The sequence below is a fragment of the Ictidomys tridecemlineatus genome, chromosome 9, assembly GCF_052094955.1.
Source record: "Ictidomys tridecemlineatus isolate mIctTri1 chromosome 9, mIctTri1.hap1, whole genome shotgun sequence".
NCBI lineage: Eukaryota > Metazoa > Chordata > Mammalia > Rodentia > Sciuridae > Ictidomys > Ictidomys tridecemlineatus.
In genome coordinates this window covers 103,688,613-103,760,701 of record NC_135485.1, presented here as the reverse complement: position 1 = coordinate 103,760,701, position 72,089 = coordinate 103,688,613, and the positions used below count along the sequence as shown (strand labels likewise).

The following is a 72,089-nucleotide window of genomic DNA, read 5'->3' as shown; positions in this document are numbered from 1 at the left end:
ATCTATTTGAATTGGTGCTGCTATACCTTGTTCTTGTTTTCCTAATCTTTTTTCTTTCCTAATACCTTGTCTAGCCCTAGTAGTGGGCACATTAGGATTGATGTTATTTGTTAACATCAAACCTAGTTGATCTAGGATATCTCGTCCCCATAAACTAATAGGAAGGTGATCCAAAACATATGGCTGTATAGTTCCTTCACATCCTTCAGGATCCTTCCAATCTAATACCATAGCACTTTTATGGGGATTAGTCGCCACTCCTAGGCCTCGAAGCGTTTGAATGGCTTGTTGTAATGGCCAATGTTTTGGTCATTCTTGAAGAGATATGATGCTAAGGTCAGCACCTGTGTCCAGCAGTCCATTAAACTCATGACCCTGAATATTTAGTTTTAGCATTGGGTGAGAATCTAAATTTAAAGACAACATAGCCCAATCTACACCTGTGGAGCCTAATCCCCTGGAACCTCTTTCTAAATTACGACTAGAGAACTTATTATGTAGGCTGGGTATTATTAACAACTGTGCTATTCTATCTCCAGGTGAAATTACTGATATACCTCCTGGAGAACTAGCTATAATTTTTATTTCACCTACATAATCGGGATCAATTACCCAAGGACTTATCATAAGTCCTTTTAATGTAGATGAACTACATCCCAATAATAAGCCTACTATTCCTTGGGGAAGAGGTCCTTTTACTCCTGTGGGAATGATTTGAACTCCCATTTCTGGAGTTAATACTGCTCTGGCAGAGGCGCAGATGTCCAACCCTGCGCTCCCTCGAGTTTGTCTGATGAAGGATTTAATGGACAATGTGTCCTGGGCACCACCCTGATGGTGTTGCTGGGCTCCTCCACTGCCCCATATATTTGTGGTTGTGGGCCCCGGAGCATTGGGCCCCCCAGTCCATTTTTTGGCAATGAAGCCTGATGCCTTTCTCCATGGTATCGTGGGTAAATACCTGACCCTTGCCCGTTTTTTGATAAGGGAGTACCTTCTATGGTGGTTTGAGAACGGCATTTATTAGCCCAATGTCTCCCTCTACGGCATCGTGGGCAAATACCCGGTATTCTATTCCTTTGATTTCTAGTTTTGTTAAACCCTCCTCTTATGGGGCAACTCCTTTTAAAATGTCCTGTTTGTTCACAATTATAGCATGTTTCTGGCCTGGCATCTAAAGCCTGTTGTACTGCAGCTGCCAAGACTTGCCCTTGTTCATTAATATCTCTACATAATTTAATATATGTGTTTAAATCTTCATGTCTCCATGGTCTAATAACCTCTCTGCAGCAACGATTTGCTTGGTCATAAGCCAGTTGTTTTATTAATGGTATTGCTTGTTCTGTGTCACCAAAAATTTTGGCAGCTTTCTGAATAAGCCTATCTACAAAGTCAGCGTAAGGTTCATTAGGTCTCTGTATTACCTTAGATAGCTGCCCTTGTAAATCTCCATGTCCTTGTAAAGTCTTCCATGCCCTAACTGCGTCTGCAGCAATCTGTGCATATACAGCAGGATCATATTCAATTTGTTGCCGTTGACCTTCATAAGGTCCTTTTCCTAACAACATATCTAGATTTCTTTGAGGGTAACCGGCTGCTGCATTTTGCCTAGCTGTCTCCATGCAAAATTCCTCATTGACAACCTTCCATAACAAATATTGTCCTCCATTTAGCACAGATTTACACATGCTAGCCCAATCTGCTGGCATCATGTCCAAGTTAGTAATGGACTTGACCATGCTTATCGTGAAGGGAGTTTGGGGACCATACGTTGATACAGCCTCCTTTAACTGCTTCACTGTTTTAAAATCTAAAGCACGGTGAATTCTCTGCCCTCCTACCTGTTCAAATACAGGGCATGCTAATCTTTGAGGTCCTGTCTCAGGATCCCACTTATCAACTACGGGGTTTGAAGGCGACTCAGCTGTCTCCATCGGTGGGGCTGTTGGTTGAATTACGCCCTCTGGTAATAAAACGGAGTTAGTAATAGCCTCTTGTTATGGCCTTTTTCCTAATAACCCCTTTTCCTTTAAATTTTCTTCCTCTCTCTGACTAGCTCGAGAGACCTTCTCTTTTGCTTGATCTAAAATGTCTTTCTCCATGGTCTGAATCTCTAACAATTTACTTAACACCTTTTCGGTTTCTTTTTTACTAATTTCTAATCTTCTATAAAGATAACGCAACCTAATAAGATAACACAAAACAAAACCGCAACTGAATGAAACAAAAACTGAATAAAAATTAGCTGTATCAATTTTCTCTTCCACGGGGCTGACAAACTTCAAACCTTGAGTCAACCATTTTTCCCAGTTTGCCTGAGAAATTCCTAGGGATAGGCAGCTTGAAACAAAAATGAAATAAATCAAAACAAGAACACATTGTTTTTTGAAATGGTCACCCATTCTCTCGCCTTCCCTCAGGGGCGAGCGATTTTACTCACCTCCAAGTTTCAGACGTTCCGCGTATGGACCACCAAATGCCAAGGTCTTGGCTTGGCACAGAATCACGAGTCACCACACACTTGTAGATTCAAACAGCAATTCTTTATTCCCAAACTCACACCGCCTCCACACAGGTTCAGGGGCAATCTCAAATCTCCCGCACAATTCCCGTCCTAAATACTTTCTCTCCACGAGAACTCAGCGGGAACTCAGGCAGCAGGCACGCCCTACTCCCAGCAGCAATAATCTTCAACCTCCAACTTCCCTAAAACTTCTATTGTCTTAAACCAGGAATGCCCTAAACCCAAGGACCAGGATACTTCCTCAAACCTGCAGGATACACCCTAATCCTGGATCCACCCTGGTCATTGAGCAGGGTCACCTTTCTCAAACACACATGCAAGGTCACAGCAAATTTCCAAGGCAAGTCCATTTAACATGGGGTACGCTGGCAAGGATTTTGATGGGTCATTTCTACTTGGCAATGGCCCTCAGCAATATATATGTTCATGTACACACTATACTTACACATTCATATCTATATTTATCTCTATCCATTTATATATTGAAAACTATTGCTTGCAATTCCAGTTTAACAATACAGGGGTTGTTTTCATTTTCTTCCTTTCCATATTTGCAACTCCCTTCTCTGAATAAAACAAAATAGACTTCAATAATCCTTGACATTTATTTGTCAATCCTCCTGTACAAAACCATTCTCCATGCTGCTGCTGCCCTCTCTGTGCACATTTTCTTTTTACCATCCTTGGGCTCCAACACTGCACTTTGGTATCCCCTTTCTATATGATGACTTCTTCACCTGGCTAGACTCCAACATCTCACAGCATTCAGGTTTTGACTCCCCATGCCGGTTCACCCCTAGGAGACATCCTGCTGACCCCCATTAGGATTTGCCTTTCCATGCTGAGCTGCCTTCCCTTGTAGACACTGTCCTCCTCACATTCAGGGGCTAACTCCTCTCACCAGGCTGCCTCTCTGTGGGGATGCCTTTCTCACCCTGTTCATCCTATGATACCTCAGCCTGGGCCATCACTCTGCAGAGGTATCCTCATGACTGTGCTAGGGCTCTGACATTGTACTCTAGGCTATTTCCTTTAGGGACATCCTTTTCACACTAAATGTTAAAGCCTGACCATGATGGAAAGGGACTCCCCAAAAGAAGGCAGGGTAGTGTGGGTGTCAGAGACTGAGTGGGATGTGTGTGTCAGGCTCTGATGTTTGGCTTCAGTGCTGAACTTGCATGGACCCCCTCCACAACTTGTGTAGGATTTGATGCTCTATTCTGACCTCATGGATGCCACCCCTGCATGAGCCTTTTCCTCCTGACTCTTGTGCTCTTATATCTTCACCCTGCTTGACATTAAGGACTGAGACTCTCTTAAAAAAAAAAAAAAACTAAATGGGAAGACTTGCTCTTTTTTAAAAATATTTTTATTTCTTAGTTGTAGTTGGACACAAAACCTTCATTTTACTTATTTATTTTTATGTGGTGCTGAGAATTGAACCCAGGGTCTCGCCCGTGCTAGGCAAGCTCTCTACTGCTGAGCCACGACCCCAGGCCCAAGACTTGCTCTTTTAGATATCAAAACTTATTATAAAGCCACAGTAAAGGATGTACAGGGGACTGGGGATATTGCTCAGTTGGTAAAGTGCTCACCTTGCATGCACAAGACCCTGGATTCAATCCCCAGCAGCAGCACCACCGGAAAAAAAAAAAAAGTATATACAGTATCAAGGCATTTGATACAAGACTAAGATGGCATGTAGAGCAAAGGGATAGAGTAGATTGGAATAAATGAAAAATTTCTGTTCTCTTTAAAAAGTCATTGTCTTCCACAAGGTCATAAAGGTATTTTACAATGTTACTATCCAGGAGCCACATTTTGCCTTTAATATTTAGAGCTACTATCCCTCCAAAATCAATTTTTATGTAATTCCCCACATAGAAAAAAAAAAGAAAGAAAGAAAGAAAAGAAATGTGTCTCCTACCAAAGGCTCAAAATAGCTAATTATATGGTAATTGGGGCAAATGGAAGATAATCCAGAATAATGTGGCATCCCAATCCAGTTTAAGAAATGCAATATGGCCAATACAGTTGACATCGCCAGTGTACTCTTCCCATTTGCACCCCCTTCTTCCTCTACAGAAAAAGGAGCCATTATCCTAAGTGTATTAGTCAGGGTTCTCTAGAGGAACAGAACCAACAGGAAGTATAATTATAAAAAGGGCATTTATTAGTTTGCCTTATGCGACCAGAAGCTCAATACTCCACAATGGCCATCTGCAGGCTGGAGAGGTGAGAGAACCGGTAGATGAGCAGTCCAAGAGGTTGAAGCTCCAGAACAAGAGGGATCCACTGTGTTGCCCTTGTCTGAAAGGGAAGAATCATTGGCAGAGTCCAGCTTTGGAAGAATGAAGTGATAATCTAATAGCCTTAGAAGATCGCAGCAGCAATCAAGAACCCTTTCAAAAAGAATGGAGCTTGTATCTGCTGAGGCTTTTATTTCCTTCCAAGTTTTATTCCATCCAAGCCATCAGCCTATTGGCTGACGCTGCCCACATTTAGGGAGGGTTTCCATTTTAGTTGGCTATCCTACACGCCAGTCATTCCTAGATGCACCCTCATGGACACACCCATAAATTTCTTAATCCTTAGTTTCTCTTAATCAAATCAAGTCCACTCTTCAATTAGCCATTACACTAAGTTTGGTGTTTATCATTCCTATAAATATCTTAAAACTTTATGGCGCTGAAAGGAGTGTTCAAAAAGTTGAAGCTACAGTTCCATCAAGGATTGACTGCAGAAGTGTTGACCTTCACCTGATGCAGGGGCACCCATCTGAGAAGATCGAGATGGAGAAGAAACTAATCTTCAACTATAGCCATGTTTGCTCTGGAATGGAATAGAAACTTAGTTTCTTGGTTAGCAGGTCCATATTACAAATCATTCAAGTAAGATTTTGGAAACAAGATTTCAGGGAAAAGGGCTTTTGGCTCTGTTTTGTAAAGAAGGCAGATGTTACCACAATCTATTAAATGTTATTATGGGTCTAATAATGGGACAACAACAGCATTTTGTGGTTAATCTCTCCAAACCTTTCATGAAAATGGAACTCTTGAGAAATTATGAGGTTCTCAAGGGGCCTCTACAGGAAGCACAATGAAATTATTTAGACATTTTAATTGACATTATTAATTAAACATTTTAATTGACATAAATTTCAACCTTAAGGTATTATTGAGAAGTTAAATGATAAATGGGAATTAAGCTGCATTTGGATATGTACATGTCATTCATTTATTGATGTATTTATACATTTTTTTAAATGCTATAGCAAAGACTGTCCAGGTAAGGATCAAACGAATTTTTTTCATTCTTGTTTTTTGGGGGAGCAGGTACCAGGGATTGATCTCATGGGCATTCAACCACTAAGTCACATCCCCAGTCCTATTTTGTATTTTATTTAGAGAAGGGTCTCACAGACTTGCTTAGCAACTTGCTTTTGCTGAGGCTGCCTTTGAACTCATCATCCTCCCGCCTCAGCCTCACAAGCTTCTGGGATTTAAGTTGTGCACCACTGCGCCTGGCCAATTTTCTTTCATCTTTTATATATATAGTTGTAGATGGACACAATACCTTTATTTTGTTTGTTTATTTTTAGGTAGTGGTGAAAATCGAACCCAGTGCCTCACACGTGCAAGACAAGTGCTCTACTGCTGAGCCATAGCCCCAGCCCCTTCTTTCATTCTTGAGACCACAGATGAACCAATTTGTTTAGCATCCCTTGGCATAAGATGTGAACAATGAATGAGCTCTGGCCAATGAGACTGAGTGGAATACCCTATTCCCAAATTTGACCTATTAAATCTCATGTGTGATCTTCCACTCTCATGTGCCAGGCTATCAAATGAGGATTCCAAGAACTTTGGAGGTGGAGGGGCTTAAGGATGGAGCTCAGATCTTTGATAGACTGATACAGCAGGGCTTTCCTGGCTGGCCTCAGCTTGACTCTGCCATAAGAGAATCAAACTTTCATTTGCTTAAGCTCCCTTTTTGCAGTTTATTATTTAATAAAACAAAACAAAACAGCAGTTAGTCTTTCCTGATCAATACAAATGCAATGCCTGTTCTGTGTCAACTCCCATTTTGAATACTAGGGATACGATGGCAAACAAGAAAGACTTGTATAGGAGTTCTATTCCAGGAGGTTATACTTTATACCAGGCGAGGTAAGAACTTACATTTTTATGGTGTTTTACAGTTAATAAAGTACTCTCATAGGCCCAATTCATTTGGCTTTTATAACAATATTTCACAGATGAGGAAACAAAAGTTCAAAGAGCCTAAGCATCTTTCATGAAATAGGAAAGAGACACATGACTCTGTTTTCTTCACTCACAACCCATTGTTCATACCCCAGAACCAGGATGATTCTCAAATATGAAGATAAGTCAAGAGCAATGAAAACTATAGACCTTGTCAGAAGATTTCATTAATTTTTTAAAAAATTTTTATGATACTGGGGATTGAACCCAGGAGTGCTCTGCCACAGGGCCATATCCCCAGTCCTTTTTCTTTTTTGAGATAGGGACTCACTAAATTTCCCAGGCTGATCTTGAATTCAATATCTTCCAGCTTCAGCCTCCACAGTTGCTGGGATTACAGGTGTACATCACTTCAATTATGCCCAGTTCAATTTTATTTTTTAAAATAACATATTATGCAGAGGTATGAGGATCCCTGTGGCAACACTTACTGTAAGAGCAAAATATGAAACCCAAAGTAGATGTCCATCAACAGGAGAATGGGAATATATACATTGTGGTATATTCAGAGAATACAATGTTATATGGTAGGGAAAATAAAAACAATTAGAGCTATAAGTGTCAGTAAGGATGAATCCTCTGGGCGAGAGTTGTGACTCAGTGCCTGGCACGAAGCACTGAGTTCGATCCTCAGTACCACATAAAAATAAATAAATAAAATAAAAGTATTTAGTGTCCATGTACAACTAAAAAAATAAAAAAGGGTGAATCTTCTGATCATGATCAAGAATGATGAAGGCAAGACTGCATACAGTTTTAATATCACTTGTGAAGTTTAAGATATTTATGGGAATGTTAAATACAAAATTTAGGAAAATAACTCCCATTTCTGGGGAAGGAAAGGGGGTACAATTGGGGTGATTATGCTGGGGACTTCAACTCTATTGCCCATATTGCATTTCTTAAACTGGATGGGGGTGCCACATTATTCTGGATTTTCTGGCATTTGCCTGTCTGAATTCATTTCCCGCCCTTCTGAATTCTGCTTTATGCCCAGGGAGGCTATCTTGTGTGGTCTACTATAGATGAATGGGCTCCTTGTTCTAGTTTTCAGAAGACTGGAAATTGGGGGAAGAATGAGGTCCTAACATTATGGCGGCCTTGGACTGGTAAGGTTTTTTAACCAAAGGTCATAACTCCTGTTAGGAGGCCTCTACCTAGCTCTCTGAAGATCTTGGTAATTGCCCAGTTCCCTCATTCTTTCAGATCTAAGAATGGAGATGTTACCCTATTGTTAATGTTCATTTATTGGATCATTCCCTATGTTTTTTTTGTGTGTATGTGTGTTGCTGGGGATTGAACCCAGGGCCTTGTGCATGCAAGGCAAGCACTCTACCAACTGAGCTATATCCCCAGCCCTTCTTATGGGGGACATATATCTTATGCTTTTTTAAAAATATATTTTTAGTTGTAGATGGACATAATATCTTTATTTATTTATGTGGTGCTGAAGATCGAACCCAGTACCTCATGTATGAGGCAAGTGCTCTGCCACTGAGCTACAACCCCAGCCCTCCTTATGCTTTTTAAAGACTCTGCCCATGCCTTGATTTATTGTCGCTTTATTAAACTCTTTACTCCCTAAGTAATCGAGCTCAATAGTTCATCTCTTTCTTTCTGGGTTCTGATTAATAGAATAAATACTCTCTCCCTTTCTCTTTTTCTCTCTAAAAACAAATCTTTTTTCTCTTCACATTTTGAAATAATTCATAATTTGAAAATCAAGAGGGAAAAAAATTTTATTGAATACCTATTTTATTTCAAGCACCATGGTTTGGTTAAAGGTTAGGGATAGAGTGGAAAACAAATTAAGTCTGTCATTACATGAAGTTACAGTATTGTAGGATAGAAAGGTTAAAAAGAAATACAAAGGAATGAACTACAGTGGTTAAGAACACGGGGTGTGAGCAGGGCACGGTGATGTGCACCTACAATTTCAGCTACTGGGGAGGTTGAGGGAGGAGGGCCCATCCTGGGCAACTTAGTGGGACTCTATGTCAAAATAAAAAAGAAACCAAACCCATGGAATTTTTAGCCAGACAGAGCTGAGCTCAAGTTCAGGCTGTCACGTCCTAGCTAATTGACCCTGAGTTACAAAAGTTAAAAATGGGATTAATACTGCTACCTTTCTCATAGTGTAGTTGTAAGGGTTAAAAATAAAACCACTGCCAGGTGTGGTGGCTATGCCTGTAATACTTGTAATCCTAGCGGCTGGGGAGGCTGAGGCAGGAGGATTGTGAGTCCAAAGTCAACCTAACAATTTAGTGAGACCCTGTCCCGGTCTCAAAATAAAAGAAACGTAATAGTTTTTCATCTTACTATATCCTGGGATATCTTTTTTTTTTTTTTTTTTTTTTGAGAGAGAGAGAGACAGAATTTTTTAAATATTTATTTTCTATTTTTCGGTGGACACAACATCTTTATTTTATTTTTTTATGTGGTGCTGAGGATTGAACCCAGCACCCCGCGCATGGCAGGCAAGCGTGCTACCACTTGAGCCACATCCCCAGCCCAATCCTGGGATATCTTAAATCCTTAATAAATTAACAAATGTTAGCAAAAATTGTTGTTAATTAGCACTTTGTACTGAGTTTAGAGGTAGCACAGAGGCGACACTGATTAACTAGAGTTGAGGTCAGCAAAAGTTTAATGGGTAAAGTGGTGTTGGAGCTGGATTGTAAAGGAACAGTAATTTTATCCAAAGATCAAATGGGAAAAGGCAGTCCAGGTAAAGGGAATAGCATGTGCAAGTACATGAAAGAATGAAACAGCACTATGAGTTCTGTTACGAAACCAGGAGCAGTTAGCTATTGCTAGGGGGTTAGACACAATTTGGTTTGGATTTACAGGTGATGAACATCTAGGAAGTACCCCACTTCTATCACATTCATTTTATTCATTTTCTCTCTCCCATTATAAGCACACATAATGTATACTTAACTACACCATAATGTACAAGTCAGAAGATGATAAGGATACACTACAAACTAATTTTCTTTCTAGGAGAAACAGTTATTTTTTTCCTCCTGGTATAAATACCAACCCATGATCACAGGTTGCATCTAGTCATGTCTCTTTAGTCTCCTTGGATCTGGAACAGCTTTTAGAATACTAGCATTTTGAAGAGCCCAGGTCAATTATACTCTAGACTCTTCAGTTTGGTCTTTCAGATATATCTTCATGATTAGAATTCATTATGCATTTTTGGTACAAATACCACAAAAGACATACTGCATTCTTCTGTGATTTATATAAGCAGGGGGTATGAAATAAATTTGCTCTTCAATGGTGATTTTCACATTGATAACATTGTTACAAGAGTATCTGGTAGGTTTCTCCACTGTAAACTTATCTTTCCTTATTAATTGATAAATGTTCTTTAGGGAATTACAATGAGTTATGGGAAAAAAAGGCAAACCATATAAAGAACAATAGACAGTAAAAATCCTTTGATGCAGCAATTCCACTTTTTAAGAATGTATCTTAAATAAGGATGTATGCAGAGATCTAGCTAAAATGATATTCATTGAAGCCTTATGGTAAATAATTATTGAAAATAATGCCAAGTTTCTATTATTAGTGGATTTGGTTCAGTAATATCCAATATTATGCAGCCATTAAAATTATGTGATAAAAGAGTATTTAGGGGGCTGGGATTGTGGCTCAGTGGTAAAGTGCTTGCCTCACATGCGTCAGGCCCTGGGATCGATCCCCAGCACTACATAAAAATAAAATAAATATATTGTGTATACCTATAACTAAAATTTAAATATTAAAAAAAGGGTATTTGGGAATAATATTCATGGCATGGTTCAATTTTTAAGAAAAAATATTTTACATATTCATATAAATGTTATTTACCTACATGTATATACACAGTTATTGAGTTTTTGCTTATGTGTATATGAATATTTTTATTGTTTGGTTTTATTCTTATATATAACGCTTATAGAACAAAACAAAGTTATTAAAAAGTAATATGAGCTTTTCTGGTGTATTAAAAAAATAACAAAGTTCACGGCATTAGTTGGTGATCAATAAATGCCAGTTTATCTTCCCGAGTGACAGAGATATTCAAGCACAACTTAGAAAATGGCAGATCTGGAATGTAGTTGACGTTTTAAGGCAACAGGTTTGCAGCTTATAACCCTTAAAACTTTTTTCATAATTAACACAATTTTTCCCTCTTACTTCTTAGGAGTCAACTAGGATAATATAAGAATTGAGTGTATTAATATGTGGTATTTGTGTTACTAGCATTATTCATTTTGAACGGCGTGCGGTGGTGTGTGTAAAAGTAAAAAAAAAAAAAAAAAATAGGGAGGGCAGATGCAAACCCCAGCTCGCCGCCCCATTGACAGCTCAGTGATCCTCCTTTCTGTGGCAAGCGGTGGTCCTTAGGCCTCAGAACAAACACTACCGGTGAGAAACAGAAAAGGAAATTACTTTCCACGGAGCGGCCGGTGGAACCAAAGCAGAAGAGCGGAGCGCCCTTTTCATCTGCCTCTGGGTTTGGAGACGTGCAGGGCTCTAGAGCCTTGGTGTGGAAGGACGTCCGAGTATGGGTCTCCAGGGCACGGAGAAAGGGCGCGGCGCGACCCCCTCTCTTCGAGGACCCCACCTGGCCTACACCGCCCCGAGCCGCGAGGGTGGGATAGCTGCGTGCAACGCAGAACTGCGCAGACCCGGCGAAAACCGAGGCTGGACTCCCCTGCGTCCCCCACGTGCGCACAGCCCCGGGGGCGGGGGAAGGCGCGGGGAGGGGTGGGGAGGAGAGGGCGGGGCGCCAGCTGCGCGCGCGGGGCGAGGGCGGGGCGCGCAGCGTGATCCGGGCCGGGCCTGCGCTCCTCCCCCTTCCGCGCCCAGGCCCGCAGCGGGCCGAGCTCCTCCCCCGGCCCGGTCGCTCTCTCCTCCCCTTTGCCCTGCCGTTCCTCCCTCCCTCCCTCCTCTTTCTCGGTGAGGCGCTCCTCCGGCGGGCAGGCAGCATGGCGGCCGTGGAGACGCGGGTGTGCGAGACGGACGGCTGCAGCAGCGAGGCCAAGCTCCAGTGTCCCACCTGCATCAAGCTGGGCATCCAGGGCTCGTACTTCTGCTCGCAGGTAGACCCCGCTCCCCCAGGGCGCTGCCGGCTCTGCGGACCCCTCTCCTCCTCTGCCTTCGTTTCCCCTCGCGCCCTCGCGGTGGTTCGGGTCGCGCTCCTCCTCTTCCCGCGGCTGCGTTTCCTCTTACCCCACCCCCCGCCCCGCCGCCGCCGCCGCCCCCTCTGGGTTCTCCGGGTCCGGGGCCCTGGGGACTCCGGACGCAGGCGGGGGCGGGGACGCGGTCAGCCGCGGCCATGCGAGCTGAGGGCGGAAGCCGACTTGCCCCGGGGGCCCGGCAGCCCCAGGGCGACGCGTTTAGGGGCCGGTTCCGGCCGCGCATCCTCCGCGGGGGCGGTGAAGCCAGGTGTGGGCAGCTCGGCCGCCCCGCGCAGGTAGGGGGAAAAGGGGCAGCCCGGAGTGGGTAAGCCGCATTCCCGCAGGGCTCGGGTCGGGGGCGTGGAGGCTTCGGGCCCGCAGTGTCTGGTGTCGTCCGGGTGAAGGGGCGGGAGCGACCCGCTGGGCTTGGGGGAGTGGGTTGCTCAGGACAGCTGGAGCCGTGGAGAGGGGCCCAGCTAGACCCAGCCCCACTTCTTTGTGTGTTACTACCGCGTTTTGACACTCAAGCAACTTCGGGGTGGGGGTAGAAAGGGTTTTGTGTAATTCATTCTCTAGGCATCCAAAATTATTAATTTAGAAAACCTTAACGGGATGAGTCACTTCTCTCCATGACAGTTTCCCACAGAGTGAGGAGGATAGCTCAGGTGAGGGTTTTGCTTTCAGGCCGTAGTGTATCTTACTAAGTTTTGTGCAGCGGAGCACACCCAGCATCGCATGGTGGTACCGACTGAAGCGTGTGTGCCAGTGTTTGTGTTTACAGAGGAATGCTAGGGTTTCTGCTGTTATTTCGAGACTCTGGGCGGCAGTAGTTTTGGTTCTAAGTTAGAGTCTAGGTTTGTTGAAGAGAGGCACATGAATATTCAAATATTAAATTCGTAGTTTCCTGGGTGGAGAAGAATGGGTCAGAGTTCAGAGGCCTGATGTTGGCGCTGTCCTTGCCAATTTCTGTGAGATCTTGAATTAGTGAACTGAATTTTAATTAATCTTTCTGAGTTCCAGCGTTTGTCTATATAGAGTGGATGATAGTTTTCCTTATATATTTCACTATCTTGTTCGGAGACCTAGATTATCCCTTTGAACGTGAAGTGCTGGTACAAAGTAAGGCTTTTCGTTTTTTAAAAGGATGATAAGTAGAATTTAACACGGCCATATATAAAGTGTAAATAAGAATGAAAACAATGTATTAATATAAGTAAGTATTTTCAAGTATAAAATATATGAAAAACCAAAGATATATGTAAAAATAAAAATACAAATAAAATCCTTAAGGTCATAACACTTGTTGGATAAGGCATTCTGAGAGATCTTAGCTGTTATGTAGGTCTTGTTTTTAGATAGGATATGATCCTTGACCTTGTTGGTATCATTTGGAAAAACTTGCACATGGAGAAGTGTTGCTTGAGCTAAAAATAGCATTGGGGCTACTCAACATGTTAAACCTGCCACAGGTCCTTTTGATTCTTTAAGGTTCTCTAATTAGTTGAGGCTTGTGTGGGATCTGGACTTAAAACAAAACAAACAAAACAAAACAAAAACAATAGTTTGCTTTGGACAATTTGTGTACTATGTGTGTAGAATAATCTGGTTTACAACATGATTAAATTTGGTGACATGTTTGTGATGATAAATTAATTAATATGTACTGACACTTCTCTGTTAGAAATTTAAAAAGATAATAGGAAGCCATATTTATCAAGTGTAACTAACTGTCAGAAAGAACATTGAATCATTTGTGGAAAAATGCCAGACACATTGGTGAAAGCAGAAAGGACTTATTTGTATTGTAGGATTGGGGGAACTCCATATTAGATTCTGCATGTGTATTTCTGGTACCACTGTTCTATCTATAGTCAAACATATCCAGAGTGGCTCTCAGCTTTTTTCATTCTTATTACCACCTCCAGTTTTTAAAATTTGTCACAGAGTCAGTTGTTGTAGCCTCTTCATTAATTTCTCTGTTGTAATTCCTCACCTTGCAAACACACTCCAAAAGAAAACAAACAACAAAAACAACCAACCCAAACAAGACTTTTGTATAGAAGTTATTTTCCCCACAGTCTGACTATGCTTAACCTCATAATAGAGTTACCATTGCTTTAACAAAATCCTTTTTGTCCCCACAGTTAAGGTACCTCTTGTGTCTAGCCTTATTTCCTTGTGCCAGTCAGGGGATATCTCTGTAGTCTTATCTTATCCAAAATATCATTTGTCATCTGATACTATAGTTAATTCCCTCCTAGCTTGAGACCTTGATCAATCAAGTCACTAACTTTTCTTAAGCTTGTTTCCACATCTGTGATGAAACCAAGACTTTCCCTTGCCACTTCTCTGATCATTTTCACTAGGAGTGGCCTGTCTTCTCTTTGTCCCTATCCTGCCTGGCCCATCTTTGGCAGCAAATAGAAAACAACTCTAAGATGCCTTTAACACCATAAGATATGAAAACCTTTTCCAGTTACTTTGTCAAATCACCTTTTTATTTCCTTTGTAACATTTTATAGTCTGTAATTATCTTATTAAAAAACAGATATGTCTTTCAATCAAAAGGTGAACTTCATGAATAAGCTATCTTGTTTATTTTATTTTATTTTATTTTTTAAAGAGAGAGTGAGAGAGAGAGAGAATTTTTTTTTAATATTTATTTTTTAGTTTTCGGTGGGCACAAACAACATCTTTGTATGTGGTGCTGAGGATGGAACCCGGGCCCGCACGCATGGCTACCACTTGAGCCACATCCCCAGCCCTCTTGTTTATTATCATATTATCCTATGCTCATTTCCTAATGATACTCTGTGTGTAACAAGTGGTCAACATATGTTTGATTTAATCAATGAATAAAAGTGTTAGGCAGAATAGAATAGAGGGTAAACTGCTGCATTTGAGTTACCGCTCCACCCTTTACTAGCTAGATGACTTTGGGCAAATAAATTTTGTTTTTATATTTTCTTTTTAAAATGGAACCATCAGTAGTACTTAGGGTTTTGGTGAAGACTAAATGCTAAGCATGTAAAACACTTAACACACAAACTTGATAAATATTAGCATTTTACTGTTATACTGGGTTTTATGTTTAAGAAGATAGAGATATATAAGGGCTTAATTTTAAGAAAAATTTATATGAGTAAAGCACGTTTCACTTGAAATTGAACTTTCCAAAAGTTCCTTATGTTTGATTGTGTTTCTTGAAATGTTCACTCTTATTAAATTAATAGTAGATATATATTTTCAGTTATATATAAGTTATTTTGGAGATACAGGCTGTGATTTGCTCATTTTTGTATTTTCTGAAGCATCTTGAGCACAGTTGGTTCACAGTTCATTAAATAAACAAAAACCAAAAAACAAAACAAAAAAAAAAACAATTGACTTGCATGGAAAGCAAAGAATTCTGCATTTACATTATCCATTATACAGACAATAAAATATTGGGTTAAGGATGTACTGTCAATTATTTACTTGTGATTGAATTTAATTTCTTTTAAATTTTTTAGCTACTGCTTAATTTAGCAACTGTCCTGTGATGCTTGCTGTCTTGTCCTGAGTTAAAGGATCAGTTGGAAAGGACCTGAGTGATATGAAACTGTTTATGCTTAATAGAAAAGAGATAGTAAAGGTGGGCACACACCAGTAGTACCAGCTGCTTGGGAGGCTTGGGTGGAAGGGGTTGTTTGAGCCCAGGAATTGGAGACCTGAGTAGCATAGTGAGAGATGCCCCCCCACCCCCCCAAAAAAAAATGGGGGAAGAAAGAAAGAAGATAGTAAATATAATGTAATTTTGGAATCTTTACTCTCATGTCCTTGGTTGAGATATCTCCTGATTTATAAGAGAGGTTTAATGGAGTGTCCTATTCTTGGAGTTGAAGGGAGGGGTAAGAGGGAGCATGCTAAGTGCCTAGCACAGTGTTCCATAAATGATTTTATTATGCCTACAGCCTCATACACTATTAAATCAGTTAATTTTATACCTAAAGAAGGTATATCAAAGATGTTTGAAGGGAGTATTATTTATTTATGAACATTTGGACAAATTCTTGTTTCAAGTTCTTTGAAAGAAGCAGTGGTAAAGTAATGTGATTAATTAACTCTCAAGGAAGCCAACTGCAGCTTTGAAATGTAGCCCAGCCCTCTGAAACTGTTTCTTTTTCAGCAACAAAGTTCCTGACAATGCAGAGTATTTCTGGAACTTGTCTTTATCATCAATAGAAATATTACATATTGTGCTTTTTAAATTTCTAGGCATTTTCTTTAAATTCCTTACGTTCCTAGACAATGCTGCAAGTTAGGCGAATTCGGGTACAACTGTCAAGAGTTTAAGTAAAAGCACAGGACAAGGTATAGAAGGATTGTTTTATTTTTAAACAAATAATTTTACTAATGGTTTATTTCATAAAAATAGAAAATGTAGGTTAACAATTATGCAGAGATAATTTCTGGGAACTTTTTAGTTTTTATCCTTATGAACATGTTTGTATATTGTTACACATGTTTATATGCGTATGTTTATATATGTTTTTACAGGAATGATGCCCTGATGTACATAATTGTAGGAGATTTTTTCACCCTTATATCTTAACCAGTATATTGGGAGTATCATGTTGTGGTTAAATTTATGTTTTCTTCTGTAAAGGATGAGGTAGATTGTTATTCATAAACTGTCATTTATTCACTGATTATTGACTTGAGTTTTTTCCACTTTTTTGAAATACTATTTACTCTTCAATAAGTTCTTGTAAAATTTAAGTAATATTTATTTATTGAGTGTAGAATAATAGAACTGATGCATGAACCCAGATGGAACAACTCCAAAGTGAGTCTATGTCCTTATCAAGCACACAGTTCTCACAGAATAGTTGGTTCAAGAACTTTCTTGTAGTCAGTGGGGTTTTGGCATCTTATACTTATCATAGAACTTGTAAATAATGAACATTATTTTTGTTGGTAGGAATCAGACAAGTCTTAACTTTTTAAAAAATGTTTTATTAGTTGTTGGTACACCTTTATTTATTTGTATGTGGTGCTGAGACTCCAACCCAGTGCCTCACACATGCTAGGCAAGTGCTTTACCACTGAGCCACAACCCCAGCCCCACAAGTGTTAACTTTTGAGTTATCTTTTTGGAAATTGGAAGGCTATTAGAAATGGAAACAATCTTCTATTGTTCACTTAGATTGTGGATTGAAAAGGTTTTAGTCACAGGTTTTTTTAGGTGAGTGTTTTTTGGGTTTGGCATGTTTGCAGAATTTTAAGCTTGGTAGAATGACAAATGTAAGTGCATGGATGAGCTTGAAGTGTTACCAACTTTAGACATTAAGAAGGAGAAGCACTGGCATGGTGACTGCTTCTGTATTGATGAGGGATTTTCTTTAGTGTTGATAATAAACTTGTAACATAGGTGGGAGTACTTTATAGAACAACCACTGGGCTTCTCTTCAGAATGATCCTTTAATAGGATTGAAATTGTGACTTTTTCTGCTTGATCCTGAACCACTTCTGTCCTCACAGTTTTAATTTGAAGCATTCTTTTCATGCTTGGGTATGTAGTGCTCACAGTCCAACAGTTATGTCATTTTATTTTGATTGCTTATTTTGCTTATTTTGATTGACTAGTACGAGTCTTACCTCTGGGTTTGAATAAACAACAATTCAGAATACTCTATGAGCCAGGCATGCTTCCCTATGTTTGGTAGCTGTAAGTTAAATCTGTGCAAGAGACTCTGAAATATCCACTGCATTATATATTGTAGTAAGTTTTCTCTTAGTTTTGTCTCCAGGAATCTGTTTCATTGCAAGGCTTAGTAGAAACTTTCATCTTGCTATGCCAGAGCTGGTACAAATATCTTGGAAAGCATTCTCCAAAACCTAATCAGCTAGGGTCTGCTGTCAGCTAGTGTGCATTTATCTGGATCATATGCTCAATCCTCTAGAGAGGTTCAGTATAAATAGTAAATAAATTTATGACTGTATGCTGGGTGTGGTGGCATGCCTGTAATTCTAGTGGCTTAGGAGGCTGAAGCAGGGAGGATGACAGGTTCAGAACTAGCCTCAGAACTTATAGAGACCCTGTCTCAAAATAAAAAATAAAAAGGGCTAGGGATGTGTCTTGGTGTTTAAGTGCCCCTGGGTTCAATCCTGATTATTCGCCCCTCCCCCCCACCAAAAAAAAAAAAAGAATTTAGCAATTTCCCTTGCCATCATAAAATGGTAGGTAACAAAGACGACTTCTCCAAATTGTAATGCTGTATTTGATTATTCTGACGTAAATGACGTAAAGGCATTTACGTCAGAATAATGCCTTTGTATCAGATTATGAAGGTAACCAAGTCTTTTCCACAAAGTTTCGAACTTAAATCAGTCAGTAAGATAGGTAAATATGCGTGTCATACATTTTAGAAATGACATGACTTTTTTCCTCTGATTTTGTTAACTGGTTTGGCCATTTGAATACTGAAAATTTGTACTGTTTGTGACTAAACAAATGTAGAAAAAACACATTAAGTTATTACACAAGTCATTAGTATTGCTTTTGAATTGAGGTCTTAAGTACTTAAAGTCAGGATCTATGTATATTCTAAAATTTTTGGTGTTGAGAAGAATTTAAAAAATTAGTAATCCATTCTAGCCTGTAAAGAAACTTGCTGTAGTAAACGCCTGTGTCCCTACAATAACTTATTAAAAAAAAAAAAAAGTCATCAGAAAAACAAGTAAAAATAGAAGGCTCCTATATGTTCCTTACCTATTGTCCCTTTCTTCCTATGTGTCGGGTACTCCATATCCTGAATTTTGTGTTTATCTGTCATTTGCGTTTCCATGTTTGAGTCTTTATTAATGTGTTATTACAGTTTTTATGTTTTAAAAATTTTATCAATGAAATCATTGCATTGCCACTTGGTATTCCAATGAATTAATGCGTTATACTTTAGTTGTTCTTCTGTTAATATAGATTTTTGCTGTTCCAAGTTTTGCTATTATTAACAGTGCTGCCCTAAATATGATTGCAGCTAATTCTTGATAGCCTGTGTGCAAGTTTCTCTTAGGTATACATGTAGGAAAAAATTTCTTGGGCCACAGGATATATTTTCAGTTTTACTTTGATGATGACATATTGTTTTCCAAGTGGTTATATCTATATATTCCCATCATCTGTAAGTTTATATTATATATTCTGTAATGTATAATATTTATATTAATATATTATTGTAGTTTCCTATCCTGGGTTTTTGTTTAATACAGAATTTGTATTACTTAGGAATAGCAGCATTTATTGGGCTATTTTCATTATCTTGGGAACACTTAAGTTTTTGTATCCTTAAGGAGCTATACTTGTATGGATAGGAAGTACTTAAATAAATGCCAACAAAGTGCTAGTCAAAGTTATAAATATGGAGTTTTTTCTTGAATTTAAAAAATGTACTATTGAGTTTCTCTAGTGGCTTGTGAAAAATTTCACACAAATAGGAAAGTTTGAAGAATAATACAAGTTGAGCATCCTTAATTCAAATCTGAAATCTGAAGCTTAGTGTCAGCATGATGCTCAAAAATTTTCAGAGTTTAAAGCCTTTCACATTTTGGATTTCTGGATTAGGGATGTTCATCTGGTAAAGTCTGAGCAAATGTTACCACACTATTCCCAGCTTGTTTGAATAAGGGGGTACTCAACTTGTGTAACTAATTGCTTTATACAATTAGTATGCATTGCCTAAAAGTACCACTTTGCTTTGTTTGTTTAATTTATGTATACTTGTATGTGTGTATTTGTTGAGATACATTGGAGAATTCCACAGATTGCATGGCATTGTATTCATTAAATATTTAGCATGCATCTTCTCAAGGCAAGGGCATTCTTTCCAGACTATATTAATATTATTACACCTAAGAAAATTAACAATATTAATTCCCTAATATTGTCTAACAGCCAATCCCATTCAAGTATCCAAGCATCTTTTATAAAAGCATTATTATTTTAAAAAATCAGAATCTGGGCTGGGGATGTGGCTCAAGTGGTAGCGAGCTCGCCTGGTGTGTATGCGGCCCGGGTTCGATCCTCAGCACCACGTACAAAGATGTTGTGTCCGTCGATAACTGAAAAATAAATATTGAAATTCTCTAAAAAAAAAAAAAATCAGAATCTTATCAGTTCTCATAGAACTTGGTTGTCATGTTGCTTATTAGTCTTTTAAAATTGAGAACAGTCTTATCTGTATTTCATGACGCTAACTTTTTGAAGACAGTAGTCATTTGTTTGTAGAATGGTGCACATTAGTGTCCCACCCCCCCCCTTCCCCCACTACTGGGAATTGAACCCAGCTAGATAAGCACTGAGTTACATTGCCAGTCTGTTTTATTTTGAGACGGGGGCTATTGTTTTAAAAATTATTTTTCTTTAGTTGTAGATGAACACAAGGAGTTTATTTTATTTGTTTATTTTTACGTGGTTCTGAGGACTGAACCCAGTGCCTCACACATGGTAGGTGAGCACTCTACCATTGAGCCACAGCCACAGCCTGAGACAGGGGCCTTTTTAAATTTTAAAAAAATTCTTTTTAGTTATACATGACAGTATAATGTATTTTGACATACCATAATACATGGAGTATAACTTCGCATTCTTATGGTTGTACATGATGTGGAGTTATACTGGTCATGTATTCATATATAAACAAAAGTTGTGTCTGGTTCATTCTATTGTTTCCCATTCCCTTCCTTCCCCCATTCCCCCCTTCCTTCTCCCATTACCCTCTTCCTTCCCCCATTACTCCCTTCCTTCCCCCATTCCCTCCATCCCCCTCCAGTTCCATGAACCTCCACTCCTCCCTCCCCCCTGCCTATTATGAGTCAGCATCCACATATCAGAGAAACCGTTTCGCCTTTGGTTTTTTGGGTTTGACTTATTTTACTTAGCATGAGAGTCTCAAGTTCCATCTACTTACCAGCAAATGCCATAATTTCATTCTTCTTTATGGCTGAGTAATATTCCATTGTGTATATGTATCACATTTTCCTTACCCATTTTTGTTGAAGGGCACCTAGATTGGTTCCATAGCTTAGCTGTTGTGAATTGAGCTACTATGAACATTGATGTGGCTGCATCACTATAATATGCTGGTTTTAAGTCCTTTGGGTATATGCTGAGGAGTGGGATAACTGGGTCACATGGTTCCATTCCAGGTTTTCTGAGAAATCTCCATACTGCTTTACAGAGTGGTTGCACCAGTTTGCAGTCCCACCAGCATTACATGACTGTGCTTTTCCCCCCACATCTTCACTAGCATTTATTGTTACTTGTATTCTTGATCATTGCCATTTTGACCGGAATGAGGTGAAATCTCAGTGTAGTTTTAATTTGCATATCTCTAATTGCTGGTGATGTTTAACATTTTTCATATATTTGTTGATCGATTGTATTTCTTCTGTGAAGTGTCTTTTTATTTCTTTTGCCCATTTATTAATTGGGTTATTTGTTTTTTTGGTGTTAAGGTTTTTAAATATCCTGGGGATTAATGCTTTATCTGAGGTGCAGGTGGCAAAGATTTTTCTCCCATCCTGTACGCTCTCTTTTCATATTTTTGATTGTTTCCTTTGCTGTAAAGGAGCTTTTTAGTTTGATAAAATCCTGTTTATTAATACTTGATTTTATTTCTTTATTCTGAGAGTCTTGTTAACGAATTTGGTTTCTAAGCCAACATGATGGAGATTTGGGCCTACATTTTTCTTCTAGTAGGCACAGAGAATCTTCTTTACCAAAGTTACAAGCTTACAAATAGTCTTTACCAAAGATATCTTTGAATTTGTAATCCTCCTGCCTTAACCTTTAGAGTAGGTATGGGATTACAGGTGTGTACTGCTGTGTCCAAATGAATGTTACGCATTTTGGGTTATCTGATTATTTTTTCATAATGTTTTGTTCTTTTAGCCTTCCCCGCCTTTTGTGGTACTGAGGATTGAACCGAGGTGGCCTACTACTGAGCTGGATCCCCAGCCCTTTTTATATTTTATTTTGAGATGATCTCACTAAGTTGCCACGGCTGGCCTCAAATTTGCAATCTTCCTGCCTCCTGTATCCGTAGTCCCTGGGTACATGATTGTGCAACGCCATATGTGGCTGTCTCTCTTGCATTTTCTGTAAACTAGGAATTAAGTTCACGTGTCCAGTTAGATTCTAGTGAAACACTGATGAGATCCATAGGTGATATTGTGTATTTCATATTGTGTCGTGTCAGCAGGCATAGAATGCCTGGTTTATTCCAGTCCTAATCGTTCTAAATTTGATCACTTGGCTAAAAGGTTGCTGGCAAATCATTGTAAGTGTACATTTTTTACTTTGTACATAATCTATGGAAGGATACTCTGGCACTATGGAAATATGTGTTTCTTCAGTAATCTTTCTTTTTTTTTTAACCTTTATTTTATTTATGTATATGTGGTGCTGAGAATCAAACCCTGTGCCTCACACATGTGAGACAAGAGCTACAACCCCAGCCCTAGTAATCTTTCTTAAAGTGGTGTTAGCATCTTTGATGTTCCTTGCCTGATAATTATTTCATGTGAGCTGCAAGAGGTGATTTCCCTCCAGTTCTGTCATTGAATAACTGAATTTTTTCCCCCTGCACTAAGGTAGAATTTTCTAATCAATTGATAAAAGAAGTGTGCTTGGCTGGGGATGTGGCTCAAGCGGTAGCGCGCTCGCCTGGCGTGCGTGCGGCCTGGGTTCGATCCTCAGCACCACATACCAACAAAGATGTTGTGTCCGCCGAGAATTAAAAAAAATAAATATTAAAGATTCTCTCTCTCTCTCCCCTCTCTCACTCTCTCTTTAAAAAAAAAAAAAAAAAAAAAGAAGTGTGCTCTGCCTAAAATGGTATTTGTTAATATTACCATTAGAAAGACAGGTAATGGTAGTTTCCTAGTTACTTCAGTGATTACAATTTTTTTTAAAATTTTTCAGGTTAGTGACTTTTTCTTTTTGATATTCAAATTGTCTCATTTGTTCAATGATACTACCTTAAATTGGCTTCTTCTTAGCCTTCTCCATTAGTTTCTGATTGCTTCTCCTTTTGGCACAAGACAAATCTGATTTATCTTATACTTTTCCTACCCCAGATCTGTAATAAATCTATTTCTAAAAAGTCCCTGGTTTCTGGTAGTAATGTTTATTAGAAGTATTTATATTTTGTTGTTGTTTTGTGAAAGTGATGGATAAAACTGTTGGTTTCTTAGCATAAATCAAGCAGTAGCTACATACTGTGCCAGTGTTGTATTCTCTATTGCTATGTAGTAATGAAGCCAGTTTCACTTAAGTATGTCCTTTGTGTAGCAATGAAAATTATTAATTTTATTTTAAAAATGAATATATTGCTATTGGAATATCCTTGCCTCTAGGAGAAGGGAAGTGACATTCTAAGGAACTTTTCAGATGTGGAGAACACAAGACAGGCCGAAAGGATAGTTGTTCAAGTACCACAGTAAATAGTCAAAAAATGGGATAGGTAATGAGAGACTCTTAAAGACCTTCAGAAGGAGATGAGTTAAGAACTGGATTTTGAGAGTAAAGTAGGTATGTGAATAAAATAAATAGGTAGATAAATAAAAAGGCATGTATTGAGATGGAGGAGAGAACATTCTCTCCAGGGGATGGATGTGTTTGTGGAAGTAGGAAGGAGCAAGTTGAGACTTGTGTGTGGCAAGTAGAAAATCGTGACTTGAGTGAAGAGCACAAGTATAGAAATGTAGAAACATAAGGAATTGAAAGGATTGTTAGTGGGAATAGAGGCCTTGTTGTTCCAGTGAAAACTTTATTTTTTCCAAAATGTAAATATTTTATTATTTTTCATTATAAGATACAGTACATTATCTTTGCAAAATTTAACATAGTAGTATATAAAGTTGAAAACTATCATAATCTCAACATCTTAAAAGCATCTTAGTTTGGTTTATTATTTGTCCAGACTTTTGAATATGTGTTGTATGGAGCTTAAAAACATTGGTACTGCGTCAAGAGGGTCTGCATAGCTTTGTCATTAATTAGCCGTGTGTTTTCTGGACATGATAGTTAATCTGTACTGCAGGTTTCTTATCTTTAGAATGGAATATATGTAATAATAGTAATACCTCTTAGATTTATTGTGAGGATTAACAGTTAATAAATGGTAAATCCTTAAGTTAGTATTTGGTATATGGTAAACACATGTTAGCTTTTGTTTTCATTCTTTCCAAATAAAAATAGGATCACTGCTCTAAATTATATACAGTCATTTTTTGATATCTTCTTTAAAAAGTGTAACTATTATCATCTTAACCATTTTTAAGTATTCAGTACAGTAGTGTTTAGGGCATTTCCATTAAAAATACGTTTATGTATTTTTATTTTTTTCGAATTAGTTATACATGATAGTAGAATGCATTTCGTTTCATTGTACACAAGTGGAGCACAGCTTTTCATTTCTCTAGTTTTTCATGGTGCAGAGTCCCACCATTTGTGCAATCATACATGTCCCTAGGGTAATGATATCCATCTCATTCCACCTTCTTATCTACCCCCATGTCCCCTCCTCTTCACCCCCTTTGCCCAACCCAAAGTTCCTTCATTCTTCCCATGCCCCCCCTCTGTTGTTGTGAAACAGACTTCCAGAACTTTTTCATCTTGCATAACTGAAATTCTGTATCATTAAATACTTCCTCTTTGCCCCTCTGGTAACCACCATTCTATTTTTTATGTCTGTGAATTTGACTACTGCACTTACCTTAAAATGGAATGATACCATATTTCCTTTTGTTATTTGCTTGACAAGGTTAATTCATTTTTGTAGCATCTGACAGGATAACTTTCCTTTTTAAGGCTACATGCTATTTCATTGTTTATATGTATCATGCTTTATTTGTTTATCTCGTTCTTTCTTTAATGGGAATTTGGATTGTTTCAACCTCTTGATTATTATGAATGGTGCTTATAAACATGGATATGCAAAAATCTCTGAGCATCTGCTTTCAGTTCTTGTAGATACATACTCAGAAGTGGGATGCTGGATCATATGATAGCTCGATTTTTATTATTTGAGGAACTACTGCACTGTTTTCTATAGTGACTGAATTATTTTACAGTTCCCATAGCGTACCTGGGTTTTGGTTGCACCACATCCCGGTGAACACTTGCTATTTTCTTTTCTTTTTGTAGTAATCACCCTAATGGCTATGAGGTGATATCTCATTGTAGTTTTGATATGTATTTTTTTTCTTTTCTCCAGTGTAGTTTTTGGTGTCTTTGTCATTATATTTATTATTTTGGTGTCTTTGTTATTATATTTATGGCTTAATAATGTTCCACTGTGTGTTTATACTACATTTTCTTCCTTCATCTGTTGACACTTAGGTTGATTCTATAACTTTGCTATTACAGGGAGTGCTGCTGTAAGCATGAGTGCAGCTATCTCTTCCTTTCTTTTGGTGATATATCCAGGAGTAGTATTGCTTGATCATACGTTAATTTTATTTTTATTTTTTGCAGAATCTCCATATTGACTGTACTAATTCACATTTTCACCTACAGCCTTTCTGTGCATCTTCTCCAGTATTAGTTACTTTTTTTGTCTTTCTAGTCTCAGTGGGGTGAGATGATATAGGGGTTTGTTGTTGTGGTCTTGATTTGCATTTCCCTGATGAGTAGTGATGTTGAGCATTTTTTCATATATTTGTTGGATATTTTCATATCTTTTGAGAAGTTTTATTCAGGTCATTTTCTGTTTTTAAATTGGATTACTTGTTTTTTGCTATTGATTTGAGTTTTTTATGTATTCTGGATGTGAATCTCTTGTTGGATGAAGTTTACATTGTTTCTCCCATTCTGCGTGCCATCTTTTCACTTTCTTGTTTGCTTTGCTGATTCAAATTTTTTTAATTTGATACAGTCCTGTTTTTCTATTTTTGCTTTTTGTTTCCTGTGTTTTTGAGAAAGTCTTATTCAAGAAAGTCTGTCATACCAATATTCTGAAGTATTTCTACTGTTTCCTTTTGATAGTTTCATGTCTTTCTTACATTTAAGTCTTTAAGCTATTTTGAGATGATTTCTGCATATGGTGACTGATGGGGGGGGGTTTAATCTAAGTTTTGTTGTGCATATGAATGTGCAGATTTTCCAGCACCATTTTTTGAAGAGACTATCTTTTCTCCAGTGTAGTTTTTGGTGTCTTTGTCAATAGGCAGTTGTCTGTAGATATGGATTTATTTCTGAGTTCTCCATTCTGTCCATTGGTTTGTGTGTCTTTTTTTTTTTAATATTGGGAATTGAACTCAGAGGCACTTTACCACTGAACCAGCCTTTTTATTTTTTATTTTAAGACAGGATTTCACTAAATTGCTTAGGGCATTTTTAAGTTGCTGAGGCTGGACTCAAACTTGTGATCCTTTTGCTTCAGCCTCTGAGTTGCTGGGATTACAGGTATACACCATGAGGCCCTGCCTAAGTGTCAGAATGCCAGTAACATGATGTTTTGGTTGCTGTGGCTTATAGTATGTTTCGAAGTCAGGTATTATGACGTCTTTTGCTTTTTTCTTTTTATTCACTGTTGCTTTGGTCTATTCTGGATCTTTTGTGGTACTATTTAAATTTTAGTTTATTTATTTCTTTGAAGAATATCGTTGGTATTTTGATAGGGATTGCTTTTCTCTTTTTTTCTTAGTTAATGGAAAGTTCGTCACTTATGCTGATCTTAAAAAAAAATTAGTTTCATTGAAATTTTTGTTTGTTGTTCTCCAATATGTATTATTATCTTCCTTCTAGCTTTTTAAAAAAATAATTAATTTTTAGTTATAGATGGTTACAATATCTTTTATTTTTTTATGTGGTGCTGAGGTTTTAACTCGGTGCCTCACGTGTACTAGGTATGTGCTCTACCACTGAGCTCCAGCTCCAGCCCTTGCTAGCTTTTTGTTTTTATTTCTGCTTCTGGTTCCTTGAGGTGTAAAGTTTGACTGTGAATTTGATTGAGATCTTTGTTTTGTAACGTGTTTATAGTGATCAACTTTCCTCTTAACATTGTTTTTGCTGCATCCCACAAACCTGGATGTTTGGTGGTTTTGTTATTGTCTCAAGGTGTTTTAGTCACTATAATCAGGAACTAATCACCCTATAAAGAGTAAAGGTTTATTTTTTGGCTTATAATTTTAGAGGTTTTAGTACCTTGCTTTGGTCCTGTGATAGCACGTGGTGGTGGCATTTAGTGAACCTTCTTTTGCAGTCTGGGGCTTCTTAGATGATGGGTTTACTTGTAGGTATTTCATAAAGCTGTGTCATCCTTTCCTGAATTTGTCAAATTTAAGTGCCTACCATATTATATTCCAGGCACTATACTAAGTGCTGGGGATAAAACAGTAAGAAAAAAATGGGCTTTGTCCCAGAGGGTCTGCAGTCTTCAAGAAGAGCTACATTAAATTATCACAGATAGTATGAATGATAAGTACAACAAAGGAAAAGCAGTGTCTAGTACTTGTGAGAAACTGCAGGTAAAAAAGGCACGTAATTCATTGAAGAGGTGGTTGGATGCTGGTCAGAGAAGGCCTCATAGAGGAAGTGATATCTGAGCTGAGATTTGACAGGTTACTGGGATAAACAGGTGAGGAGCCAGAGAGAAGCACTGGGAATGGACACAGAAAAGGGGGAGTGTGGGTGGTGCTACATAGATGGGGAAATAAACCTGTGGTCAGGTTGCCCAGAGCCTTGTTGGCTATAGAAATGTTGCTGCTGTATGCTAGTGAAGGGACTGGGCTGATTCATACGAAGATGGTAAGGATGGATGATTTTGAGAGCTGCTCAGTAAGTAAAATTAACAGAAACTGGAAGTCTGTTTGCTTTGTGGGTAAGGAGTCACTTTTGGACAGGTCTACTGTATCTTTATTAAAATAGGTCCATGGTATTCTCAAAGACTCCTTTAACCTTTGCTGTAATGAGCTGAGAGAGAGGGAGACTGAGTGATGGTATAGGTGTATTAATGGGTATATGTGAATGAACAGTCCCTTTGAAAATATTGGCTCTGTTTTCTCTCCTCACAGGAATGGAAAGGAACTTGTGTGTGTTCAGCACCTCTATTGGTGTGCCAGATTCTTCACATCCAGAGTCTTGTTGGTAAAATCCTCTGAGCAATCCTATGAGGGTGGTATTATTAAATACTTATTAGTGCAGCAAAAAAATTTACCCAAGGACAAGTATTGCTCTTAAGTCAAAACCCAAGTCTCTCATCTGGTGATGTACTGTTACTGACTTCACTGAACGGGGACTGGTTTTATGGAAATCTTGCAAAATTACCGAAGCAGGATTGGCTACATCTGAGGTTGTGCAAGTACAAGTTAGAGGAAAAAGATTTTCAATGATTTTGCCTTATATAGTATCTAGGAGCAGAGCTTGCAGGCAGAGTTGTCAAGTGTTAGGCAAAGTTCTGTTTCTGAATGCACCTCTCCTTGCTTTGTGAAGTAATAGCCTCATTTATACAGAATTTGCCTTTCCTTGAAAGTTGCAGCTCAAATAAATCGGTCTTCCTTCTGATTCTGATTCCTTCTGATTCTGTGTCAGAATCTGATCTTGGTCTTCTGAGCCTTTATAACATTGTGTCCTATTCTTCTAGTGCTTATTACAGTTTGTAAATAGTGATTTTTCTATGAATCTTCTCTTTTTTAGCTGTAGTTGGACACAATACCTTTTTAAAAAATATACTTATTTTTTAGTTTGTAGTTGGACACAGTACCTTTATTTCACTTATTTATTTTTTTGTGGTGCTGAGGATTGAACCCACAGTCTCACATGTGTGAGGCGAGTGCTCTACCATTGAGCCACAACCCCAGACCAGCACAATACCTTTATTTTAGTGTGGTGATGAGGATCGAACCCAGGTCCTTGCACTTTAAGAGTGACTATCATTATTTGGTAGGAACTGGCCACATTTTCAACACTTAATTTTAATAGAGTATATATATTTATTATGGCACTGGTTGGAATATGTAATTCATCAATTGTAATTGCCAAACTATTAATTTTGCTAATACGAGGTATGTGTTAGTCGGAATCTCTTTCTGGTGTGCATAGGTGTGCTGAGAATGTATATTTGAGATGTACTGAGTCCTTGAAGGCAGCTAGGTGCTGCCTGGTATAACTTGTGATACCTCTATATTCCATGGGTTCTACATCCACAGATTCATCCAGCTGACAATATTTGAGGGGAAAATTCCAAAGAGTTCCCAAAAGTCAATCTGGAATTTGTACTTTGTGGAATTTATGCTATGTGTAATCTACCTACATGAAGTGACATGTAGGCATACTGTGTTGTATTCTCTCACCATTTCACAAGTCATCTTGCTCCACCATTCATTGCTTAAGCATTGTTTGCCTTGAGTCTTCTTATGTACTATGCAGTTGGATCTATAATGATTATCTCTGTATTGAACACGTATAGACTTTTTTCTTGTTATTCCCTGAAAAATACAGTACAACATCTGTTTACATGGCATTTGCTTTAAATTGAGGGTTATAAGTAATCTAGAGATGATTTAAAGTAAAAAGGAGGTTGTGCGTAGGTTATATGCAAATATTATGCCTTTTTATAAAGGGACGTGGGCATCCACATATTTGGTGTCTGGAAGGGTCCTGGAATCATCCCCGGATACTGCAGGACAAGTAACTGTATTATGAGATCTTGGGTCTTTATAAGTTCTTTGAATATTGTTGCTATTTTTGTTTAGCAGGCTACTAATCTGGTTGGATTTAGGTTGCAAGTTCTGTGGACTGTGGTTCACATGTAAGTTCATTTTTCAAAGCTTTTGCAGTACTTCCACATCTGTCCCAGAGCTCAACCTGAAATGGAGATGATAGGCTATTTGTTAGCTCTGTTCTCACAAGCATCAGAACAACTTCATGAGGTATTTCTAGGCTCCTTGGGGATCCTTGTTTTGGTTCTCTGTTCAGAAAACTGGGGTTTTAGTTACCTGTATTGTTGTGCCCTTTCATGACTGTGCCCATGTCTGTGGCTAAGTGGCAGGAGGTGGAGAGTGGAAAAAGCAATTAGTTTTTGCTTCACCTTCCTTAGACCACAGCTTCACTGTGGAAAATGCCCATCCCTCAGAATTTTGGTTCATACAAGCTTTTGTGGGTAGCACCTTAGGATTGTGCGGGGACTGAGATGTGGGAGAACAGAAAGGAAGATAAATTTCTGTACTCTCTGAGCATGGAAATTTCTCTTTCCTTGAGAAAGAATTGTAGGATTTCTTCTGAGCATTTTGTATTTCATTGGTCATTTAATGCTGCCCACAGAGTTTCAAAGCCAGGGACATACTAAACTCATTACCAGTTCAGTGGTACTTTGATTTTTGCATTTCCCTAATCTGCCTGCCACTGTTAACTTTTCTGAGCTTTCAAAAGTTGATCCTCGCATTCTCTTCAGATTTTATAGTTGGACTAAATCTGTGATGTCCGTCTCCTTTGTCGTGTGTGTCCACTGATATCTCTGCTTACTGAGTTTATTTATTTTAATTTTTAGAACAGTTTGTTAAAGTATATACATCACATCAAGTCATGTGCCGAACTTTTTTTTAAAAAAATCTTTATTTATTTATTTTTTTATGTGATGCTGAGGATTGAACCCATGGCCTCACGCATGCAAGGCAAGTGCTCTACCACTGAGCTATAACCCCGGCCCCATAGAGCAATTTTCTTAAGGATTGCGTTTGTATCTGCAAACCTTGGTTATAGGCAGTACTCAAATACCTCTATCCAGTAGGCTTTTCTTTTCTGTCATGGTATAAGTTAGGTAGACATATTTATTTTTGTAACATTTTGTGGTTTGTTTGCTTGCTTGTTTTGGCTGTACTAGGGATTGAACCCAGGGTTTTGTGCTTGGAAGGCAAGTGCTCTGCCCCTGAGCTACATCCCCAGCCTTTGTAACATTTTAAATGTATCTTTTTCCATTTTTCCCTGATGGTTCCTACATTCTCCTTTTAAAATTTAAATTGGTATGTAAAACTCCTGAGTTTTCTAAATGAGTCATCTGGGATAGAATTGTGCTTTATTTAAGGAAAGGTATATTAGTTCTGTGAGAATAAAACAATGCTGGGTTATGAAAAAATATTATGTTCACATAACCTATTTAGAAAAGTTTCATAAATGAGTTGTGTCAAGTTACTAACTGTATAAAAGCAGATCTCATTTTGTGTAGTTTTGATATGCCTGAACTTAGTTTTCATGATTTACTTAAAACCAGTCCTCTAACAGTAATACAGATGGCAGTTACCATAGCACATTAAATGAAGTAATTATTACATAAAATAGACTTTGCTGTTAGCTTTTCTGTCTGTAAATCACTATGTAAACTAATAGATGTTCATCTTAGTCATTGATTAGTCCCTTCACTTCTTTGAAAGCCTGTGAGTGACTGGTCATTGTGTATTTACCACTCAGTTCACATGCAGACAGAAAAGCTTGTAGTCGTGTTGCCGCCTTGTTTCCCAATCATAAGCTTACTATTGGATAATCAATCACAAGGAAGAACTGACCAACAAAGATCAAAGTGCAGCAAAGAAATGTTAAGTGACAATGCTGGAAGTGAAATTTAAATCAAACATAAGTGGGGAATGTTGAAGAAATACAAGTGAATGACGGCGGGAATGATGACATTGCAGCCATTCTAGAGACCCTGGATATGCAGCCAGAAGAACTAGGGAGGCATAAATGAAGAAAGCGGTTGTGATCAAAATGTGATGATGTTACAGGGAAAGGGACACCAGCAAAAACTTGATGTTACGGAAACTTTCAGAGGTTTTGAAAGTACAAAGGATAAAATTTGGAAGCTACTTCACACCTTAGAAAGGAGTGTTATAGGGGCTGGGGCTGTAACTCAGTGGTAGAGCACTTGCCTTGCATGAATGAGACCCTGGGTCCGATCCCCAGCACCACAGAAATGTAAACAACTAAAAATAAAGATATTGTGTCCATCTACAACTTAAAATATACATAAAAAGAAAGGAGTGTTATAGTTTGCCAAGCATAAAAATACATGTCTGTTTTATAAGTTATAAAATGAGAAGGCAGCAAATACTGTTCAAACTAGTCTATCAGTTTTTAAATATAACACTTGTTCTTAAATTAATTCTAATATTTCAAGTTTTAGTACACTAAACAAATACTAATTTTAATTTTTTTATTGCCTTGTACAGTTTTAACTAATAATAAGAGTTTTTAATGTTTTAACAAGAAATTTAAAGGTCATGGAACAGTTGTAATGTCTCATTGATTATAAACTTGTTTTGTGTGCAGCTTGTAGAGTCTTTTAATGGTTCCACACTAACATTTAAAGCAAGGACTGCCTGTATTAAAAACTAGTTCTGTGGAATTCTTTAAGACCGTTATGTGTGCTATGTATTACTATTAGAAAAAAGAGTTTAACTTTGGATTCATGGATGGAGATAGAGATGCTATGAACTTAAGTCTGTGTAGGATTTAGATTGGTTTAAAATATTTTGGTGGCATTCTGTTGTGGCTAGAATAGACCAGTCCTTCCTTAACATGATTTGACCCTTGCCTGTGTCTTTAGCTTTTCTGTCTCTTCTAATAATACTGTGTACTTTTTCTTTTTAGCCTTTCTATATTATATAGTTAGCCATGTAATGTTTGTCTAGAATGGGCAGGAACCTGTCCATAGTCACTGGTGAATGCCTGTCACGTAGTCTAATAATTTGCTTATAATATGCATTCAGTCTTTGTGTGAATGATAAGTCAGTAGTATTATATGCAAATGTAACATGTGTATGGATTGTGTGTGTGTGTGTGTTTGTGTGTGTGTGTATGTATGTATGTGCATGTGCGAGCAAAGGAATTGCTTTGATATGGTGCTCAAAGGATTCAATGATCTAAAAACATTAACAATGTGTTATAGGAATAGGAAAAGGACTCAAAGTATCCCTATTTGCAGACAATATTATTCTATATTCAGAAGACCAAAAAACTCCACCAGAAAACTTTTAGAACTCATAAGTGAATTCAGCAAAATAGCAGCACATAAGTCAATTGCATTCCTGTACATCAGTGATGAATCAACTAAAAGAGAAATTGGGAAAATTATCCCATTCACAATATTCTTAAAAAAAAGAAAAAAGAAAAGGAAAAGTATTTGGGAAGCAATCTAACAAAAGAGGTGAAAGATCTCTACAGTGGGAACTACAGAACACCAAGAAAGAAATTGAAACAGACCTTAGAGATGGAAAGATCTTCCATGTTCTTGGAAGGTAGTATTAACATTGTCAAATGACCATACTACCAAAAGCGTTATACAGATTTAATGTGATTTCTATTAAAATTTTTAATGACATTCTCCATAAAAATACAGCAGTTATGAAATTCATTTGGAAAAATAAAAGGCCCAGAATAGCCATAACAATCCTCAGTGAGAAGAGTGAAGCAGGTGGAATCATTACACCAGACCTTAAATTATACTACAGAGTTATAGTAACAAAAATGGGCATGGTATTGGCACCAAAAACCGACAAATAGGGGCTAAAGTTGTGCTCAGTGGTAGAACGCTTGCTAAGCAAGTGTGAGGCACTGGTTCAATTCTTAGCACCACATATACGCAAGTAAATAAATAAAGGTCCATCCATAACTGATAAAAAACAAACAAAAAATGCAGACCAGTGGTACAAAATAGAAGAAACAGAGACAAACCCATATAAATACAGTTATCTCATACTAGACAAAAGGTCCCAAAAACACACACTGGAGAAAAGATAGACTCTTTGACAAATGGTGCTGAGAAAACTGGAAATCCATACATAGCAAAAGTGAAATTAAACCCCTGTCTCTCGCTCTGAACAAAACTCAAAGTGGATCTAGGACAAAGACATTAGACCAGAGACCCTGCTCCTAACAGAAGAAAAAGTAGGTCCAAATCTCTGTTACATTGGCTTAGGAACTGACTTCCTCAATAAGACTCCTAAAGCCCAAGAAGTAAAATCAAGAATCAATATATTGGGTGGTATCAAACTAAAAAAGCTTCTTAAAACCAAAGGAAACCATCAAGAATGTGAAGAGAGCTTACAGAATGGGAGAATATCTTTACCACACACCTCAGATAGAGCACCAATCTCCAGGACATATAAAGAACTCAAAAAACTTAACATCAAAAACCAAATGGTCCAATCAATAAGTGAGCAAAGGAACTGAACGGACACTTCACAGAAGAAAAAATACAAATGGTCAAAAAATATATGAAAAAATGTTCAACATCTCTAGCAATTAGAGAAATGCAAATCAAAACTACACTGAGGGGCAGGGGTTGTGGCTCAGCAGTAGAGCGCTCGTCTAGCATAGGCGAGGCATTGGGTCGATCCTCAGTACCACATAAAAATAAATAAAATTAAAGGCATTGTTGTCCAACTACAACTAAAAGTACATACATACATATATACCACTGAGATTCTAACTGATACCAGTCAGAATGATAGTTATCAAGAATGCAAGGAGGGGCTGGGGTTGTGGCTCAGTGGTAGAGCGCTGTCCTAGCATGTGCAAGGCACTAGGTTTGATCCTCAGTGCCACATAAAAATTTTTTTTAAAAAAAAGGTATTGTGTCCAACTACAACTAAAAAAATTTTTTTTTTAAAATAAAAAGCTGAGATTGTGTCTCAGTGGTAGAGCACTTGCCTAGCATGTGCAAGGCACTGGGTTTCATCCTCAGTTCCACATAAAAATAAAGAAATGAAATAAAGGTATTGTGTCCATGTATGAATTAAAAAATATTAAAAAATTTAAAAAGGAATGCAATGCAAGGAACAATAAATGTTGGCAAGGAAGTCTAGTATTGAGGGATACACTCATCATACATTGCTGGTGGGACTGCAAATTTGTGCAACCACTCTGGAAAGCAGTCTGGAGATTCCTCAGAAAATTTGGAATCTGCAAAACTTGCAATGGAACCACCATTTGACCAAGTTATCCCACTCCTCGGTTTTTATAGAAATTAGCATACTATAGTAACATGGCTGCATCAATGTATAGCAGCTCAATTCACAATAGCTAAAATTATAGAACCAACCTAGGTACTCTCCAACAGATGAATGGACAAAGAAATTGTGGCAAGATAAACAATGGAATATTACTCAGCCATAAATAAGAATGAAATCATGGCATTTGCTGGTAACTGGATGGAACTAGAGATTATCATGCTAAGCAAAATAAGTCAATCCCAAAAGACCAAAGGCTGAATGTTTTCTCTGATAATGTAGATGCTAACACACAGTTCATTGAATTAGACAAAAGGGAATCAAGGGAAGGGGGGGGTTGAGAATAGGAAAGACAGTAGAATGAATCATACATAACTTTTGTATGTTCACATATGAGTATACAACCTGCGTAACTCTACATCACAGCCAGAAGAATGAGAAGTTATATTCCATTTATGTATGATGTGTCAAAATGCATTATACTGTCATGTGTAACTAATTAGAACAAATTTTTTAAAAAAAGGGGAAGGCAAAATTAGACATGGTATTAGAGAACTAAGCCAAGTAGTCATCTAAACAATAAAGGTTTCAGAAAGAAAGGGAAAATCAAAGAAAAGCCTAAAGTTTCCCATAACTGAAAAAGACAGGAGTTTCCATGGTGAAAGGGTCCACAAAGGATAAAAATCAACTAATCCAAGGCTTCTAACATGACTTTTATAACGATGGTTAAGAGAATATTCAATATGCTTCCAGAGAGAAGGGAGGAAAATTACACTGTACAAAAGATTATGAATCCCAGTGGCATCAGAATTGTTAACACTAGAGACTAAAAGGTTAAGGAGCAATAGCATTAAAATTTGAGGAAATAATTTCCAATCTAGAATTCTATATCTGGCTAAACTTCAAGTGTCAAGACTATCACAAGACATTTTCATTTATGCAGAATCTGAAAAATCTTTTTCAGGAAGCTACTGGAGGAAACATTACACAAAAACAAGAGAATTAACAAAGAGCAAGATCAATTTAAATAAGACATGACAAAAAAAAAATAAATGGACTCTCAAAGGTGATGCTTAAAGAAGACTTTAAGGATGACTTCCAGGAAATCAAGAAATTCTGACTAGAGGAAGTCAGAGAGCTCTCAGAAAGTTCTAAGATGAGATTGACAAAATGCCCAATGTACATAAAACTATTGACAGGAGTTTTGTACAACTGTGAGAGTGTTGAAATAAATGAGTAAATAATCAAAGAAAATTGTTAGTATTTGGAAATAAAAAAGGAGAAAAAGGATTTCTAAGCTAGAAGCAATTGACCAGGTATGTGAAATAACTTGATTTAGTGTTAAAGTTACAAAAACATTATTAACTAACAACAGACATTTTGCATCTATGATATTAGAATAGCAAACAAATCAAGAAACATTTAAACTCTTATTGTGAATTAAGATTCAATACAACATAAAATAGATTTTAAAATGTATGTAGATGTCCAACTGGAAATACTTAAGCTTAAAATATGAATTAGTATCTAATAAAAATCAATACAGAATCTTAAAAGGAAAACAAAGATTTTTAAAACTAGAAGAAATGTACAACTTTATCAAAGACGAAGTTTGCCAGGCTGCCAGTGTCCCATACAGCAGCAGCTCTACTCTACTACCACACTATTTAAATCATATACTAAAAGTAAATCACTTAAACACTATATTAATAAAATTTACACACTCATTTGTAACATTAATTTCATGTTCTAGAATGTAACAATTTATAGTACATGTATATAATAGCAAGTGATAACTTATATGTCCAGATATCCAATTGCAATTTGAAACTAGAAAATAAACATCTTTAATATTGGATAATACCATCCATGTTGAGTATCCACTTCACTCTGTATAAACCTTAGTTAGATACATAAAGTCCTATAGCATTCTTATTTTTATTTGTTCTTTTAGATATACGTGACAGTAGAGTGTATTTTGACATAGAGTATAACTTCCCATTCTTGTGGTTGTACATGATGTGGAGTTATACCTGTCGATGAAAGTTATCTACTGCCTTTCCTATTCCCATCTCCCCTCCCTTCCCTTAATTCCCCTTTTAAATTCAATGAACTCTTATTCTTCCCCTTCCTACCCTCCTTTGTTGTGAGCATCTGCATATCAGAGAAAACATTTGGCCTTTGGTCTTTAGGATTGGTTTAGCATTATAATCTCTAGTTCCATCCAGTTACCAGCAAATGCCATGATTTCATTCTTATTTATGGCTGAATAATATTCCATTGTGTATTTATGCCACAATTTCTTTGTTCATTCATCTGTTGGAGAGTACCTAGGTTGGTTTCATAATTTTAGCTATTGTGAATTGAGCTGCTGTACATTGATGCAGCCATGTTACTATAGTATGCTAATTTTTATAAAAACCGAGGAGTGGGATAACTGGGTCAAATGGTGGTTCCATTGCAAGTTTTGCAGATAGAGAAATTGACCTACAGAGGACCTCCATCAGTGTTTTAGAAAGGACAGCCTTAGTGTCACTGCTATAATGTTTTTTGATTACTACATATTGTAAGGAGTCTTTCTTTGCTTTTCTCTTGTTCATGTCTTCGAAGATAAAACATTTGTTGGAATTTGTGAATTTTCTTAGTGTTTTTAATGATTTAAGTAACTTTACAAAGTTAAAGTTAGAAGAGACAAAAAATTGAAGAATAAATAAGGTCTATGTCTTGTTGAATTATTTTTTAATTACTTAAGTTCTTTACTTGAATTCAATTTATTACTCCATTTTCACAATGTTTTACTTCTTACTGGTATCTGAAACGTACCATTTTCCTAAATGAGAAGTTTTGTCTTTCTGTTTCATTCATCCTTTCTGATCAGTTAGTCAACTAGTGCTTACTGAAACCTACAAGTACTGGTGAACCTTAGTACAGTCCCTTCCTTTGCAAGGCTTATTGTCTGATGGCTGATGTCATATAGTGAACACAACTGCTCAGTTGGGTTACTTAATGTGTATAATGACTGATTTGGCTTCTGCTGTACATAGTGGAAGAATCTGGAAATTATCCTTGTTATTTTTTTCTAGTTTGATTAATTGGCTAGGGGGTCTTTTCACATACTTCAAAATAACTTGGCAAAAGCTAGGTATGGTGGCACATATCTGAAGTTCCAGCTACTCATGAGAATGAGGTAGGAGGAATACTTTCCTAGCATGCCTGATGCCCTGGGTTCAATCCCCAGTACTGCAAACAAAATAAAAACTAAAATAATTTTGTGAGATGAAGTTGAAATACAACTATGTATTTCAGTTTATATATTAGGTTAGTTTTGCTTATTTGAAGTAAAGTTTAGATTGCTTTTTGAAGTGAAATTTTGAGTAGGTGTCATTTCTCAAGCTTTTCCCATAATTTTTGTTTCTTACAAGAATTTTTCAGTAACTTTCTTTTTTTTAATATTTATTTTTTATTTGTAGGTGGACACAATACCTTATTTCACTTATTTATTTTTATGTGGTGCTGAGGATAGAACTCAGGTTCTCACACGTGTGAGGCGAGCGCTCTACTGCTGAGCCCCAGCCCTAGCCCAGTAACTATTTCTTATAAATAACGCTCTGTAAAGATGTTTCTAATTAAGGAAGACTTGACACTAATTTCCCTGTTTGTTGTTTTAGGAATGTTTTAAAGGAAGTTGGGCTACGCACAAGTTACTACATAAGAAAGCAAGTAAGTAAAATTACTTATTCTTATTTGGCTTAGAAGTGGCTTTTGTGCCAGAAGACAGGGATTCTTCTAGTTATGAAAACGTGTATTTAAATGTTCTGAGAGTAATCCTGATTCTAGAATTATAACATGCTTTTTTATTCTTTGTAATATATATATATTCAAGATAAAAAAAATGGCTGAATAATATCTTTGTTAATCTTGTTTCATGTTTTTAACATGAAAACATGAGATCTTAGCTGGGATTGATGGGATCTTGCTTGACTGATACTGGTAGTACCCTAATCTTTTGTTACTCTCTTATATTTGCTAGAAGTGTTTGCACATTGTAGGCAGAGAGGATACATGAGCCAATGGGATACATGAAACCTTTTACTTTTGTTTAATTTTAGTTCATATTGCTTTTCTACTCAAGAGAGTTACAGTACAGTCAGCTTTCATTATCTTTGGGGTTCTAGTCTGTGTATGTTCCATATTCACAGATTCAACCAACTGCATATTGAAAGTATTAAAAAAATGTATCTATTGAGCATGTACTTTTTTTGGTCATTTTTCTAAATGATACAGTATAACTGTTTATACACCATTTACATAGTATTAGATATTGTAAGTAATCTACAAATAATACAAAGTATATGAGAAGAGGTACAGAAGCTATATGTAAATACTACATCATTTCATAGTAGAGAATGGAGCATCTGGGTGAGGGGTGTCCTTGAACCAACCCCCTGGGGATACTGAGGGATGACTATGCTTTTTTTACTTTACTTCTTTTTATTGCTATTATTCATAGCCTGATATTTAATTTTGCTTTTGAAGTTACTTCATGTGACACCACAAAATAAAACTATTGCCTGCTTTTCAGCTCTTGCTGTTAGCTATACTGATATTCCTGCTATTCAGATAGGCTTTCTGCTTCATCTACTCATAGATTTATGTGATTGGTGTGGCTGGTTTAAGACAGCCCCATCATAATTACTTGGGAACAGACAAGGGCTTTTACATCATTGTGTCCTGATGGATGAAGGCTTGGCAGGTGGCACATAATTCTTGGTATAGGTTTTTGTTTTAATTTACTGATCTTGTGTTCGTTTTCATGTGTTTTTTTAGGAGTTAGTTATTTAGTGGAGTTTGATAGATTATTTTTACCAAAATCTGAGGTCAGCCAAATCATCTCTGAAGGAAAAGGAAATAAAAATTTAAAAAAGGTAGATATTTTTTTGGTTGTATAAAGTGACTATGTTTAATGGAAATCCTAGGCTGTTTAGGGAGGAAATGTGGTTAGAGTGAGGGAAAATGATATGAATACATGAAAGTTTGTCAAAGTACAGAAGGCAAGGTTTGTTGATTTGGATGTGTTACCTCAAAGTATAGAGAAAGTTTAAATAAGGTCATTTAATGGTTTTCATTCTTACATACTGAATTATAATGTAATAGAAATCTTGAAGAGTTCTTTGAGCCAATTATTGAAATTTTATGCTTAGGAAGTTAAAGCACAGGGAAGTATAAAGTGCTGAAGTTAAATAGTATGTAGTAAAAAAGCTTAGAATGGTTTTCTATCCTGAGGTTTGCTAAATGATTGAAGTATACTCATTTCATCAGTACTGGATTTCTAAGAGAGGAGTTATTTTGCCCTTCACCACAGGGGATTAAATAGCAGGTGTTCACTATGTAAAAAAGAATATAATTATTACAGCATTGAACATAAGCTGTTGAGAGTTTACTTACACTTCTGGTATTTAATATGGTGCCATAATTTAGGTAATGCCTTTCAGGGTAGTTTTCTTCAGTGGATGTGCCCAGTGTTCTTAATCCGCTTTGGCTGTGTTGGTTGGAGATAGCTCTCAGCTGGCCAGACCTGTATCTTTCACATCTTAACAAATTGACCTCGGGTATGCAGTTGTGGTTGACTCTCCTGGAGGAGGGAACGGTGGGAAACTGTGATCTCTAGAGCTCAGGAGGCATTGAGAAAAGAATCAGTGAAAAAGTGTTGGGATTATAAGCGTGCACAATCATGCTAGGCTGTATGTTGGTTTCTGAATAAAGATACCTGTTTTATATCTAAGTTCATGTTGAATTTTAGTCCACAATTTGCTTTTAATATCTTTAACTGATTTTGGTATTTGAGCAATTCTGATCTCACAAAATGGGAAATATTTCCTCCTTTTTTCTGAAAGAGATTATGTCAACTTGGCATTATTTCTTCTTAAATGTTTGATGGAATTCACCAGTAAAACATCTGGACCCAGGGTTGTATTAATTGCGGAAGCTCAGTTCTTTTCAATGGGCTTAGCAAACTTTCAAGTGTGAGTTAAGTAAGTGACTCAGGCACAGAATATATTTTTTTGTGTATCAGAGAGGACCAGTCAGATTGTAAAGCCAAGCCCTTAGTTCAAAGATATATTGCTGATGTTTGCTTGTGCATTTTCTATAATGTTATCTTCTACTAGAGTAAACTTTTAAAGAAAATATTTATTTTTTAGTTACAGGTGGACACAATATCTTTATTTTTTATTTTATGTGGTGCTCAGGATCTAACCCAGTGCCTCACGCATGCTAGACAAGCGCTCTACCTCTGAGCCACAACCTCAGCCCTACCAGAGTAAACTTAAGAGAAGTTACTTTTAATCTAATCTATAAAAGTTGTAGAACTTCACATCTCTAAACTGTACTTTAGCCAGGTACATTGGCACACATGTGTACTCCCAGTGACTTGAGAGGCTGAGGCAGAAAGTTTACAAGTTTGAGGCCAGCCTCAACAACCTTAGCAAAACTATGTCTCAAAATGAAAAGGACTGGCGATTTAGCTCAACTGTAAAACACCTCTGGTTCAATCCTCAATGTTAAAAGCAAACAAACAAACAAACAAAAACTGTTCAGTATATTTGCCTCTCATTTTACTGAATTAAAAGGTGGAAGAATTTGACCCCCCAAAATATTATACTAGAAACCCTATTTAAAAAAATAACTCAATAATACTTTTTTCTTCTATCCTAACCTTCCACACTAGCATGCTTGAGTTTTGGGCTTGAAGAGAGAAAGTTATATAATGTCTCAGAACTGGTTTCACCAATCTTTGTGACCATGGATTACTGTGAGCCTCATCTCCAGAATGCTGGAATCAGGTTTGTTGTGAGGCCTAGATACAAGCAAGTCCATGCCATATCTGTGAAGAACTGAGTCAGAATTTTGATCAAAATCCCATCCTAAAGAAAGCTAATACATGTATGGTTATTTTATGTCAACTAACTGGATGAGGCATCCTGATGGAACTTTTTACAGAACAAAGCCTGGATGTGATATACTTTGGGTCAGACCTTGCATGAATCAGATAACTCATTGGCACTACTTTGTGTTCCCTGGGCCTATTGCCTTGATATGTTTGAAAGAAAGCTTATAGGTTTTGTTAATAGCATCCTGTGCTTTCACAGTCATTAAACAAACAAACAAATTATCATACAGTTTTGCTACCAGTCTCAGCTCAGTTAAGATTTAATGAGTATCTGCTATGTGTCTAGCTAGCATCGGGGCTTAGATCAGATTGACTCCAAAATATAAACTTTTCAAGTGTAAAAACCTTAAGTAAGTTATGCTTCGAGATTAAAAAAGAAATTGCCATATTTTAGCCTGATTTGTGTAGATGTTTTTCGATGTCTGCTCTCAGTTCTTTTTTGAAAATAGAATGTGGAAGGGGGAGAAATTCAGATCAGCAGGAAGCTTTGAAAAATTTTACATATTTCCCTTCTTTCTGCTTCCTCCCCAGAAGTATGTTAAAGAAAGCCTGAATCTTGATTGATATTCTGTCCTAGGATTTAGGAGAAAATTATTCTTGAGGTGCATGTTTCAGACAAAATCACTTGATAAGACAGCTGATGCTGTCATTATTTGGCCTGCATTTTGAGCACTTGTCTATAATGTTTAATCCAAGTGATAATGAATTGAGTCCATTTTTATTCTGGGATAATAAATATTTTTTGTTCTGTTATTAATATTTACGTTGGTTTCTTGAATTCTGGAGAGGAGAATGGTATTTAAAGTTGCATAATAAAAACCTTCTTTTCTTCTGCGTCTTTGTGATTATTATAAATATATTCTCTTTCAAAGTAATATGGATGGATTGGCTGTGTTTTTTAAGAAAATTTTATTTATTTTTTAAAATGACTATGTTTTTGCATTCTTATCAGTTGTGCCTCAAAGGGCTTTCATCCCACAGGTAACCCCTTGCTCTCTGGAGAATTATTGGATTGAGCACCTGTATTCTTGCCTCACTGCCCACATGAAATACATCTTAGTTTCCTGGTTTGCAAAAGGAGGAAATTAGATCCTAAGATCTTTAGCTTAACATCATGATTCCTTCTACTCCTGTTTTTTTTTTTTTTGGCACTGGGGATTGAACCCAGGGCCTCATGCATGCTAGGTGAACACTTTACCACTGATCCACATCCCCAGACCCTGCTCTCCCTCTTTTCATGTTTATTTATTTATTTATTTATCTGTTTATTCAGGGAATTGAACCCAGGGCTCATGCATCATTTTATATTTTGAATATATTTTTTAAGGAGGGAAGTTTATTTTTCTCATCTACTACTACTATTTCTTCTTCTTATTTTTTTTTTCACAAAATAGCTACTGTTATTGATATGCACTAAAAACACATTATATACATTTTTTGCTTCATTAAAAAACAAAAATAATTTTGACGATGCCATTATACACATGAGTTCTTATAAAAATGCAAGCTATAATTTTTTTATTAGGTGAAATGCACACAATGTAAATTACCATTTTATTTATTTATTCTAATCAGTTATGCATGACAGCAGAATGCTCTCGATTCATTGTACAAGATGGAGCACCATTGTTTTTACTTCTGTGGTTGTACAGAAAGTAGGATCACACCATTTGTGAAAGCACACATGTACCTAGGGTAATGATGTCCATCTTTGGCCCATCCAAAGTTCCTCCACTCATTCTATGGTCCTCCCATTATGGATTAGCCTCCACTTGTCAGAGAAAACATTCAGCCTTTGTTTTTTGGGGGAGCTTACTTCCCTTAGCATGATATTCTCTAACTCCATCCATTTACCTGCAGATGCCATAATTTTATTCTCTTTTAATGCCGAGTAATATTTCATTGTGAAACAACACAATCAATAAATATGCTGAGGAGCTGAACAGACACTTCTCAGAAGAAGATATACAGTCGATCAACAAATATATGAAAAAATCTTCAACATCTCTAGTAATTAGAGAAATGCAAATCAGAATTACTCTTAAGATTTCATCTTACTTCATTCGGAATGGCAGTTATCAAGAATACAAGCAACAGTAAATGTTGGCAAGGATGTGGGGGAAAAGGCGCACTCATACATTGCTGGTGGGACTGCAAAATACAATATGGAAAGCAGTATGGTGATTCCTTAGAAAACTTGGAATGGAACCACCATTTGATCCAGCTATTCCACTCCTTTATCTATACCCCAAGGACTTAAAAACAGCATACTAAGTGACACAGCCACATCAATATTTATAACAGCACAATTCACAATAGTCAAACTGGGGAACCAACTTAGATATCCTTCAATTTCTTATAAACTTCTAATGAAACCTGAATTTCAAAGCCTGTGACATATGACAGTAATCAGGGAAAGATCTGTGTGTTTCGGGAGGTGTTTGGGTCAATTCTTGGTCTAGGAGTGACTTGAATTCCTGGTATTTCAAGTCCTAGGGTTAGCGTCTTCATTTTGCTTAATGGATAAGAGGTGCTGCTAGTCTGCTGAAATGAGATACTATAGAGAATCTCTCTACTCTGTTTGAAAAGGATTCTTAGGTGCATTTCATTTTACACAGGATTATATATTAACAAATCACATTATTAGGTGTGTGTATGATTCTTAGGTTTTCTACTAAAATTTGGTAACTTCAAACAGATTATTCCCTTCCCTTTGTCTCTTTCCTGCCTCCTTTAGAAACCCTTCTAAAAAGAGGCAAATGATGGTCATATTTTTTTTTTTTTTTGGTATCAGGGATTGAACCCAGAGGTGCTTAACCACTGAGCCACATATCCAGCCCTTTTTTATTTTTTATTTTGAGACAGGTTCTCACTGAGTTCCTTAGGCCCTCTCTTGGTTGTTGTTGCTGGCTTTGAACTTGTGGTCCTTTGCCTCAGCCTCCTGAGTTGCTCTGGCTTGTTTTTTAAACAAGAGAGAATTGAAATATGTGCTCCTCATGAACTTGGTCTCTAAGCTTTCCTTTCTTTCTCCTTCCTGTACCTTTCATGTCTTTCCATCTGTCTGACTCCTAGAAGATGAAAAGGCAAAGCGGGAAGTGTCTTCTTGGACTGTAGAAGGTGATATAAACACTGACCCCTGGGCAGGTTATCGATATACTGGTAAACTCAGACCACATTATCCACTGGTGAGTAACTAAGGTAATAAGAATTCAACGTTGTTTTAAACCAATTTCAGTGTCCTAGAAATAGTAGTTATAATTTTGTATTACAACAGTTAACCATGTAGACAGAATTAAGTTTACAAAGAAACTTATTTTCTAACTGTTTAGCTCTTATAGTGCATTATTTGGGAGCTAGTTGGGATAATTGGAGGAAGTGGAGAAAAATCAGATGAAAGGACTAAAGATATTAATTTTAAAAAAAGAGTAGGGTAAGGTAGACTTGATATTTTCTGGCTGGCACTATAAGTAGTATATATTTATACTTTTCTAAAATATTTTAAAATATAATATATTCCTACCTTAATAGCTGTAGCTTTTCTGCCATTTGTATCCTGTCTGTGGAGGTTTTTTATTTCTTATTTTTTTAATAGTAGATGGACACAATATCTTTATTTTATTTTTATGTGGTGCTGAGGATCAAACCCAGTGCCTTACACTTGATAGATCAAAGGATACATACATTTTTATTTGGAGGGATCTTAAAAATTTCAGAGCTTTTTGCCAATTGGGCCATAACTCCAGCCCCCTTCTGTGGAGTTTTAATATAGGAATTCACTTAAGTTGAAATCGGTTTGCTATCTTCAGATATTTAAATTATTTTTATTGATGACTTTCTATTTTTTTTTTTTTTTGGAGAGAGAGAGAGAGAGAGAATTTTTAAAAATATTTTTAGGTTTTGGCAGACACAACATCTTTGTTTGTATGTGGTGCTGAGGATCGAATCCAGGCCGCACGCATGCCAGGCGAGCGCGCTACCGCTTGAGCCACATCCCCAGCCCTGATGATTTTCTATTAATAAGAGATTTTATTAATTTTTTTTAAATCTGAAAAAATATTAAATATATAAGAAAGTCTTTAATCCTACTTCCCAGAGCTAATAACTAGGAACATATCAGCATATGTTTACTTTGAAACATTATTTTATTGTCACTGTCAGCTTATGAGTTTGGAACAACATGGCAACTTGTGGTCTGTTTCTAATCTTAAATCATTGGTAGCCTTGGCCACTTTTCCCATTCTTAAATATCTGTGAAAGGGGGTAGCATTAACACTAAGCAAATGAACCTTAGTCTTAACAAAGTAGATATGATATTTAAGATGTCACTTGAAGCTATTTTCATTTAAAAACTTTTGCTTGAACTTAATAATGTTTTTCCAGTTTTATTTTCTAGGTAATATGCTTTAACTAACTTCTTTGATGTTTTTAGATGCCAACAAGGCCAGTGCCAAGTTATATTCAAAGACCAGATTATGCTGATCATCCCTTAGGTAAGTTCTGTGCTGGTTTTTCATTTTTCAGGTTGTGGGCTTGATGACTACTGCAAAGGAAGGAGTGCTTTTCTTATAGAGAGTTTTTAATGCTGTATTTCTAATAAGTATAAACATTATTGTTAAATTTTTTTTCCGTGTGTGTGTATGGTGTGTGGTGTGTGCTGGGGATCAAACCCAGGGCCTTTCACAAGCACTCTACCATTGAACTACATCCCCAGGCCCTAAACATTACTATTTCAAGCCATAGTAGATCATTTAAGAGAATTAAAAATTCTTTGCCACCACTAGAAATCTAAGCAGTTCAGAAAACATTGTTTATGTAACTGCTAAAGACTACACACAGAATAATACTGTATTTTGTGGTATTATACCAGTTTCTAGATGGAAGAAAAGAATAGTTTAGATTTTATTTAATATGTCCTTCTACCCAAGTTAAGGCAGAAACAGATTGTGGAGACCTCAGGTTGACTAAAGACTGTAACAATAAGAAATAGTAATCGTGGTGATAATGGTGATGGTGTTGTTGCTGATTCTGTAATAGTAACTTATATTTATTTTTGCTTAACTGTATGTCAGGCACTGTGCTAAGTTCTTTGCACGTGTTACTCCATTTAATACTTTCAACATTCCTGAGGTAGGTTCTGTTGTCTTCTCTATTTTATAGATACTGATAGACATCCAGAGTAATTTGCAGCACAGGTCAATGGAGCAGTCTCTGACCTTAAGGCTTGTACAATATAACTAAAATTGGACTATGTGAAATTATTGAAGTTTTTATGTGTGTCAAAAATAGTTCCATATCAGCAATTTCACATGGTTTAATATAAGCCAAGCTGCCTTTGCTTTGTTCTTTAAGATGTAGGGAACTATATTAAGTTCTTCTCTATATAATTCTAAAATTCAGTTAAACCCAAGGAAAAGACAGTCTGAATTATAGAATACTACTGAGGATGTGTGACTTAATTATTCTCTATTTAATATTGTGAATATAATACTAGTTTATGTTTTTAAAAATATGTGTAGAAAAGATAAATTCTAACAGAATAAAATGTTATGCAGTGAAAAGTAAGTTGTACTCTTTAAAGGTAGCCACTGTTTACCATTTTCTTGTAGAACTATCCAAGATAATCTGTGTATGTATACATTAACCATTTTACCCACTGATAAACAAAAAAGAAATACATCACGTACATCCTTTTACCTTTTTATGCTTTCTAATATGTTAAGGTATCTTGAAAATACTTCATGTGAGTCCATATAAAGCCACTGCTTTCATTTTAGTGTGTAAGGATTTCAGTGTGTGGATATGTCATAATTTATTAATGCAGGCCCCTACTAATCAATGTTTAGATTATTTCCAAGTTTTTGCTTCTACCCATTTGACTGTAGTAACTATTCTTGTGTTTACATCTTTGTCCACATGTGATAGTATTTCTGTAGGTTAATTGCCTAAAGTAACATAGTTTTAGATCAAAGGATACATACATTTTTTATTTGGAGGGATCTTAAAAATTTCAGAGCTTTTTGCCAATTAGTATTCCCATTTAAAAAATACCGGAGTCTCTTTTCTCTTACATTGGGTAATCAAGTGTGATGATCTTTGCTAATCTGAAAGATGAAATTGATAATTTGCTATTATTTTAGTTTGCATTTTTAAATTATGAGGAAGATTCTTTTCATATGTTCAGTTATTTGTATTTTTTCCTTTTGAACTGTGTATTCATATCTTTATCCCTTTTCCCATGTTTCATTACTTTTATTTTTTTAACCTCATTTATAATTGTTTTGTTAAGGAAAATACTCCTTTGATGTGTTAATTTTTTCGCCAATTGACTATCTACATTTGTGATAAACGAAACATTCTTAAATAGTAAAATAAATGTAACCTATATTATATTTGAAATGCATCCTTTAATTCTCACATGTTTGGGGGTTTGTTTTTGATTCTGTTATGCTTCATTGACCCATTTGTCTAATTCCGTACCATTGACAAACTCTAAGTGTTGTAGCTACATAACGTATTCATGTTTGGTAGGCCTTGTTTCCCCTACCTTTCTTCTTTTTGAGCATTTTTCTGGCCATTCTTGTATGTTTGTTTTTCTATGTAAAATTTATAATCAGCTTGATTTCTAAAAATATCTTTTTGTAATTTTTAATGGGGTAGTATTAAAATTTGTACATTAATTTTAGAAGAATTTATACCTTGACAATATAGAGTCTTCTATCTAAGAACAGGGTATTTTTTTTCCTTGTATTACTTGTTACCTCTTATGTTTTTTGATGATATTTTCAGATTTTCTTCCTGTAGGTCTTTTATTGAAAATTCTGGGTACTTTAGTTATTTGTTTATTTTTGTGATACTGGGAATTGAACCCAGAGGTGCTGTATTATTGAGCTATATACTTGGCCCTTTTTATTTTTGATTTTGACACAAGGTCTTGGTAAATGGCTAAGATTGGACTTGAATTTGTGATCTCATGCCTCAGCCTCCAGAGTTGCTGAGATTTACAGGTGTGCACCTATAAGCAAGCTCAGCATTTTAAAGTGGTAATTAATTAATTAATTTTTTTTTTTTGGGTGAATAGTATGTTTTGTATTTTTTAGCTTTTGTTTGTATATAGGAAAGTTCCTGATTTTGATATATTCGCTATACAGTCCGCCAACTTGCTGAATTTTTATTATTAGTCATTTTTCAGATGATTCATTTGTTCTAGGGATATGTAATCATGTCTGAAATTGTTAAAAGATTTTGTCCTTTCTTTTTCACTTAATATGTCTTATTTCTTTCTCTCAAATCTGCTAGTATCACCAGAACAGTCTTAAATAATAGTGTTGATAGTGGGCATTCTGTAAGAATGGTTCTTGGCCAGAGATTTATTTGTCATAATAAGATGGTAGCTGGCCATGTTATCAGAATTATCTTCCTAGATGGTCATTTATTTTTCTTTCCTTAATCTGTCTTTGATGAATTAGATTAATAGAATTGCTAATACTGAACTATCTCAGCCTTTTTGGTATGAATCTCCCTTAAGTTGGGCCGGCCTTCCTTCCTTCCTTCCTTCCTTCCTTCCTTCCTTCCTTCCTTCCTTCCTTCCTTCCTTCCTTCCTCCCTTCCTCCCTCCCTCCCTCCCTCCCTCTCTCCCTTCCTCCCTTCCTCCCTCCCTTCCTCCCTCCCAGTATTTCGAGTTTTTCTCACTAGTGCTTATAAACAAGATTAGCTGGTAATTCATTCATTACATTATTTTTTCAGAATTTTGAAATAATTGCTATAATGTCTGTTTCTTTTAAATATATGTGAAACTTGAATTAGACAAATTTTATTAGTGAAGTCTATTAGGGCGATAATTTTTCAGACTTTTTGATTGTGACCCAGAGTGAGAAATGAATTTTATATCATGATTGGTCCAGGTATGTATACATAAATTATCAGTCAAACATTTCACAGCAGCACTTACCTTAGTCTGTATAATAGAACCTAATAATTTTTACTCCCTTTTTCACTTTCAAAAAAGTACTTATAGCCCACTGAAAGATCAAAAACTACAGTTTAAAAAACATTGACATGGGTTTTTGTTTCAGAAAAATAGTATAATTGATTCATCAATTGTTTGTATATAGTTGCTTCATGAGACAATGATCATAAAAGCAATTTGTAAATTGTATGTTATTATCCAAATGTGAATTGTTTACTGAGCTTATTAGCACACTGCCTGGCATATAATAAGTACTCTATAAATATTGACTGATTTCTAATATATCTGAAAATTTATTCTGTAGAATTCATCAATTTGTTTAGCAAATTGCTTTTACATATTAAAAAATGTTATAAATTAACCTGTACCTCTCAGAATGAAATATTGTGTGATTTAGGAAAACTTGACTATTATTATGCTAATGAATTCTACATCTTTCTATTCACTTTAATTTTACTTATTTTTTTGTTACAGGAATGTCTGAATCTGAACAGGCTCTTAAAGGTACTTCTCAAATTAAATTACTCTCATCTGAAGACATAGAAGGGATGCGACTTGTATGTAGGGTAAGAATTATTTTTTCCCTTTAGGGTAAGATATGTTTGAGCAGTGCTTGGACATGAAGTCAGTGATTTACTAGATTTATAAAGGTCTCCAATATTGTTTTGTTAAGACTGACTTAGCCATACTTTTCATTAAACTATTGCTACTGTATCGTTTAATACCACACTTAATCTCCATTTAAATAGTATGAAAATTAATATGGCAAGTAATCTATATTTGCTTGCAAGTTTGTTTTTTTCTCTGTATTCTCTGTGTGTGTGTATGTGTGTGTGTGTGTTTTAAGAACTAGGTTTTTGTCATTTTATTTTCACTAATGTCCTAAGACAAGATAAACTAAAGGTCCTGTTGTGAAATACCTATGATGTATGATAGTGGTTGATATTAACAAGGTAAAATCACATATTTATATTTTTCTAAAGAAAAATAATTGATACATTGATAGTGTTTATTTAGGTTTTTATGCAGCACTTTAAAAGTCGTTTGATACTACTTTGTTTTGATAATCTGGAGAAATTCATATTCCTTTTGCTTAGTTACTAAGATTCTTAGAAAAAATTCATTTGTCTGTTTTATTTTCCTCCACCTTTCTTCATTATAGAAGTGTGAGAAGACCCAACCTCTGTCAGTTGATTATTGTTCAGATAAACCTAGAATGTACATTTTCATGTAGAAATATGTTTGCATATTTATATTAAATATTTTTATATTTTATATAAAATTATATTGAATGGAAAATTCATCAGTTTCTTCCAAAACATCTAAGATAGTACAAGGATGCAGATTTCTATTTTTTTTTTTTTTTTTAAATTTCTCTTTGAATGTACCAAGTGTTCCTCTTTTACAGCTTGCTAGAGAAGTGCTGGATATTGCTGCTGGGATGATTAAACCAGGTGTAACTACTGAAGAAATAGATCATGCTGTACACTTAGTAAGAACTTTACTTTTTTTTTATTTTGGAAAACTTTTAGAATTTGGGATGTAGCTCAATAGTAAAGCACATGCTAGCATGTGTGAAGCCCAGGATTTGATTCCCAGCATGGGGTGGGTGGGGGGGAAATGACATTATTAGGTGTTTTTGACTTATGTTCAGAATGTCTACGATAACCTTATTAAGCTGAGTTGAAAGCTAATTTTTGCTTTGTTTCAAATATAGAAAGCATTCAGCAATCATTATGCCAGTGTTTAAGTCTGCCTTCTGGATCATGGGCATCCATAGTTTCAACTAACTGTGGATTGAAAATATTTGGGGAAAAAATGGCATCTGTATTGAACATTTATGGATCTTTTTCTTTGTTATTATTTCCTGAACAGTGCAGTATAATAACTATTCACGTAACATTTACATTGTATTAGTATCATAAGTAATGTAGAGATGATTTAAAGTGTGTGGGAGGATTTTTGTAAGTTATATGCAAACTCTACACTATTTATATAAACAACTTGAGCATCTACAGATTTTGGTACCCATTAGGTGGGGGCTTATCATAGAATTAGTCCCCCATTGATGCAGATGAATGACTGTATTTGTTGTACTGAGGTCTGAGATGAGCTTAAAATATAGTATTTTAGAAGCCTCAGCATTTCAGTTGTGCTTTTACAAAATGATAAATTTTATCAATGTTTTTAAATGTCTTATACCCAATATTCTGACATGAACAATATGACTTCTGAAGCTAGATTGGTTGAAATCAATATTGCCTTTTATATCTCGAAAAAAAGGGCAATAAACAGATAAGTATTTGTAGTAAATATGATACAGGGATATCTTTTTTTTTCTTTTAAATAAAAATTGCCTGTCAGAGAGACCTTAAACTAGTAGGTATGTGCATGCATTATATGATTAAATTGTTCATAAAAGAAGTGTTGTCCATTTAAAACATGTAATGTGTATTAAAATTATTCCGGTAATCAGATTAATGTGAATTATAAAGACATAGTAAATTTATGGTAAATATTTTAAAGATGCTAGTATTTATTATAGTGTAGTGAGAATTAAATTGGTACTCTGGTACTCTTTTTACTTGGTGATGATATTGTAAATGGAGAAAACCTTTGTGAAAGAATTTGATAATATGTGTTGAACTGTAAAGATGTTTATAAATATTTTTATTCAGATTTTTATAATCTTGATTTTGGGCTATTGTTACATATGTTAGCATAAAATGTCTAGTATGCATTAAGCATTTTGAGGGCTTCTTGTGAGCCAGGAACTCCTAAAAAGTATTTTCTTTCAAATAAACTCATTTAATCTCCCCAATAGCCCTTTGAGGTAAATGCTGTTATCATCTCTATTTTATAGAAAAGTAAACTGAGGAGAGAGGTTAATTAAGTTGTCCAAGGTTATACAACTTGTAAATGATGATGGAATTGGCATTTTCAGTCAAAATGTTCTGAATTCATTATTCTCTAAACTGCTATTTAAAATGCTCTGTGAAATATAGAAGCATGTTTTAAATAAGGGAAAAGCCAAAGGGATGTAGTTATTAGTTGTAAGCTTTTTTTTTTTTATAATTCAGAAAATTTTAAGTTTATTTAGATTTCCAATAATGGTAGAATTTCTGGTAAAATTATGATATATTCCACAAATGATATTTTATGCAAGTATTATTAGCTTGAAGACTTGTGTCAGTATGGAAACAAATGATGTATGCTGTGATTACCATTGTGTAAAAACATCCAAGGTAAAATTTGTTTTGGAAACCAGACCATTTTCTAAGATTTCTTGTTGTTCACTGGTATGAAGTAAACAATGAAAATGAAATGAATGTAGTGAATGGTGAAAATGTCTCAGGGAATTGTTTATCATTTCTTAATTACACTATTATTCATTTTTTGGTCATAGGGATAGAGGCTTATTTCTATATAAGAAATTGTAATCACATAAAAATACTTATTACTTATTTTAAATATTTTTTTCACAAGGAGTAAATTCTAAAGTAGAGTCTTCACATAGTAGCAATTGTATATATTTGTAGAATGTGAATTTGGTTTTTCTTTACACAAGTACCAGTAAAACTGGTTTGCATACAGCATATCTGACTGGCATAAAACTTGTTGTATGCTCTTCAAAATTATATCCACCAGCCAGGCATGGTGGGGCATAGTCACAGTTTCTCGAGAGGCTGAGACAGGAAGATCACTTGAGCCTGTGTATTCAGGACAACCTGGGCAACATTGTGTAGTCTCATTTAAAAGGAAGACATAATATCCACTACTGTTTTAAAGATAAAATATTAAATAAGTTATTTATATTAGCATTTGTCCAACTTCAGATTTTAAAATCTTATGCATGTAGATTTTTCCTCTTTGCACATTCCAAATTATTTTCTTTTATTTTAATGTATTATAGGCATGCATTGCAAGAAATTGCTATCCTTCTCCCCTGAATTACTATAATTTCCCAAAGTCTTGTTGTACTTCAGTGAATGAAGTCATTTGCCATGGAATTCCAGACAGACGACCTTTGCAAGAAGGTGATATTGTTAATGGTAAGAAATATGTTAGTGTGAGTTTTGTTTTCTTGACTTGCTTTCTATATTTATGCTTTTTCCTGTTTAAGTATTATTTGAAAGTCTGTGGAAGCCTCTTTTTTCTTTCTTTCTGTTTTCTTTTTTTTTTTTTTTTTACAATTTTGTGCATGTTCTTTTAAAATACATCATATTAGATGTGTCTTAAATATTTATACTATGCATTTGTTTGGTGCTTAATTCATATGTGACTGGTAAATAAGTGACAGATGTCAGTGAAATATGGAAGCAGTGTTGAGATAGTGCAGTTTTTAAATTTAAGTCCCTAGTGGTTTTTAAGAGATCAGAATAGGCTTTCTTAACAGGTAAGAAAAATCCTTTGTAATAAATGAAGACTTAAAAAAAACTAAAAATTTCACAGAAGTGCCTTACTTGAATGGAGTGCCTTTAAGGACCTCTGTGTTGTGTTATTTTAGGAAGTTGCAGGTGTAGAGAAGAAGCTCCAAAGACATTTTCCTCTGGGATTAAATAAGTGTTAACGAAGAAGCATCTCCTTGATGGTACTTTTAGTATTAATGAAATTATTCTGTTTAGGATATTAAAAGAATCCAAGGAAACATGATTCCCAGGGTTGAAGACTGCATAGAATAGACCAACTGTGATGCTGGTCAAGAATGAGAATAGAGATTTAATTGTGGTAGTATTTTTATTATGGTTGTTATTGCTTTAGTTAGATGATGTGTTTATAAAGTTCCACAGATTTTTCATCTGTTTTTATGTAAACCTTGCTATTTTTATTATGTGTAAAATGTGTGAGATTTTTTTTAGACATGTGTACATTGTGCTGGAGTTGAAACACCTGTACTTCGATGTTGGAGATTGGTTGAAATCCACAGTAAAAATGTACATTCAGTATGTTCTCTAGATAGTCATTTATGTTACGATAGTGACATATTAGTAATCTGTGTTCTTACAGCATGGAAATGAAGAGAGGATGAGTATTCACAAATAAATGAAAGATTAATTAATTAAAAAGGTTGGGAGTTTAGCTCAGTGGTAGAGCATTTGCGTAGGACACCCAAGGCTCTGGGTTCTATCCTCAGTCCTGTGGTGGGGTGGTGGTCAAGAGAGTATTGGGGTGTAGAGATTATCTTAAGTTTTGCTATTTACATATATATATTTTTTTTTAGGAGAAGGAAGAAACTCATTTAAGATGACAAGTGAAAATAGCATTTTTTATTTAATGGAAAAATTTACTAGAGTCCTCAGTTTAATGTTAACCCTGGATGTTTATCTTGCATGATTGTATCCCATATAACTTTTTCCTCTGCCACAAATTATCTAATTACTATACGAATATAAAAACCCACCATCTGGCTTGTGCTGTAAGCCGTATATCTGTTTTCCACAGTGAGTTTAGTTAATTACCCTCAAGGAATTTTTGTTAGGGAGTAACTACATATTCACTGGTGTCTAATTTGACAATGCAAAAGTCATCTTTTCCATTAAATTACTTGATGCTGTCACATTGGAAAAACTAAGTTCTATTGTGGAATGAAAATAAATATATCTTAATATTTACACATTCTTTTGCAGTGGACATCACTCTTTATCGCAATGGTTATCATGGGGACCTGAATGAGACCTTTTTTGTTGGAGACGTGGATGAGGGAGCACGGAAATTAGTTCAGACCACATACGAGTGTCTTATGCAAGCCATCGATGCAGGTCAGCTTCAGTGCTGGGCCCCCATTGGCAGTGCTTTGCCAGTGATGCATTTTATCACTGCATTGTTGTGCATTTCTTGTACCTAACAGCTTTTCCATTGCCCTACCTGAGTTAGCTTAGTGTTTAATGGTTAATGTGTTTAAAGATGATGTGGGAATGTCTTGATGCAAATGGATCAGGTGATTACTTATGATCCTCTGTCTCTTCTGATATTTTTTTCTTTTAAATGCGGAGTGTGTGGGTGGTTCTTTTGTGTAGTTTTTATTTCTACTTTTTTTTCTTTCAATTACATTAGTATTAGTTTCTATTACAGTAAATTGAAACAAGCCTGACGATTTTGTGAGGAAAGTGAATGATCCTTCTTTCCATTTGCCTCCCCACTTCACTTTTCATCTCTTTTCTATCTAGAGGTATCCATTGTTAACATTTAGGTTTTCCCCCCCCTCTCTTCTGTGTCTTGACATATATAGATATGTGTATGGGTTTAATTAGGTTAAATGGAATCATAATATTTGTAATTTTCTATAATTTGACAGTTGTTCAGTTAAATCTTAGGGATCTTTTAAAGTAGCAGATCTGCCCCATTTTTTTTTTTTGGCACTGGGGATTGAACCCCATCCCCAGCCCTGTTTTCTATTTTATTTAGAGACAGGGCCTCAATGAGTTGCTTAGCATCTCACCATTGCTAAGGCTGGCTTTGAACCCTTGTGATTCTCCTGACTCAATCTCCCCAGCCTCTGGGATTACAGGCGTGTGCCACTGCACCTGCTACCCCTTTCTTTTAATAGATACATATTATGTTTCACAGTATCTAAATTTCTGTAACTATTCTCCTACGGGATTTTGGTGGTCTCTAGATATCATTCTGTTGTAGTACTGAGTGGAAATAAGTGCATTTCTGTAGGATCTTTTCCATGGTGTCTTCATGACAGCAGCTTATCCTAATTTTTTTGGTTTACTCGGTACTTTCTGGGAATGGGAGAAGAAAAGGAAAGTCTTATTGAAGTTGTTAACACATTGCTAATAAAAGGATAGTTTGAGGACAGACTGCTTTCTGTTAAAATCCATAGTGTTTGAACTGTATTATTCAGTGTATTATTGCTACCACTCCCCCACTTGTCCAGAGTATTGAACAGGACAGAGTTATTTAACACATAGTTATCTGTAATAACATTGGTTTGTTATTTTTATTGTTTTTAGTTACTCTTTAACAGGCATGGAAGATGGTGAAGATTTTACTAATTTATATAATGTTGGATGTGTGAAAATGAAAGACAATATTTTCATGTATCAATATCTGAAGGTTTTAGAAATTTATAATTCACTGTTGATTGTTTTAAAACTTTTAATATTGTAGGTGGAATTGTGAAATGAGAATTTCTGTGCTTATCATTTGTAGAAGCTTCAGTTTTAAATAATTTTTAGGATTTCTGTCAGATAATGTATTCAGTGTTGATATCCCTTTTCTTCTCTGTGAGGTAATTGAAATAATCAGAAAGCTGCAGTGTTTCAAAAAGACATATGACTAGAACTTAAGAAACTGCGAGAAACTAGTCTTGATAGCAATAGTCAAAGAAAGAACAAAAGTTTCTTGAACACTGGAAAGTGCTATTAACAATATTATATATGTCGTTCTTGATCCCATAGTTTAAAAATACTAATTGTTTTTCGCCCTAGTGTAGAGTACTAGCGAGTTTATGAAGTTGTTAAATTAACTTTTGTAGAGTAGTATGTTTAAATGTATGAATTAAAGACATTTTTGGGTCTGATAATGCTTTGTGACAGGGGGCTTGTCCTGTGCATTGTAAGATGCTTAGCTTATATCTGCACACTAGATATCAGTTATACCACCGTCTCCTGTGTGATGTTCAAATATGTCTCCAGATAACACGCTCTGAACCAAAATTGCTCAAGTTTGACAATTATGGAAGACTCTTTCACCTTCTGTCATTACTGCTGAATGGGGATTTTCTTTATTATGTACTGCACAATTTGTTGCATGAGCCCCCAGCTTTCCAACCCAGGGCTGATAGGAGAACCTGGATAGGGATGAAAGAAAAACTTTGTGAAAGTCAGCATGTTTTCTCAAAATCAGAAATTACCTTCCTTCTGCCGAAAACATCAAATTGGAATGGTTAAGAGCAAGTAAAATTATTAAATTGTGATTCCTTAAGCTGTTAAATTAATTACATGGGGGCAGGTAGATTGCATCTGAATGTTTCTTTGGAAATCAGGTAGGCTAAGAGTTAGAGGACCCTTGGAATTTGCCTCATTGTTCCAGAAATTTGGCAGTGCCCCACTCCTGGGGTTTTAGTGCCAGAATGGCCTTATTAACATGAGAACCACTTATTATTTTTTTTCTTTTCCCCTTAAGGCACTACTAAATTTATAAAAACTAAACAGGGCAGTATGTATATAGTGAAAGGTATACCCTAGGACCTGTACCCTGGGACCTTTTCTAGATTCAGTTATGAATAGTTTGAGAAGCACTGTTAGAGAATGAAACAGCCCAGGGGAGAAGTACTTCTTTCAGAAGTTGACCTGAATGAAACATGGGACAAGTTAGGACACGCTTGGGCACTTCTTTTTCTTCTGGTACACTTGCCTTCCTTATTTCCTCTGCTTTTTAGAATAGAATAGAGTGGAATAGAATAGTATGGTTCTTGACCTTAGGGAAGCCTATACAGGGAAATGTATTTTCCATTCTGTTGTTCCATATCTGTTTAATTAGAGAGAATAAAAGGTGCTGTCCTTACCCCTTTAGCACCCAAGGTGTTCTGTTTGTCTGGCATTAGAGGGGGAACTTGCAGGTGCTCTTGGTTTGAATCAGAGCTTTGCTATTTACTGTATGGCCTCTGTGTGGCTTAATTTCCTCATTTGTAAGTTTAGGCATGAAGACATATAAAGTATTTACAAAGGTCCCTGGCACATAGATATGAATTGCTTAGGAAATGTTGGTTATTACTACTCTTTGTCATGAATCTTCTATTTTTCTTTCAGTGAAACCTGGTGTTCGATACAGAGAATTGGGAAATATTATTCAGAAGCATGCTCAAGCAAATGGATTTTCAGTTGTTCGAAGCTACTGTGGGCATGGAATACACAAGCTTTTTCATACAGCTCCCAATGTACCCCACTATGCCAGTAAGTACTGTCTAAAGATTTGTGCTAACAACTTACTCAAGAAATATTTATTCAAACCTATAATAGGGCCTACTATTTTGTATTCATTAGAGTAATCTATTTGCTGTAACAAATAGACCCCTGGAATGGGTATTTGTTTAAACATAGATCAGATTTAGGTCATGGTTACACAACAGTCTAAGACAGTCACTATGAACAGATAGTGTGGAAGGGACAAAGCTTTGGAGGGGTATATTTGGGAGTTTTAATGAACCAGCCTGGAAGTGACATAAATCATGCACATTTGTTTTTTATTGGCAGGAATTTTTCACATAATTGTAACTTAACAGCATGGGAAGTTGGGAAACGTAATTCGAGTACTCTGAAAGTAATCTGTTCCAGGAAATGTTCAACAATCTGCCATATGTGTAGTCATCTCTCTTCTGATTACTTAGGTGAAATCAGTTCATCTTGCTTGGTTTGGTGTGAGTGGTTAGATTGTGTCAGATACTATAGTATATTGGCATAAATAGAAGGGAATAAACAAAGTACTTTTCCTCAAGTGACAACTGTATGGAAGAATAAAAAGAACTGATAGACAATGTCTTTCACAAACCTTTTCTCTGAAAGAGATTAGATATGTGTAGCAACAAGTCTGATATTTACTGCCAGAAGTGAAAGCTATCCACCATAAGTGACCTAGAAAGAAATTCAACAGACACACACACGCATGCACTTATTGAGCCATTATTATATAAATACTCTCACAGATTTCCTCATGCTTAAGTATTCTCATCTATGTAATAGGGAATGATACCTATCTTAGAATTGTTTTGAGGATTAAGGGACATAATACTCGTGGAAAGCAGTCTGTTTGTTCAAAGTCACACAATCCAGTAAACAAATGCCAGAGCGAGCATTGGTACTTGTATTCTGAGCTTTCTGTTGTTGGTCTTTTCTCCTGTACTTCCTGTTCTCTTGAAGCAGGGATTGAAGCAGTTTGGTACTAGGTTCTGGGGGATAAGTAAAGCATGGTTGAGATTTTGGTTTGGTTATGGAAATGACAATACATTTTAGGTGGAGGGAAGTCTGGAAAGGTGCTTCAAGTTGAGACTGAACAGAGATAAGATAAGCTTGGATGAGTATTATGTTTTGAGGATTGACAGTAGGCATTGCTGGGTAGAGGAATACCAGACTGAGGAAATCCGACTTCATCTCTAGGACTCTTCAGAAACATTATGGAGCAGAAAATGGCATGATAAATCCTGTATTTGGGGGAAGACTAATTTGGTAGTGGTATCTAATATTCTAGATGAAAGCTACTCAGTGTAGTCAGCATGATGGACAGTTGTTGCTGGAGTCCAGGTATGAGGTGGTAAGTTTTAGGCATGTATATTGTGAAGAGGGAGTGAAATGCATGAAAAACCTCTCTAATAGGAGAAGCTGGAGCAATCCTCTATAGCACAGAATCTGATGTATATCAGCATTCATTAACAACATCATTCTGTGAATCATGCTTGAAATAAAAGCAACAGAAAACAAGTAACTGACTTTATTTCTCTTAGGCCATATTACCTCCTGAGTGTACATTTCTTTCATGGAAGGGAAGTAGCTATTGTGATTACAGTGGTGGGGTGTGTGTAAATAAGAATGTTAAGGGGACATGCAAGGGCAATGAAACTTGGGTTTAGGTTTGGATAGAGAGACTGAAAACAACATTTATGGGAGAAGGCAATAAGGGTCATTGGTGGCAATATGATAAAAATGGTGTCATTGGCATGAAAGATATGCCACCTGAGTTTCATAAGAAGGATTTAATTAGATGGGAAAAACTATGTTGAGTATAGAAGCAAGGACTAAGTGTACTTCATTGTATAAATTCAATGAGTTTATGAAAAGTCCAGCATAAATTGAGCTTATATAAATCAAAATATGTTGTGATAGGGGACATGGTTCAGTGGTAGAACATTTGCCTGGCATGCATAAGGCCCTGGGTTCTGTCCCCAGCACTACCAAAAATAAAAATAAAAAAATATTATGGTAGCTTAGGGAATTGTTAAAGGAAACTGCTGAGGGTGTTTTTTAATTATATAGCAGAGATACCATTTGAAATGTAAGTAATCTCTGCTTTGATTTATAACTGATCTTGACCCAAATGAAGGAGGAACCAGAAATTGTTGAATAACTTCTCTCCACCCCTTCTAATGTGAGAAAAATCCTCATTAGGTGAGTTTTCTTCTTGAAGTCATTAGTGGTTGGAAAGTAACGATGACAATACCCAACATTTACAGTGTGCTTTAAATAATTCTTTGATACAGATGATAGAACAGGTTCAGGTTTTTAAAAAACTACCTGACATCTGTCTGCAATAACACAGATAATGTGTATTTGTTTCGTGAGCTATGTTGAGAAATGGAAACTTTAAGATTCTAAGAAATGAGTAAGGGTTGTAACTTCTATAATAATAATAAATCAGTGGCAGAAATAGGAATGGAATATGGAAGGAAGATAGATTCTCTGTGTTAGCACTGTCCGAGAGAAATATATTATGAAGCACATAAATGATATAAAAGTTTTTAGTAGTCACATTAAAAAAGTAAAACATTGTAGGTATGTGTTTTAAAATAATTATGCCATTACATCCTACATATCATTTAAAATTTTAATTGGAACAAAAATTATTGAGATATTGTTATCTCCTTAAGAAAGGGGAGATCCCCAAAGCAGGGTCTTTTTCATTTGGATGTTGTGAAAGCTAAAAATGAGGGCCAAATGCTGAGTACTAACAGCACAACTTTATTCAATGACCAGAGAATGGAGAAGCACATTCGCAAATCAAATTCCTCAACTAGTTGGTGTGGGAAAGTCATAGATACAGGGTAAAAGAAATGGGGGAGGGTAAAGTAATAAAGGGGAGGAATATTCATATCCTTCCCTGGAATAGGCAAGAAATTTCCCAGAACTCAGGCATTATCTGCATTTACTCCTTATATGGTCTTGTGCTTCCTGGCATTGCAGCTGGCATGGGTATCTCTTAGTATGGAAGCTGCCTGGATGTCACTTGGGTAGCCTTAGAAATCTACCCTGTTTTTGGCTAGCCTACCTGCAGAGGTACATCTGGCCTTCAGGAGCCCTGTCATTAAAGATAAGATTAGGTCGGGTAGAAACTTAGCTAGGTGATACAGGCACTATACTGGGTAACAATATATAATTACATGCTGCTTTAGTTTTCAAAATTTGCAATATTTTTACACTATCCCAACTCAGTTCTGATTAGCTACTTTTCAGGTGCCTGGTAGCAGCTACACGGGGCCAGCTCTGCCACTGGACAGCACAGATCTGGATTCCTTTATCCTTATTTTTTTTCTTTTTTTGTGATACCATATGGACACTCTGACATCTTCTTTGGATTCTCCAAGGGTCTATAGACTGACTCTGTATATGTAGTAAATATCATTTTGAGAGAAAGTTTGAGATTAGAAGTGAAATTAATTGCTTTTAAGTTTTTATATGAGTTTAAAAACTAGATTTGGAGCCTTTGGTGAGTGTATTTTGACAAAATCCGAGATAGTGAAAAGCAGCACTGCTGGCTATTCACCAGGAAAGGTGCAGGAATGTAAACCTGTAGGTGAGGTTAGATCACACCTAGAAGGAGTTGCATTTAGTTGTTGAGCTTTGGTGCTTACCTTCACCATTCATTAAGTAATGATCCTGGTGGCGCAGCTTCTTCTTCTTTTTTTTTTTTTTTTAATTGTTGGTCGTTCAAAACATTACATCTTTCTTGATATATCATATTTCACAGTTTGATTCAAAAGGGTTATGAACTTCCATTTTTACCCCGTATACAGATTGCTGGATCACATCAGTTACATCAGTTACATTTTCATTGGTTTACATATTGCCATTCTAGTGTCTGATGAATTCTGCTCTCTATCCTATCCTCTACTATTCCCCCTCCCCTCCCCTCCCCTCTTCTCTCTCGACCCCCTCTACTGTAAAACATTTCTTCCACTTGTATTATTCTTCTTCCCTTACCCCTCACTTCCTCTTGTATGTAATTTTGTATAACCCTGAAGATCACCTTCCCTTTCCATGCAATTTCCCTTCTCTCTCCCTTTCCCTCCCACCTCTCATCCCTGTTTAATGTTAATCTTCTTCTCAAGCTCTTCATCCCTACTCTGTCCTTAGTTACTCCCCTTATATCAAAGAAGTCATTTGGCCTTTGTTTTTTAAGGATTGGCTAGCTTCACTTAGCATAATCTGCTCTAATGCCATCCATTTCCCTCCAAATTCTATGATTTTGTCATTTCTTAAAGCAGAGTAATACTCCATTGTGTATAAATGCTACATTTTTTTGTGTTTTTTTGTGTTTGCCACCTGGTGGTCAGGCTGAGTAAGTGCAGTCACTTATTTAACTGACACCTTTCAGGTATTTTAGTTTGAAATTTAGATTAGTTAGTTGTTTATTGTTGTCAAAGATTGTCTAAAAAGGCATGTCTAAACTTTTATTTATGTTTTTGCATTTTTTGAGGAATATCAGGTCTGGACACATTTTAATTTATAATAATCTTTCTCATGAAGGTCCTGAAAAATACTCTCATATTAGGGAGTTTGGATAAAAAAGGTTAAAAAAAAGTATTTGGAGGGAGAAATGGAGTTTTTTTTTTTTTTAAATAGAAAGGAAGGTCTCTTCAGCATTTTAAAAAATAGGCTAATGTGCAAAGGGTTTCTTCCCATTTGAAGATGAGAAAAAAAGACAACTTATAAAAAAACTTTTCAGGAAATTCATGTGATTGTTTTTGTGGGCTGTGCTCCCACACACTTCGCTCTTCCCAGAGAGTTGGGAGACCTAGTTAGGCATGATCTTAAATAATATTGTTCAAATTTTTTTAAAAAATCTTTTTAATATTTATTTTTCAGTTCTCAGTGGACACAACATCTTTGTTTGTATGTGGTGCTGAGGATCGAACCCGGGCTGCTCGCATGCCAGGCGAGCGTGCTACCACTTGAGTCACATTCCCAGCCCCTGTTCAAATTTTTTACATGGATGAGTGATGGCATTCTACTTGGTTCTGTGATTGCATTTCTAATCAGTAGTAATATAAGTGTTATCACTTTCCACTTACAGAAGTGATAATGATACCTGAAATCTAGCCTGTGGACATCTCTATATTTTAATGTAGAAAGCATAAGCAAATGAGCTGTGTGTAGAACAATATATCTTCCAAAGTAGGTGGTTATTAGTATACTTCCTGTTTGATGAATGACTTATTTTAAGGAAGAGAACCAGGAGAAAATAATTAAGATACACAATGAGAATATTAACTGTATACTCTTTCTTATGAGATTTTCAACAGTACAATGTTGATTGTTGCTTAACTTTGGATATTTTTCCTTAATTTCAGAAAACAAAGCAGTTGGAGTGATGAAATCAGGCCATGTATTTACAATTGAGCCAATGATTTGTGAAGGTGAGATTTAATTGAGTTTTTTTAATTTTGTTACTTCTTAGATAGTAGCCTGTTATACTTTCTGTTTTTGAGCTTCATTCCCTTTTTCATCTTGAATTTGATTATCACAAAGAGAATTAACATAGTAAGGTTAGCAAGAAGGTGTACTTCCTACATGGTAATTCTCTAGCTATCAGAAGGCACTGAGGTACGTGAATCTTGGTCCCTTTTCATTAAGATCTTGTCACAATGTGTATTGTAATATTAGAAGCCTGCATCAAACCTGTGTAAAAGTGTTTGTTTGATGGAGGAAGGGGAAAAGGAGAAACCAAGGAGGAGAGGGTTTGTTGAGCCACTTACTTTGAGGCAGACAGTGATGGATTTATTTTCCCACAATTTACGAGGAAGGTATTTTTCTCTTCACACAGAGAATCAGACTTATCCTTGAAGGGGGTAACTTGCCTAGGTTTCTTAGCTGCTTACATGGCAGAATTTGTCGGAGTCTCAACTCATTAACAGTCCGGCTCTTCAGGGTCTGCACCCTGTCCTGTGGTATGGTATAGCAATGTAAAGAAAACACAGGACAACTACACTTTGCTCTGGCAGCTGTTTTGTCACCATGTTACTCTCTGATAGGCAAATGGTGGTGATGGTAGGCTCAGTTTTATGAGAGTGTCAGAGCAGTTGTCATTTAATAACAGGATTATGCTTTCTGCTAGTTCCTTGTTGGGCTAAGGGGATGCATAGTGAGGCAGTAACAGTAGGGCTAGTGAGCTCTGAACCCTGTATTAAAGGATACTTCTTCTCTGGGTCCTTGTAATTGTTTTGAAACCTAATCTTGGGAGTGGCTTCCATCTTCTCTTCCTTTAAAGTTAGTCACTAAATCTAGCCCACACTCAAGGGATCACTAGGACTCAACCAAGAGGTGGGGGTCACTTGAAAAGAAGATTATAACCCTTATCTTACCCCAGGGCTGCTGTAAGAATTAAGTGAGCTTCACTAGGACTCAACCAAGAGGTGGGGGTCACTTTAAAAGAAGATTATAACCCTTATCTTACCCCAGGGCTGCTGTAAGAATTAAGTGAGCTGGTTTATGTTAATGAAAGTACTTTATTACATTAAAGACCACACAAATGTAGTGTTTTTTGTCATTCTTGTAGAATAAGAATAAGGTGTTGATCATGAGCAGTCAGTTGTAAAGTATATTTCCTTAGAATAGTAGCCAAGTATATTTTACTTGACACTACAACAGAACCTGTTTCATCAGATCACAGTGTAATCAGAGTAATTTGCTTTAAATCCAGTTCTGTAGTTATATTGGAAATTCCTGTTTACTCATCTTTTGGTTTTTGATGCAGCATGGGTTAACTTTTTTAAAGCCTTCTCATATATTTTCTTTTTATCCTAGGATTTAATATTGAAAAGGTTACACTTCACTACAGTTTTTGTTCTAAAGTTTTTCTGTTTGAGTCAGAGAGGCCTAGAAATAATATTTTACCTAAATGAAGAATGTGTTGATTTTTTTGACATCTAATTTTGAAATGAGAATGTCTCTATAGATGCATATTTTTATAATAGTGTCTAGAATTGCCTGATTTTCTCATTCCACCTCTGATTCTCTGGGGCTTTATCTTTCTGCCTTTCCTTCATCACATCCTTGAGTTTTCTGTCATTGTTTTTCAGCTTTTTTCTCTGAACCTTCATTCCCCCTTTCATAGTTCCCTCTCCTCTCTAATTCATTTCTAGTATTTTCTTATTCTCTTGATAATCCTTATTTCTTTTTCTTTGCTCCTCTTTATGGTTACACTTGTATGGTCTACAAAAATTTTATAGAATGATAAGTTGGCACCATTTGATTTTGTGCCTGCCATTTAAAAATTATATCAGGAAATAAATACTGTAATGGAAATTTAAATGTTTACATTATTTCCTTCACAATATACACTGGCCATAGTTTAGTCAGAAGCCAAAGTTATATCAGGAAAGAACTAAATTTATTAGTTCAAGTCTTCACTCATAGTTATGTGATGAGTATTATCAATGTGTTTTCTAAATTGAAGTCCATCTTAGTTCAGAAATATTTGATATGGGGAAATATACAAAATGTGACATTGCAGCCCACCTGAAGAAGTTTCAGCATCATCATTACTTCATGGGTATTAAAGATCAAAATGAAGTTGGAAAGGCTTTAGCTAAAATAATGTATAAATAGGGTTCATAGTAGTTTTCTATGTATTTACCTAGAATATTTATTTAGACGACTGAGCAATCATGTCGGAGACCAGCTCCAACAGGGGGTCTCAGGAGACGAACGGATGGTGAGGAGTCGGCGAAAGAGGGGGTGGAGAAACAACACAGACACCAAAGTGAAGGTGTTGATCCCAATCTTTACTTGTGAAGTTGATCATATATACTTTTCATTTTGGCAGGCTTACAGCACTTTGTGGTTACAAAACAGGAATCATTATTCAAACAAAACAAAATATTAGGTAGCTACAATTAGAATAGAAGAATATATCTTGGCTTATGCATAAGCAAGCATTTGTACTTTCAGTTCAAGTTTTGCTTTGAGCTGTTTCTGCTTAGTTAACTTTTAATAATAGTTACAAATGTCCCAAACTATTGGCCTATACCTTGACTATTCTTTCTTGACTTACTGACTGGAACCGGTGCCATGGTTACGGCAAGGGGTTGACTTGTTATTACTTTTAATCAAACAGAAGTAAGAGCACAAACCATTGTGCACAGGAACAAGAACAAGTTGCCCAGTACTAAGCACTAATCTATCTTCTTAATATTAATTTTTCTTCTCTAGATTTTAATTTAATTTCTCAAAAACTTCCTTGACAGGAATACAGGGAGTTTTTCTTTAGACATTAACAATTTACACTCCACAGCTGAATCATTGCATTTAGAGCAAACAGATCTATGCTTTAGAAGTAGTTGCATTAATTGGGAAAGTCATGATTTTTCCTTTATACTTAATGGTCATATGAGAAATCAAAACTATACTTATTAAAGGAATACAAAAACAAATCAGCCCATTCCCAGAAACATACTGTGCTCCTCCAGAGGATGGACGCCTTGCGCCATCCACTTCAGTAGGGCCTTGCCATTGCCTGAGTCAGGGGAGGGGCGCAGCACAATCAAATTAAGAAATTGCTTTTGTTTTAGGTGGATGGCAGGATGAAACCTGGCCAGATGGTTGGACTGCAGTGACAAGAGACGGGAAACGGTCTGCTCAGTTTGAGCACACACTGCTGGTAACGGACACTGGCTGTGAAATCCTAACCCGGCGACTTGATAGTGCACGGCCTCACTTCATGTCCCAATTTTAATTTCTCCTAAGATGGCACATCTCAGTAATGCCTTCTTACTGTACTATGCATTTTATTGAGAGTACAGAAAGGATGAGGCAATTTTTTATCACTTGTTTTGTTTTTGACTATAGATAAGGAAGGACACAGCATTTGATTCGTGTCTTCAAGAGCTTGTCTTGGGTCTGAAAAAGCTGAGAAGAATAAAGGAAACCTTGTTCAACTCCTTTCAGTACCCCCTCCCCATCCTGGCCCCTGTCTCATTCTCTGCACACCTGTTTTCTTATTTGCCCCTTGAGCACTTTTTCTTAGACCTGCTTCTATAGTTGCTTTAATCACTGCCACAAACTGGCTATCAGGAGCCAGCTGCTTTCCAGGCGAATGTTGAAGATGAGAATCCTTGAAACTTTAGCAACACATGTTGCTCCAGATTTTTTAAATTATATATATATATATATGGAAATATATATGCATACATTTTAAATTCCATGTATGTAATTACCGAACACTATGTGACCTTGGTTTGGGTTGATTCTGCTCTGACAGGGTTTTTTGCTGTCATAAGTGGATCTATAGTTTGTAGAGATTTAATTCCTAGTTGGGAATTGGCCTCCTCCCTTCCTAATGCTAATTATTTATCCTGGTAATTGTGTGTAGGGAAGCACTCACTCAGTGAGACTTTCTCTCCAATGTGGACTCTGTGTCAGTGAATGAATGTGCTAAAATTCACTTTGGAAGAAGGTTATCAGGCTTTTTAAAGTCTAGTTTATGACAAAAATAGCTATGCTCCATGTGGTGGCTGGCTGTTGCGGGGCACAGGAATTTGTAATACACAATTTCAGACCTTTATTTGGTCAGAAATGGGAGGTAGAAAACCTCCTTTTTTCCCCTCTCTTTTATTTCAAGGGCATACCTTGAAGATACTCAGAGAAGGGTGGAGGTTGCACTGTAGAGGGTGATGGGTAAAGAGTTCTGAGATGTCTCTAGCTGTGAGCACAGTAAGTCAGGTGGGCTGTGAGAGTAATCCTGACAGTGAAGAGAAAGGAACTTCTTTGAGTACTGTAACCTGCAGTAGGGATGCAGCTGTCCTTGGTTTGCTGGGAATTAAAAAATAAAAATAAAAAAACCGCCTCACCTATGCTTAGTTGACTCATTGGCAGTGACCTCAGCTGCCCAGTGTCTGTGTTCCTTTCAGCAACTGTCCAAATAGAAGTTTATCCAGTGAAGACGAATCAGATCATCAAGTCCTTGTTAGTATGTACTTGATTACTGGGTATCTGATAACTTTCTGGTAATACAATTTGATGCCACTGACACATATACTTGTAAGAGAACATCTTTCCCAGAGTGCCTCAGACCTTATTGCTTTAAGAGAATTATGATATGTTTTCATTACTTTTATTATTTTAATGATTTACTAAAGTGACTGAATCTGGTATAGACTTTTTGGGGGGTATGTGTGAAGTTTTTATCAATCTGTAATATTTGTGAATGGAATGCCTTGTAATATGGATGTTAATATAATGTGTAAAGGGAGATTAAAAAGTTTGATTATCCCACCATGTAGTCATTAACTTTGTTTCATTTGTTTGGTATTTCACAGGGAATTGGTGTGAATGGGGAGGCTGATTTTATAATCTAAAATAAAACTCACGACCATCTGGTACAAATACTTCTTTCATGTTTAATGGCTATACCATAATTGTAGTATTGTGCTTAATCCAGGTGAGTGTGCAAGCAGCATTTGAGATGGCAGTCATATTTTTGGGAGCTTTTAAGACTGAGCACATGGAATATTTAAGGGAGCATTTTACATTCTGATAGTGGAATTAACAGTGTGGGCTTATTTGTTGTATAGCATTTAAAAATAAGCTTAAGGAAGGAAATTTTTGTGGGATAATTTTGTGGTGAAAAGATAAAATAATGCTTTCCTTGGTTTGGGAGTTTTTTTAGAACAGTGTGTACTCTAGTCTAATTACATATATCAAATTATGTATTAGATTTAGGTCAACAAAACATCTATTTATCATCTACCAACTTTTTATAAATCAATTTATTTACTTGTTTTAGGTTAACTTTTAGGGTAATCCTTGTTTCTTGCCAGTCTTCAACTCTCTTGAAATTATAATTTAAAAGGGAAACGTGTTTGCCCTTTATCTTCTCTTTGTGGCTTATGCTGATAAAATAGGTTGTTGGAATTAGAACCCCTTCAGCAACATTTATACTACTTGCCACCCACGTGTATAAATTAATAGGCAAGAGGAGGTTTAGCAATTTGTTTGCCATCTTAGTTTGATTTGTCAGTCTATCTTTGAGGTTTTCATTCGATTTGTTTAAAGTTGATAGTAGGGTAGTCTGTCAGGTTTTTTAAATTGTAAAAGTATATTCTTTTTTATCTTGGGAGAGAGATTTGGAAAATACTGCATATCTTCTTCACTTGGTGGTTTTAGCTTTCACTGACAGTTTTCACCTGAATCCAGTATTATAGTCATGACTGCAAGTTGGCATTTTCTAAGGCTGGCATCCCATCTACATTTATTAACTAACATTCTACAAAGAAACACTTTCCTCCCTCTAGTCCCTGTCTCCCCTCCCCTTTTTGAGTATTGTGGAATCGCAACATTTTGAAAATTCTGTTTAATTACTATAATTGTCCCAGATTTGACCAGTGGGTCATTTTGAACCATCAGTCTGAGTGTGTTTTTGCTTTGTACCATAGCAAGACATTATAGGCTTACTATGTATTTTTCCTGACACAGACTAAGAATTGGCTTTCTTCAAGACCCCTAGTTTCTTTTCACAGGGAATGGTGTTTGGGAATCAGGATTTGTGTTTTACTGGGATCTCATTGCTTCTAGGCCCTTTTAGGAACAAATACATTTTAAAAAAGTCATTAATTCATTTTGATGCTTCTTAAGTATCAAAATGAAAACACTGATCTTCCTCTCCTTTCCCTATTCTACATTTATGATCTTATTTTCCCTTGATGAGAACTTGCTTCCAAACAACACCAATATTTACTTGCTTGATCCTGTAAGATGTAAATTTCAAAACTACCTCATCACCAACAATAAACTACTAAGTACAAAATATGTGCATTTCCTTATTAGAACATAATTTGATTTTATTTGGATTCTAAATTTTATAAATTCTGAACTACTTTTTAAACAAGGGAGTAAATCTTGGGGGCAAAACATAGTAGGAATAGAAAGGATATCTTAGTCATCTGGGAATTAGAAACACTGGGATGATATGAGATGGTGTTAAGTCATCTGGCAATTAGAAACACAGGGATGATATGAGATGGTCTTCTACCAAGCTCTAACTATAAGAGGAGCAAATTATACCATTTTGTAATGTGGGGTTGTGGCCCATTGTCTAACTCATTAAAAAAAAATGTTTTAGGTTTATTTCAAGATATATAGGTTGCATTAGGCTAACTTTTGTCTCATTTTAAAAATGAGTATCTATGGAAAGTTTAGCTTGGTAGCACACCATTTATTCTTGGAAGTTCTCACTCGGGCCATGCTGTTTGACTCCTTGAGGGTCAAGTTGCCTTCAGTGGCTGCTCTGAAAACTTTTTGGCAGCCTCCATTTTTTCCCTTTTTGGAGCTAAGTAAGGAAAATGCATTTGAATGTTTTGTAAGAGAAAGCAAAAATGCCCTTGGCTGCGTTCTCTCTGCTGCTTTTCATTTTGGGTATTGAGCAACAATAGAACTGCCTCAATATGGCAGTTCTGTGGTTATTTTTAAAATGTGTCAATACTGGTATGGTATTTTTACTAAAATGTGTCCAAAAAAAAATCAGTATGTGGTGCATTCAAGGACTTCCTATGAAGATTTTCAGTTACCATTGATGTGTTTAATAGTTAAGTGTTTTAGTTAGTAATTTTATGGAAATTCCTATGATGTCTAACCTTTTTTACTGTTGTAAAGCTTTTAGTTACAAAATTGATTTTTAAAAAAATAAATGGACACAATATCTTCATTTTGTTTATTTTTATGTGGTGCTAAGGATCGAACCCAGTGCCTCACACATGCAAGGCAAGCACTCTGCCACTGAGCCACAACCCCAGCCCCAAAATTGATTTCTTGAGTAATAAAATCCTCAGCTTTATTATTATTCTGTTTTTGTCATCCCACTCTGAACAACAAACTCATGACACTTATTTTCCCAAACTTGTAAGCACATTTGCACTGTGGTTTCTTAAGAGGAGCACACAACTAACATATTTTTAATTGATTGCATGGTTAGAACAAATCACCACACTTCTCTGTGCAGAGATTCTGTTTGTGTGGTGCTAACACAAATTAGCAACAGTTTAAATGTAATGTGACTGTATAACAGATTTACTTTATTTCAGTAATTGGGTCAGGTCACCAGATAATTTAGGGTATAATTGTTTAAACTTAGTGTATTTGAGCCCTGGGAAAGTCTGAGAAAACTTTAAAGCCAAGGATGAGAACCTTAGTATTATAATGTAGAACAGGGGAAGGAAATCAAAATATTGTAAAACAACATTTCTACTCTTTAAAAAAATATTTCTTTAGCTGTAGATGGATAAAATACCTTT

At 36.2% G+C, this 72,089-nt stretch overlaps 1 protein-coding gene across 2 annotated transcripts; it reads left to right on the top strand.

The window, feature by feature from the left end:
- Window positions 1–11,646: 11,646 nt before the first annotated feature.
- Metap1 (methionyl aminopeptidase 1) lies at window positions 11,647–69,075 on the top strand. 2 transcript variants are annotated; one of them, XM_013358848.4, is made up of 11 exons: window positions 11,647–11,888; window positions 38,621–38,672; window positions 44,977–45,086; window positions 46,331–46,391; window positions 50,342–50,433; window positions 51,276–51,359; window positions 53,781–53,919; window positions 55,495–55,626; window positions 58,627–58,770; window positions 64,155–64,220; window positions 67,374–69,075. In XM_013358848.4, exons 1-11 carry the CDS (start codon window positions 11,775–11,777, stop codon window positions 67,535–67,537), a joined length of 1,158 nt encoding a protein of 385 aa, XP_013214302.1. In that variant the 5' UTR covers window positions 11,647–11,774; the 3' UTR covers window positions 67,538–69,075. The 2 variants fall into 2 exon arrangements, with proteins under 2 accessions (XP_013214302.1, XP_005325818.1); XM_005325761.4 differs by having other exon boundaries at window positions 11,649–11,888; window positions 44,974–45,086.
- Window positions 69,076–72,089: the final 3,014 nt, after the last annotated feature.

Excerpts from the sequence above, each read along its gene's own strand:
- Metap1 (XM_005325761.4), top strand. The coding sequence starts at position 11,775 with ATGGCGGCCGTGGAGACGCGGGTGTGCGAGACGGACGGCTGCAGCAGC. Across the intron at positions 11,889-38,620 it reads GCTCGTACTTCTGCTCGCAG|GAATGTTTTAAAGGAAGTTG; the intron begins GTAGACCCCGCT and ends TTGTTGTTTTAG. Across the intron at positions 51,360-53,780 it reads TAGATCATGCTGTACACTTA|GCATGCATTGCAAGAAATTG; the intron begins GTAAGAACTTTA and ends AATGTATTATAG.